This window comes from Tursiops truncatus, chromosome 4, assembly GCF_011762595.2.
Source record: "Tursiops truncatus isolate mTurTru1 chromosome 4, mTurTru1.mat.Y, whole genome shotgun sequence".
Lineage (NCBI taxonomy): Eukaryota > Metazoa > Chordata > Mammalia > Artiodactyla > Delphinidae > Tursiops > Tursiops truncatus.
Genome location: NC_047037.1, coordinates 22,086,560 through 22,158,648, shown reverse-complemented (window position 1 = coordinate 22,158,648; position 72,089 = coordinate 22,086,560). Strand labels below are relative to the sequence as shown.

The 72,089-nt window shown below is 35.5% G+C and overlaps 1 long non-coding RNA gene across 1 annotated transcript; it reads right to left on the bottom strand.

The window, feature by feature from the left end:
- Positions 1 to 16,632: 16,632 nt before the first annotated feature.
- Positions 16,633 to 63,902, bottom strand: LOC141278451 (uncharacterized). The gene is made up of 4 exons (XR_012331203.1): positions 63,799 to 63,902; positions 57,887 to 57,970; positions 52,230 to 52,359; positions 16,633 to 16,671 (listed from the first exon to the last, which is right to left on the bottom strand). It is a non-coding gene; the product is annotated as an uncharacterized lncRNA (long non-coding RNA).
- Between the last annotated feature and the right edge of the window lie 8,187 nt (positions 63,903 to 72,089).

The window sequence follows — 72,089 nt, the reverse complement described above, 5'->3', positions numbered from 1 at the left end:
TTCCACATATAGTGGTACTTTCTAAAGATTCCTCATTAAAAAAATACAAGTCTTGTTCTGTGCAATGATTATTGAAAGTTAAGATTGCTACTTTTCTGGGAATTGAATGACCATTATTTAAGTACTTTTGGATAAATATGAAAGTGGCAGAACTTTTTTTTTCTTCTAGGGGAAAAGTTTGCCCTATTTTCCTAAGTGCTATGAAATTAAACTTTTAAGTCAGAAAAAAGGGAGCTACATGGACCAGGTTATTTTTAAAGGCTACATTTTAACATAATCTATATACAACCATTATTATAATTTTTCCAACAACTTATAATGTATAGTGTCCTAAGAAGACAGCAAGAAATCATCAAAGAATCTCAAAATAGGAGAGAAAAGCAGCTGTTTTACTTGCAGGAGTATTCAAAGGAAACCTCTTTAACATGTTCATCTAAGGGTTAATCTAGAGGGTAAAATGCTGCTGCTTTCTGAGAGGGAATATTATATTTTGGGTTCTTATCTATGGAAATAATAAATTTAACCTAGGAAGAGTAACTTATAATAACTTTACATTCTTGATTATGTATTGGCAGGGGAAATTAAATGAGGTAATTTTCAGTGCATTCTCACCAGAGTCCTCTGATTACTGTACATGACACTGGTTTCAAATAGATGGAATGGTAAAGAAATCAAAGAGAAAAAAAAAATCAAAATAATTAAGCCTGTGATTTCCTTGAGATCAAGGACATTGTGTAATTAGTCTTTTTATATTATATTTTACATCCACTAAATGCTTTGTATTCATTTAACCCATGTTAAATTTATTGACAGATTAAGTCGCTAGTGGTTGAGATCCAGGTCAGAAAACATGGATGCTTTGGGGCCATGTTTGATACGAATTACTCCTAACATAAGATGGAAAAATAAGTATAATTACTCCTAGGCTATATAAGTTGAGATGTAACGAACCTCAATCACATCTTTCAATATTTACTAAGAGTAGAACAGAGAAAAAAATCCTTGTGTTCTCCTCATCTATTGGCATGACAAAATAATTCGAGAACCATGCCTATTATGTATCAATTAAAGAAATACAATTGAAAAAGAAGAGACAAGATTGATGTTCCTGGCTGAAGATATAATAGAAAATACATATAAATTTTAAGAGATTCAATTGTCAAAGTATTAGAAATTTTAAAAGAATTTGGTAATTGCATTTAAATATAATAGTTCATAAAAATCAACAGTTTTCCTACACACCAGCAAAGGAACAAACATAACTTGCCATAGGAGAAAAATGCATTCAAGGTAACAACAAAACTATTAAATATTTATCATTAAACCTAATAAAATACATAAAACATCAAAAAGCAAGTGTATACATTTAAGAAATGGTATATAAGAATGTAATAAAGATTTATGTTCAAAAATAGAATAAATATTATAAAGAAGTCAGTTTTCCCCTTAAAATAATCTATAAATTTGATGCATCTGAATCAAAATCTCAACAAAATTAGTCTTGAAATTTGTAATACTAATATAGAAAAATGAAGGAGTAAGGATATTCAAAGTATGTTGGAGAAGAAAGAGGAGAATTTGGCCACCAAAAACAAAAGGGAAGAAAGAAATCTCAGAACCATTATTTCATATCAATTACACATTAATAATAAGTATCTACCTGGACTAAAGACTTCTATATGTAAAACAAGGCTAAGAAATTATTTTTTTAAATAGGATTCTATGCTTATGAACTTCAATACTGAAAGGTCTCCTTGAGGACCCCACACATACACACACATATACACACACAATAAATATAAAAATAGGAAAATTTGATAAACTTCATTAACACTGTATTTTAAACTGATCTATGATGAAAGCAATGTAAACAAAGTTGAAAGACAAATAGCAGAATGAGGAAATATGTCAACTGATATAACAAAGAATTACTACTCTGAATATATACGGAATACTTTCAAACCAAAGCAAAAGATTTTAAAAATAGAAAGTGGAAAAGAATACAACAGCAATACTACAGAAAGGAGATAAAATTGGAAATAACATACAAAAAGAACATATCTAAAGTAGTAATCTGGGAGATAAAAATTAAACAACGTGTAGGTCAGATATCACCCATCAGATTGATGAATAATTCTAAATGAATAATATCAGATGTTTGCAAGTGTGTGGCAAGTGTACTGATAGAGAGACTGCACACTGATACAGCTACTTCCTAGTGCAATTTGGTTACATCTGTTAAATTTAGGAAGAGACATTCTTTATACCTCAGCAATCCTACTGTTTTTATTATGTACCCCAGAGACTTACTCATATATCTGAACCATTTGTATTATGCTCTTAAATATTTAGATAATCTTTACTGAATTTTTGTAGTAGTGAAATTTTTGAAAAAAATTAAATGCCAACTTATAGGAACATATCTAGATTATACTATTAAACACAATGGAATAGCATGGCACATTTTGAAAGACTGATATAGATCCATATATATTAACAGCAGAGTTCTTCAGGAGATATTGTTTAGTGAAAAAAGCTAATGGTATAAACATATTTCAAGTATAGCATATTATGTATTTTGAAATAGTACATATTTTTCTACATTTTAAAACATAGTTATGGTCTAGAATGTACAAACCTAATTACAGCAGTTACATCTGCTTAGGGAGTGCAAGGGAAAAGAATTAACAATGGGGACACAAATGAAACTGCCTTCTTTGTAATGTTTAAACATTTATATTACAAGGACTTGTGGGTTTGAATAAAATCGGTTAAAATCCAATTTTCAATATCCTCTTTACACTCTCTCCCCCAAAATGTAAAATCTAGAACAAATTACATCCTAGGCAACAACTTCATCATTGCCAGGAGCTAGAGAACATCATAATCTTCAGATTAATTGTAAATATAGAACGAAATAAATTCCAGCATACCCTACACCCCTTTGTCTGCTCTTCATTGTAAACCTGTGAGTTCAGAGAGCAAGGGAGAGAAGACTTTTATAAAACTCTGTGAAATAATGCTGAAAGAAAGGACCTGTAGAAAGCATAGCCAAAACCACCACAACAAGAGATGGCAAACTGCAAATGAATGATGATTAGGCCTTGTAATTTGGTCCAAATTGACTAAAGGAAAGCATGAAAGTGTGTGGGACTGAAGTGTCAGCCTCAGAGAATTATAGCTCTGGAAAAGAATGAGATGTAAAGAGGCTAATAGAAAACAGAAAGCAGTACTTCTTAAAGATGAGGTAAAGAAGGAAATCAGAGGGGGAAATTAAAGATCTGGCAGAAATGAAAGCGAAACAAGATATATCAACCTGTTCTCATCCCCTCCCACAAGCAATAACACTTTCCAAAAAGAACCTGCACAGAAGAGCATGGAGCTAATAGAAAAGAGCACTCCCAAACCAGAGATCCTGACCTCAAAATGAATAGAAGTAGAAAAAAAGCAGACCACATCCTTTAACAAACAATCCTGAAAAAAAAAGCCTTAAAATACAAATGAAAGTTTCCCTGTTGATGAAAAGTCTTGGCCAAATGCAATCTATGGAGCTGAAGATAACTGTAACTCAACATTCCAAGGTAAAATAACTATCTTAAGTAAGATTTTGAGAATATTTAAAGTTTTGAGAATATGAAAAAAAGAACTTCAAATCAGAAATATAAAAGTTAAAAAAAACATGGGCAAAATCTAGAAACAATTAAAATGAGAGTTGAATGGGTTTAGCAAAGGAATATGAGAACCAGGCAAAATCATATCAGAAATAAAGACTAAATTACAAAGTTCCTAAGGGAGAAGAAGAATAGGAAATCAGATATTTGAAAATAAAAATGAGGTAAAGAAAGAAAACAATCCAAAGAAAAAACGGGTGGAAAGGAAGACAGCTGAAGCTCATCCTTAAGTCAAGTCCTTGGAAACACTTGTAAAGGGCTGCCTGAATTCTGGCACATTCAAAACTGTTTTCCTAGGCTCTTGAAATTGCGACAGCTTGGTCTGCACTTTAAGATTTTTTGGTTTTCATTTTGTTTCCTTAAGTTTCTTGAAAATTCCACTTCATATTGCCTTTCATTACATGTTTTTTTTTATAGAGGAATTTGACGATATTCTGATTCTTTAATGATTTTATTCTATTTTATCTCTTTGCTTGAGGCCCTGTGGACTTTATAGTTTTATAATTTTACTAGAATATATCTTATAGTTGTTTGTTCTTGGTCAATTTCCCCTGGTAACCAGTAGGCTCTTCCAAAGTGGAAATTCACATTGTCTTTTATTTCTGGAATTTTTCCTTTTACTCTTTTAAGTATTATTTCTATTCCAATGTTTTGACTTTCTTCTTGAGAGTCACCATTCTGCATGCCTATTTAAAGAAAACGATTTTAAAACTGGCTCCTGAAACAAAATCAAACTCTATGCTGTGTAAGAGAGACACACTTAAAATGCATAATTCAAATAGGTTGAAGATAACAAAATGCATAAAGATTTACCAAACAGAAAGAAAACAGAGCTTGCAAATCTGATACCAAGGTAGACTTCAAGCCAAAAGGCATTAAATGAGACAAAAAAAAAATACTTTATAATGTTAAAAGCCACATTCTAAAATGAAGATAGCAATTAAGCATATCTATTTAGCAAATAATACAGAAGCTGTCTGTAATGATTAATTGTATGTGTCAATTTGACTGGGCCATGATTAAATATTATTTCTGGTTATGTCTATGAGAGTGTTTCTGGATGAAATTAGCCTTTAGATCAGCGGATTCAGTGAAGTCGATAGTCTTCCCCAATGTGTGTGGGCATCATCCAATTGTTAAGGCCTGATTAGAACAAAAAGGATGTGTCTCCATAAGCCAAATCCCTCACAGTTCTGGAGTATGGGAAGTCCAAGAACAAAGCATCAATTTAGGTGTCTGGTGAGGGCCTGCTTCTTCACTGAGACCTGTCTTCTCACCGTGCCCTCATGTTGCAGAAGGGCTAGAGAGCTCTATGGAGCTTTTTTCATAAGGGCACTAATCCCAATCTTGAGGGCTGCATATTCACCCTCCCCAAAGGCTTCACCTCCTAATAACATCACCTTGGCTATTAGGGTTTCAACATATGAATTTTGGGGAGGAGTGGGCACAAACATTCAGACTATAGCACTCATTTTTACTCATTATGAATAAAACTAAAGAGTTTATCCAAGAATAATTCTGACACTAATCTGCTGAGACCCATCATGAATATAGTACTAAACAATTCCACTCATTCCCTGCTTAATTACCCCTTCTTCTTATCTTCCATACTTCAGGAATTGCTTTTATTTATGTCTCCCTTGTCCTTTAGAATCATTGTAGCCAACCAAAAATACTGTATCAAAAAATCATATGAGAAGAAACACAATACCATTGTCTCAAGATATTGGCAAGATTAAAATGAATGTGCTTACACAAACATACACTTTCACACACACACACGCATATACGTTCACATACACACACAGACACCGACACTCACATACTGAGCCCTGAGGATAGCTGAACAAAAAGTCATTTCATTTAAGACAATTCAGCTTTCCCAGATGATATGCTAATGAACCATGTGAGCATTGGTTGATGTCACTTCATTCAGCACACAATTTCCAAAAACAAGTTAATGAACTAGTTTTTAAAAGTCATTTAGAAGAAGCACACTTTGACACATACCAGGGAAGCTAGTTCATTTGCTTGTGGAAATAGACTCTATCTTGGGTCCTCTTTAAACTAAAGCAAGCTTGATGTCGGCTGTCATCAGAAATGGTGCAAAAATAAAAAATTGAATAAGTGTACCCCTAGACTGTTGGCAGAAGGACTGTTTCCTCAATTAGCATAGGTAAATTATATTCAAATGACCAAAATAATATCATAAGAACTAAATGCTTCATGATAAAGTTGGAAGTAAAAGAGTATTTTTCATTTTATTAAATGTTCTTAAAGTAATTATTCAAAGAACTTGAATGAGAGGAAACTAGCCTTCCTTATTCTGAGGTACTTGTGTATCATTTGGTTCTGTCTGTGCTTGTATGCATGCTTGTCTGTGTCTCCGGTGGTTGGTTTGTGTGGGGACAGAACAAACTTGGAAACATTTAGTCTATTGTTTCAGGTACACATTCTATAAGATAAATATCCATATGTATTTTACTGCTCTTGGAAGGTCTTCAATCAGAGTTTCTACTTGAAATATTTTTAGATAAATCCAGCAAGAATTATTCCCTGGAGATATGAACTGTTTCTAATAACATTTTTCTCTGGTCCAGCTTTATAGCTCCTTTTCTTTATACTTTCATGCCTCTTAACTGTTACTGTCTATTACTATTTTGCTAATCCAAGTAATACTGCTTGCTTATCCATGGTCCTTCATTTATCTGCAGCAACATCTTCAGAGTCTTCAGAGCTTTATCTGAAAAATTGTTAAGGTTCTATCTGATATCTAGTTCTATACTGAGAAAACCTCTCCCCAGAAATTCTCTAATGTACTGATTGGTTATTCTCCCAAGATCATCTATCATAGTCTGTTGTTTCAGTGTTTCTTGTGATTTTTATACCATTACTTTTCCACTTCATACCATTCCACTTTATACCATTACTTTTCCAATATTGTGGATCTTTATTTCTCGTACCATGCGTATCACAGTACTCTTCATTGCTGCCGACTCATCAACTCTCAGTCTAACTGTTCATTCACTAAGGAATTGTGTGATGAACTTGAAGTTCTCCACGTCACACTAATTCTTGCCATTACCATAAAAGACATACATATACATATATTGGTATATATATATATATATATATATATATGTATATACACATACATATATATATCTCAATCTGTACACGTTATCCAGCAAAACAATCAAAATTATTTAGCTTCTTAACTCCAATAATTCTCGACTATAGTTGGTATCAATAAACTATAAAGAGGATCCTAATCTAGAATTTATCACAAAAAAAAGATCCCATCTCTGAAATCAGAAATATTGCATACTCTGACCACAAGCTACCTCTCTCACTGACTTTACTTACATTAAATCTGTTCTTAAATTTCATTCAGACAAAATCGCCCTTTGCTAACTGCTCCTTTCCTGTCATAGTGTTCAGTCGAGTGAGGGACACAGGATGGGAAATAATTAGATTACAGTGTGGTTTAGTGCTGTGATCGGCCGCCAGCACTTTCTCAGATCCTGTGGATTCTACTCACTTACTATCTCCCAAATTCATCCCTTTATTTTCCATCTTTCCTCCATGTTTTAAGGAGTTGACCACAGGCATCTGTTGCCCGGATGACTCTGACATTTCCTTAGTGAAACTTCCTGACTCGTGGATTGCATGTGTTGAATCCACTTCTCATGGTGCAGCACTTCCTTGTTTAAAATATTTCAGTGGCCATCCCATTAATACTGGAGCAAAGAACAAATTCTTTAACTTGATTAATAAAACCTATGGGAGGTTTCCTCTGCTGTCTTCTCTCCTTGCTCAACTTCGTTTCCTCACATGTAACCCATGGGGCAGTTATGCTGCACTGCTGGAGGAATTATGCTTCTTCACATTCAGCAACTTGGCACATGCCATTTCTCTGATGCAAACACAATCTTATATTCAGCTTTCCTAACCTCTGGTTAATTTCTGTTTTCATTCACCTCAGGCTTCTTAGACATTGGCAAGGAGAATGATTTTTTGATGTCTTTATTGCATTTTTTCAGCCAGGTAGGAGATCAGGACTTTACACAATCTAAATTCCGCATGGATTTAATGCCTTGAAATAGAAAGTGCTATGAATTAATAATGCCCATGTCTCTAAATAAAAGGTGCTATGATTAGTAAGACACGTTAGGTTCACTGTCTAAATTTACACTTTCTTTTTGCCTGTTTTTACTCCATTCATGGCAGCGTAAGGAAACTAAACTGTGTGGACTAAACTGTGGGATTCATGTAGCTGGTCCATGACTAAATATTTGCCATCCACCACATGGATCTCAGTTGGCTCTGAATGTAGTAATCAGATAAGCTCTACCTTTGGGTTTAGATGTCAGAGACCTAGACTGTGGCTACCATGTACAATGGTAGAATGTATAAAAGAAAACAGGAGAGTAGTACAGGGGTCCTAATTATGAAGGGAACATGCCAATTTCTTGAATACAGTAAAGAAAAAAAAATTCTTGAAGCTATTGCAAACCAAAGGCTATAAAAGAATTTGAAACATATGTGCCTGGTTGACTCTCTTTCCATAAAGCAGATTTTCATAAATCAAAGAATAACTGAATTTGCTTTAAAGACATGCTTCTTTAGTTTTACCTTTAAAACAGAAGTGTGAAATAGTATAAAAGAAATATAAAGGAAAACAAGCTTGTTAAACTGGAAGAAGAGAGCAAACTCCTTAGGAGAATATTTGAGAGCTTAGAAAACTGAGTAGAAAGAGAAAAAGAAATGAGCCTGAGTCTAGCTGCTTTTGAAGCGAAAACTTCAAAAGGAAGATGTTTTAGGTGTTGCTAGAGCCAGGAGAGAAATGATTACTTAAAGAAAAATGAAGAGAGTCATTCAGAGGGATCCCAGATCCAATTCAGTGTTTGGAGTCATATTGTTCATGCATAGACTCTGTAATGAGAGCAATTGGGGAACAAGCCCTTGTAGACTGAGACAGCTTTGCCAAGTGGTTTCATTAAAGATGGACAAATTTAAGTGGCCAAAAATAGGAATATCAAAAAAAAAGTATTCAAATGCTATTAAGAGAGTTTCACACAACATAATTACTGTGGTTGGAGATGCAGGTATTACCTGTACCCCAAGGGAACATACAATATAAATTTTAAAAACACAACTCTAAGGGAAGTAATATATACTGAATATGGAATATAAGATACACTAAAATTTGGATTTTGGCAGGACCATAATAGATTGAATGGTTTCTTGGATTACTTGTTAGCCTAATTACAAAACACCGCCTGTGTGCTACTGTACAGCTCAGGGAAGTAAATGGAGACAAGATTAATTTTAAATAGCAGGTATGTTTTGCTCACTTAGAAGTGACCGAACTCAGGTTTCTTACTCAGAGTGAACTCAAAAGAAAAACAATCTAGAGAAGATGTCAGAAAATAAATGTCTGAGCCTGAAAGCAAAAGCAAAGTTAAAGGAAGGAGGGAAGACCTTCCACCCAATGCTAGTTGCACAGAAGCAAAAAGCCCAACATAACAGTCAAGTCACGTGTTAAAAATGCAGATGTATGCCTTTTTGCAAGGAGTGCATCCGAGGGGAAAACACCCTAGTTACATATCTCACAACTGCAGAAGATTTAGTGGAACAATGAAAGGAAAAAACAGAAAGAGATATCCAGCTCAAAAAGAAAAGGACTATCTGTATTTGTTTTCTATTGCTATTGTAACAAATTACCACAACCTAATTGCTTGAAATAACATAAATTTATTTTCTTACTTTTTGTATGTTAAGAAGTCCAACACAAGTCTCACTGGCATAAAAATCAAGGTGTCAGAAGTCTTGTGTTTCTTTCTGGATGTTCTCAGGGAAAATCCATTTCTTTGCCCTTTCAAACTTCTAGCTCCTTCTTCAAGCTTCATATCCATCTGTAGTGAGTTGAGTCTTTCTCACCTCGCATTGCTCTCACCTTCTCTTCTGCTTCCCTCTTCCACTTTTAAGTACCCTTGTCATTGCATTGGGCCCACTTAGAAAATTTAGGATAATTTCTCCATTACAAGTTCAGATGATTGGCAATTTTAATAATATCTGCAACCTTAATTTCCCTTTGCCATATATTATAACATATTAACAAATTCCCGGGATTAGAATGTGGACATCTTCGGTGGACTTAGTTCATTTCAGACTATTCTAACAAAACACCATAGACTGGGTGGCTTAAACAACATACATTAACTTCTCATAGTTCTGGCGGCTGAAAATCTGAGATCAGGGTGTTAGCACATCCAGGCCCTTGGTGAGGGCTCTCTTCCTGGTTTACAGACAGCTGTCTTCTTGCTATATCCTCACATGGCAGAGAGAGATCATCTGTGTCTCTGCTTACAAAGGCATTAATCGTATCACGAGAGTTCTATCATCATGACCTAATTACCTTTCAAAGGCCCCACCACCAAATACCATCACATTGGCCATTGGAGGTTTGACACATGAATTTGGGGGTGACACAGGCATTCAGTCCGTAGCGCCTATCACACCATCTCTATGAAATACCATTGGAACAAAAATGAGCAGTGCCGAATCTATGGGCCTGAGGCAATGGCAACCAGGGATTTTGGCTTTTAAGGGACATCAGGTGCTAAACAGCTCTGTTAGACATGTTATAAGATACCTGCGATTAAAACAATGTAACGAGTGATGCTAGGACACCTGGATTTTGTATGGGAAACAAGATAGAATTAGATTCATTATTTACTATGTACCGTGATAAATATCTCAATTCTAGATGTAAAATACAAATCATACACGTATGAATGAAAAACATAAATAATGGGGAAATATTTCTAGTTATGACTCAAAATGCATACAAACTAAAGAAAACGGAAAAGGAAAAGAGAAACTTTTGTGGACTACCTTCATGAAAGCGGAAGTCGAGATTTCCTAATAGATCAGTCATCTCCTCCCCCAAAAAAGGCTGTGATTTTCAAGGATAACTAGAGAAGTAAAGGTTAAATCCAATTGGCTGATAGAAAAAAAGAAAGGAAAGAAAAGAAAAGAACCCAGGGAACCTTAGAAAATAACTTCTATCCCTCTGGTCTTCAGGCAGGAGATAGACAGGCCCCAGTCTGAACAGCCGGAATTTGTCCCCTATGGACAGATGCTCCAAAATAGCAGGAGAGAGGAGAAGCTGAGCTCTGCCCAGAAAAGAGATAAAAGACCAAATATCCCTCATTCTTGAAGTCAAGGAGACCTCCCCGACTACACATGCACAGAAAGGCTCCTCAGAGGTCAAAAGCGAGGGGGCGTCACCTATAGTAAGTGATGCCAACCTTCCCGTAGGCCTCTTTGCTAGAATCCATCTTGGCTAAGAGATGCACACACACACATGGGAGGACCCTGAGATATACCAAATACGGACTCAGAACCAGGCAAAGCAAGATGACCGGCCAAAAGAAACCCAGAAGAAATGCCCAGTAAAAGTGATTCGAACTACCACGAGGGCATGACTCTCTGAGCCAGCCCATGTGTCTATCCACATGTACCCTTTTTCCTCCTAATAAACACTTTACTTGCTTCACTACTTTCCATCTCTATGTGGAAATTCATTTCTACACAGCTGACGGGCCAGGGCCTTGTCACTGGCCACTGGTCGAGTGGCTAGGATTCAGCGCTCTCACTGCTATGGCCTGACTTCAATCTCTGGCCAGGAATCAGATATCCTGCTTAAAGCCCCTGCAGGCTGAGGCCACCCAAGGTCAGTCTCATTTCCATGAGGGTCATCAGGCAGAGTCACAGCCCCTATCCTCCTTCTTTCTCCTTCTCCCACCCCAGAAAATCTAACATCTCTTGGACTTTGACATTTTTCAATTGGTTGGAGGTAGCCCGCTAAATTACTAAAAGCGGGAGTTCTTCATTTATTTGTTATTTGAGTTACAAATATCACACCCCACTTAAAGTGCCTTTGGTAAAATTTCTAATTTTAAGTTTAATGGATCAGTCTTTTCCTTTACATCAAATATTTTGTATATTGTTCAGCAAGTCTTCCCTTCCCTTAGGTCAGGAGGACATGCTTCTACGTTTTCTTCTAAAAATTTAAGTGTTACTTTTCACATTTTGCTTTTGATTCCACTTGATAAAAGAAGACAGAATAACCTAAAAAACACCGGCAAAATCTCAAAAAAAATACCTAGTTCACGAACAGGATGATCCAAACAGCCGAAAAACATACAAAATTGTATTCAACCTCATTAGTAATCACAGAAGTGCAAACTAAAATGACAATGAAACGCCTCTAGAGACACACTGATTGGATAAAAATTTTGAAGTTTAACGGTTCCAAGTATTGATGAGGATGGGAAACATGAGAAATTTTGACACTGATGGTGGGAGTGTTTTAAATCTGATGCACATGCACCAAAATGTAACTGGTTCCACCCATTTGGGGAAACGGGCATTAGTTGATATGTTGAAGATACACATGTCCCAACTCCACTGGAAGGACTACATCCTAGAGAAACTTCACATATGAACCAGAATATATACCATAGTTCATGGCATCAGTTTTCACAATAGTATAAACTAGAAATAGCCCAAATGTCCATCCAAAATAGAGTGCTATATATTTTGTGATGTATTTATATAATAGGATACAAAATACAACAACAAAAGTAAAACAAAAGAGCAAAAATTAGCTGTATTACATGCAGGGCCCCCCAAATGGTAGTGGGGTTGTCAAGGGACCACTGGGACCTCTGTGAAAAAAAATGGAAAGTACCTTTAGAATTAAAATTATTAAAGTGAAAATTATGAAGAAAAAAGAAAAAAGATGCCACAGCATTCAAAAACCGATGAGTTTTAGTCAAACAGATTATGTGGTTGTGAATTAATCTTTAGCAAACTCATTTTTAGGGTACATGTCCTGTCTGTAATTATATAATCAGCAATTCCCTTTTGGTATTAACATTCTATGGTTTAGAAACAGGAGAAACAGCTGAAATCCAAGCATTAACACCAAGTAAACAGAGAAATTAACGTCTCTTAGTTGCTCATAATGAATCCTAAAAATATCTAGCCCTCATTCGAGCCTGCTCTATACTGCATACCTTTGGAGGAGGATGGATTTAATCTCTGAACAAAAAAATCTGTTGCAGCCAGAATACTTTTTTTTAAATGTAAAGAACAAGGGAAATAACTTTTAAGACTCTGAGTTCTTTCAGAGTCATATTTGTGAGTAAATTGAGCAATTTCAGCTGTTTTTTTTTTTAAAAAAGACTAGATAATGCAAAAATTATGCATAGCGCGAATAATAAAAGATGTGACTGGAGATATTAAAAGTTAAACCTGCAGAAATCACAGGATGACAGCAAATTCTAGATGGTTGCAAAATCCCCAAAGTCCTTGAGGAGTTTTGAAAGGGCAGGTTACGTTGTCAACAGATTTTCATCCCTGTAGACTTATAAAGGAAGAAAGAAATGTTTCTGAAAACACACAGCTTCAAGGAACAGTTGTTTTGAACTCAGTGTGTGGGCTTGGCCTAGTCCATGATCCAGTCATCCAAGGAAGCCCACACCCAAGAAATCAGAATAGTTCTAACAAGACTTTTCCCCTCTGCCCTCAATGCTATTCATTTGTTTTGCACGTGTATCAACTCTGAAATTAGGTCTTGCATTTTCTTAACTTTTTAGTAGAGGTCATAAGAAAAAGTGGGATTGAGTAATACAAGCAAGACTTTGGGGGACCCATGTGAGACCAATGCTCCTGATGGATGGGAGACCCTGGATTTGGGGGAGACTCTGCTTCTAGAAACACTTGTCTTTATGGAAAATAATAATGTTGTGGTATGAAATAGTTGTAAGGCGTACAGTCTTTACAGCAAGGCACACGGGTTTTGAATCTTGGATTTGCCACTTTATTGGTTGTATGCTCCTTAAGTGAAGTTTTCTTGTGCTTTTTTTTTTTTTTTAGCGGTACGCGGGCCTCTCACCGTTGTGGCCTCTCCCGTTGCAGAGCACAGGCTCTGGATGCGCAGGCTCAGCGGCCATGGCTCACGGGCCATGAATTCTCTTGCTCTTTACTGCTAACACCTCATGTACCCCCTCATTCAGCTAATGACATTGCTTAGAAATTCACAGAAATGAAATAATCAATATGTTCTCCATCCTCCTATCAATAAGCACATGTACATATGCATCCTACTTCTCTTCAATTAAAAGGAACTGCCTGTGTCATTATTTAAGATAAACTTCACCAATTTTTTAATAGGTCCTATCTCCTCCTGCTTCCGGAAGAATTCAACTCTCAATAATTATCTCCCCTCTCTCCTTAAAATAATTTTTTCTTTAATTAATCAGAATCATTCTCACCAGTTTCAAACATATGTAGTAGCTTTCTTCTAAAATTAAAATAAAATAAAATAAAAAATTACCCATGATCACACATCTCCTTATAGCTACTACCATATTTTTTCTGTTCCCTTTAACAACAAAAACTCCTTTGATGTTTACTACACTTTTTCTCATGCCCCACATTTAATTCATAATAAAATTCTATCAGGTCTAATTAAAATATATATCATGAATCCAACCACTTCTCACTTCCCAACTTCTACTGTCACCACCTTAGGACCAGCCACCATCACCTCTCTCTCCACAATCATAATAGCCTCATGGCCACTCTCCTTACTTCTACCCTGGCCCCTAGATCCTCTTTCCACACAGTTATTCATTTAAAAATTTAATTAGATCATATGACTTCCCTGTCGTCAACCATCCAAAGGCTTCCCCTCACACTTGGAATAATATCCAAAATCCTGATAAAGCCCCAAACAATATTGCTCCTGGCTTCATCTCTGAAATCATCTATCATTCACTGCTCCAATAGCATTGGTTTATTAATTTTTCTGGTACACACAGCCCTCCATCTCAGCATCTTTGCACTGCTTTCTGACTCTAAAACAGATCACCCCACTTAGGAGAAAGGATATTCTCTCACCTCAAAGAGGTCTTTGCTCAAACATCAGGGAGGACTTCCCCTCCCGTGGAACAAAAATATCATCCCCTTCCTTTCTCTAATTCAGGGGTCGGGTTGGTAAATATTTTCTGTAAAGAGCAATGTAGTAAATATTTTAGGTATCACAAGCCACATATAGTCTCTGTTGCTTTTTTTGGTTTATTTTTACAATATAAAATTTTAAAATATAGAAACCATTCTTAGCTTGCAGGCTGTACAAAGTCAGGCCACGGGCCACTTTTGACCCATTGGCTATAATTTGGCCACCCCTGCTTAGGTCCAGTCCATTCCCTGGCTCTACTTTTCATCACACCACTTATCATGTAAGAGCAGGGACTTCTTAAGTTCAGTGTTATATTTCTAGCACCTAGAGCAGTGCTTGGCAAATAGTAGGTAGAAGAGGAAAGGCTGTGATATTAAATTCCAGGCTTTGCTGGATTTCACTCCTACCTATCTAAGCAGCCTCATTTATTGACTCACTCCCCCTTGCTCCTTCACTGTCTATCCACATTTGCCTTCCCTTCAGTCTCCTGTTTCAGGGACATTTTCACAGGCAATTTTCTCTGCCCAGAATCTTTAACTCTTTATACTCTTTAAGTTTTGCGTTTAAATGTCATTTCCTCAACATGGTATTTGCTTCCTTAACCTAAAATATCTTTCCTTCCATCACCTGTACTTGAAATATACTATTATTTTTCCTCCACAACCTTATGAAAATTGTGACTCTACTGTTATTTGCATGATCATGTGTTTATTGTACATACCTCTCCCTTACTAAACTGAAATCTTCATGAAGGCAGGGATTACATTATTTTTGTTGTTTTTCTCATCTTTGTATTCCTAACATCTAAAATCGTGCTTAGCATCTAATAAGCACTCAATATTACCCTAATGAAATCTGTGCCTCCTTATAGTTCATCACAGAGTGGTGTCAAAAGCAATGTTATAAGTAACTAATACTGTAAAGTAATTGAAATCTTTACTGAAGTCTTTGGAAGAGGCACCATATGGGCAATTCATTTTCATGAATGCATCTGTCTCTTGAGTTCTCATGGCAATCACTTCAAATATCATTTCTCTCTGTATTTATCTATATATGCCTGCCTGTCTACCTACCTATCTATCTATCTATCATCTATCTATCTATCTCCTCCATGTTGTGACTTAGCTCCTCAATGAATGGATAAATTTAGTCTCTTTAGAGTCATTTAAAATACTGCAATATTCCAATTATAATAAATAATCCCCCCAAAACCTTCAGATAAATACAAAACTATCCTTATCAATCACCAGGCAGTTGGGTGTTTAAATACTTACAAGTATTTGTCCTTTTCAAAAATGGATAAATGGATGATTGATAGAACAGAGTTCTGCGTGTGAATGAGGGTATTGTAGTGGACAAGCATGGATTTCAAATCAGTCTGTCTTGGCCCAAATTCCTTCTACAGCATTTATTAACCGGTAAACATTGAAAGGTTAATTATCCTCTCTCAAACTCATTGTTCTGGTCTGTGAAATGGCAGTAAACATACCATGTGTGGAGAATTGTGAGAGTTACATAAAACGATATGAAATAACTAGCAGATTAGACAGAGCATAGTGCCAGCTCAACAAATATACTATGCCTCTTCTTTAAAAAGGCAAGTAACCCCATATAAATTTGTGCTTTTAGCGCTGGGTGCTATTTCAAGGTTTAGAATTCTTCACATCAAACAACTCATATTTGCTTAAGAATGCAGTATCAAGGAAACTGCATTTTCTCTCTCTTGAAGGGCAGGTGAGAATCCTCAGCTATTTTCCACCACTGATTATAAACCACTTAGCATCTCTTTATCAAACAGAAAAAAAATAACAACATACATTTTATAAACTTCCTGGGGAAAGTGATTTTTCACTTAGTTGTGATGTATTCTTACCCATCACCTGGGTTGGGAGATACTTTCTGTGATTTGATGAAAGAGGCAGTGCTATTCTCTTCCTCATTCTTACATTTATTCTTTAGCATCTGGAAAAAGAAGACAACAAAATACCCAAGTTGTGTTTTTCCTGGCAGTTGACAACAGCTGGATTCTGAGAGATGATTAGTACCTTGAGCAGCCTCAACACCACGATTCACAGATTCCTTTGAACCTGAATTGAGTACTGATATTTCTATCTATTCTATATCTGAGATGACAATTGCGGCTAATATTTTCTCTGTGTGAAAAACATCCTTAAGGAAACAAATTTTGCAAGCTTAACAGTGAGTTGTGGCACAGCAACAGTAAAGACCCACCTTATTCTTAAAATTTTAGCAACAACAATAGATGAAAGATATGATGTCATAAAGTATATATTATAATATTTGTTACAGTGATAGAAGGTGAACCACATGTTATTGTAAAAGAAAATCCAATTTACTGCCTGCTGCCTTCAATTCTGATTTGACAAATGCTCAATCTTGTGCTGAATTTAGACTCTCTTCATTTATCTTTTGGAGCATATACAGTAATGTCTCCTTAAGGCAAATAAAAGAATCTTTCCATTTAATTTACTAAAAATGTTCATGTATGTTGGAGTTTACTAAATGCAAATATAGGAAAATCATTTTCTGTTGTTAAAGATTTCTTTAACAGTGTGAACTTGATCCTGACTTTATTGTTTAAGGTTGAAACTACTGATCACATCTGTGTTTGTGTGACAAGAAGCAAGCCTACCAAAGTTATTCTTATTTTCCACGCATGTACAACATGTAATTGTGATCCATATCAGATTTATTTAAATAACAGCATCAAGTCAAAGTATTTAATTATTCACCTTAATTAGTTTAATTGAATATGAAAGCAAAAGTTTTCTATAGGCTTTTGTTATTTTACATTTTGTATTTAATATCAAGAGAAATCTCTTAAAACATCAAAAAATGTTGTTCTGTTTATTCATTCACTCCTAGACAATTATTGTAGAAAAATACAAAATATTATGTGAAAGCATATCTCAGAAACTAAATCTCTAAATTTTAAAATAATCACAGAGACTTCCAGCTAAACTCGTCATATGAAACACATTTGTTTCTTGCCACTCTCTCTAAAAATTCCAACAAAAGACAGCAAATGAATAAAAGGGATATATTCTCTAATACATAGAGAAAAGAGAGGGAAAGAAAAGAAGTGAAATATACCAACCACAGTTTAGGAGGATGAAAAGTGTACGGATGAGTACTACCTGACTTTCAGTGTAGAAAACCTGAAATCTAGATGCCAAGTGAAGAGAAAGCTAAAACTTAATTCAACGCACAGCAAAATACTCAAGAAGAGATTAGGAATTGATGGCAACAGGTATCTCTGGTAGACTTACCAGGTAAAATAGAAAACTCAGTTAAACCTGAAAATTATAACTTTTGGAAGCATAAATATGTCCCAAACAATGCACGGGCCCTACTTATTCAAAAATATATATTTACTGTTTTTCTGAAATTCAAATGTAACTAAGAATCCTTTAATTTTATATATCTTTCCACCTACTCTGAGAGTAGGTGAGAAGTGTTGCTGTATATGGATTAGTTGAAAGTAGGTATAAGAAGCAGTGTCATCTCTAGATTTCCTCCCACCACCCCACCCATCCATGGAGGACAAGATACCTCCTGAAGCCCGGTAGACATTGGCTTTGCTCTCTGCAGAAAATGAGCCAGAGAAACTGGGTTTAGGGGCAAGTACTCTGTACAGCAGATCAGGGTGAGTCATCATTCTGAAAACACTGGTATTAAGTAAAAGTCTAGATAAGGAAGAGTGAGACCCTCTAGCATCCTTTCCCCACTCAGGTTATAGATTCTAGAAGACAGAATTACCTACTCCCAAATGGATCAAGCCAGAAATTAGAGAACCCTTTTAAGAACAGGCCTAAGAGAAAAAAATCCATAGATACCCATGTTTGAAGGTCACCAAGGAAAATGGTCCAGCTCTCTCCCTGTGACCACTCCACAGTAAAACTGAGATGCTGACAAGCTCAAACCTGCTCACAGGCATTCATAACAGATTTTCAGTATCTGCTTTTAAAATAAAGACTGCCAAATGATCATCCATTCTTCCAACAAAAAGTACTATTCCAGACACTGAGATGCCTCAGTAAACAAAAGATCAAGAAATATTTGACAAAATTTTCTAATATGGGAGGAAGAAACCAAAAGAAAAAAGATAACAAAGAATAAACAATAAGAAAAACTATAGTTAATAAACTCAGAGAAGGAAAAAAAGATTTTGTCCCTAACCTAAAAACAGTTTATTTTTAAAAAGAAACATTTAGATGATAACAAAAAGCCTTTGGAAATTAAAATAATAATATTACAGACAAAAATTATTAGAAAGATGACAATAAATTTGAGAAAATATCACATATAAAAGAATAAAAATCAGAGAATAAGAGAGAAATGATTAAAAAATTAGAGACAACAGTTTATACAAGCAACAAAAGTTACCGAAAGGGAAAAAAAGGAAGAAAAATGGAACTGAGGAAATTACTTAAAAATTACACAAGAAATAAAATTCCACAACTAAGGAATATGAGTTTTCACATTGAAAAATGTGCAAAATGTTCAGCATGATAGATACACACACACAAAATCTCACATTTGTGAGACTGTAAAACAATAGAGATAAAAGGAATATCCTAAAGGCTTCCAAAGTGAGGGAAAAAAAAGTTCAAGTCCTCAAATGAAGGACCAGAATGAGAATGACATTGTACTTCTCAAAAGCAGTACAAGGTGCTATAAGAGCAATGAGTAATGCCTTAAAAAAAAACTCAGGAAAATTTATTTGCAACTGAGAATTCTAACAATTTACCAATCAAATGTGAAAGTAAAAAGAGCATGTTTTCAGATTTGCAAGATCTGGAAAACTTATCTCCAAAGCATCTATTCTCAGCAATAAATGTAAGAGAATTTATCTCTTCCACGGAAGAAGACGATAGGTAATGTATGCAGTGAAAAAACAGAATTATAAACTGCTATGTTTGCATCAGAAGAGGTAAAGAATTGAAAGTGGTTTCCTCAGGAGCTTAGGATATAAGTGTGTTATATTTCATGTAAAGGATTGTGTTTTTTTGTTTTGGGCTTTTGAGTATTCTGCGTTTTTAAACTAGGTACAGACAATACTTTGGTAAACATAAAAGTTAAACAAAATAAAAATTCCACAGAGTACTACACAATCCAATTACCCCTCTTAATAAAATAAGGAACACAAGTAAATGTTATATAAATTGGAGCCATAGAATTCCAATCAACTTTTGGAATTGATTTGTGCAGTTTGGATAAAACATTTGTTTAACTGTGACTTTAATTACTTGAACAAAATAATGCTAACAAAGCAGTTAGAAAAGCACAAAGTTCTGCACAGCAAAGGAAACTATAAACAAGACAAAAAGATAACCCTCAGAATGGGAGAAAATATTTGCAAACGAATCCACAAAGGATTAATCTTCAAAATATATAAACGGCTCATGAAGCTCAATATTAAAAAAACAAACAACCCAATCAAAAAATGGGCAGAATACCTAAATAGACATTTTTCCAAAGAAGACATACAGATGGCCAAGAAGCACATGCAAAGCTGCTCAACATCACTAAGTATTAGAGAAATGCAAATCAAAACTACAATGAAGTATCACCTCACACTAGTTAGAATGGGCATCATTAGAAAATCTTTAAACAATAAATGCTGGAGAGGATGTGGAGAAAAGGCTGTTTGCACTGTTTGTGGGAACATAAATTGATACAGCCACTGTGGAGAACATTATGGAGGTTCCTTAAAAAACTAAACATAGAATTACCATATAACCCAGGAATATCACTACTGGGCATATACCCAGAGAAAACCATAATTCAAAAAGATACATGCACCCCAATGTTCACTGAAGCACTGTTTACAATAGCTAGGTCATGGAAGCACCTAAATGCCCATTGACAGACGAATGGATATGTAAGATGTGGTACATATATACAATGGAATATTACTCAGCCATAAAAAGGAATCAAGTTGGGTCATTTGTAGAGACATGGATGGACCTAGAGACTGTCATATAGAGTGAAGTAAGTCAGAAAGAGAAAAACAAATATCATATATTAATGCATATATGTGGATTCTAGAAAAAAGGTACAGATGAACTGGTTTGTAAGGCAGAAATAGAGACACAGATGTAGAGAAAAAATGTATGGACACCAAGGGGGGGAAGTTGTGGTGGGATGAATTGGGAGATTGGGATTGACATATACACACTATGCATAAAATAGATAACTAATAAGAACTTGTTGTATAGCACAGGGAACTCCACTTCACTGTACAGCAGCAACTAACACAACATTGTAAAACAACTATACCCCAATTTAAAAAAAAAAGAAAATGGTGGGGAAAAAAAAGCACAAAGATTCGTATACTCTCTAAAACAAAAAGTCAATAAAACATATTTCCTGAAGGTATACAATTTACCACACTTCTGAAAGCTACTCCCAAGTCATTTAGTCACATGAGTACCATAAGATGACACATGCTACGTAATGCTTTTCATAGATCTAGGTTCTTTGGTTCCAAACATTATACAAACTTGGTGAAAATAATTTTGTCAGTTAATCACAAGCTTAATGATTAAAATATAGGTGACTTTTAGTGCAATGATGAAAAGGTAATTAATAGTAGGTCCTACCAAGGAAATCAAGCAGAAAATTGATGAGTCTATTTTTAAAAGAAGAGCAAGATAGAAGTGACAGCAGGGGCTAAGACAGTTTTATGCTGCCTTAGTTACCCCAAAGTAGTAATTATTTGAAGACACACCAATCTAGAGTGGATCCTGACTGACATGAGCCTCAGATGGCTTCTATCTCTTCAAATATTGTCACTTGAATTATCTATAGAATGATAGACCATGCTTAGAATGAGAAAGTTTATTTATACCAAATATTTCTGGTATATGTGTCAAAAATTGTAGTACCCAATAAAATAGCTCCTTGGCTTGCTTCTTTGGTAAAGCTTTGGCCAGATTACTTATCCCTCTCTATTTGATCTATACATTTTATTTACCCTGTGGATAATACGGTAACAGTGAGTATGCCCCTCTAAAATGTTGGGGAAACTGCCAAAAAGCTGTTATTCCTATCCTGCTTCCTACTACACAAGACAGCTAGGAAGATAACTTATGGTAGAAACAGGACTTAGGCTGCAGTGTGTCTATGTGCAAACCAGAAAATATAAAGATATAGGGTTTTCTAATGTCAGGCAGGAGTCAAACAAGAGGGAAACTAGGGAGCTTGGTAGTGGGGAGAAGTGGACAACAGACCCAAGGATGAGAAGGAGTCTACTCTTTAGCACATGGTGTTAATTATTTATTGATATTTTTAAATAATAAATTATGACTGTCATGCAAACATTCAGTGTCTCTATCAGAAAATTATTGTTGCCCTGGAAATGTTTTCTAGGTTGTTTTATTCAGTCACTTAAAAATATTCATTGTTTAAAAAAAAACATTCATTGAGAAGTATTTATTCAAACATGCTTAAGCTCTCACTGTATACCAGGTATTTTTATAAGTACAAAAACATTTTATAAGTACAAAACTGTGTACTAAGAGACAATAGTCTCTACTTCAGTGAAGCTTACATTCTATCGGGGGAACTAGGAGGCTGACAGTAAATCAAAAAAGTAAGGAAATATATATTATGTAAGATGAAGATAAATACAAAAAACTAGGAAAAACAATAGAATATTTCAATAATCCATCAAAATATGCTGATGGCTTGGCCCAGGGTAGAGGTGGTAGTTGGAAGGCAGTAGTAGGGTAGTTGTAATAATTGCAAAAAATTTTAAGGAAAGCAATTTTCTAAATTAGACTGTTGTTCATTGCCCGTATTCAAAGAAAGGATTTTGTATGAGTTCATGTTGACCCCTGACAGTTAGTTTTTAGGATTAGTTGTTGCTGATGTTAAAAATTTAGCTTGTTGGTCATGTTTTTCTTAAATTTCTTATGTTGCCAAGAACAAATCTATAATCACAGAATTTGCTTAAGCCTTTTACAAATGGATTTATTGGCCTGTCTCTACTGATAGTTCCTAACCTCCTGTAAAGCACTGTCTCCAAAACTTGTCTATTTATAACAGTCACTTGGCTTGCTTATTAATACTGCAGATTTCTGAGCTTCACTGCAGATGCAATGAATCAGCATCTCTGTATATGAGACAAAACGGTTTTAATCAACAGCCCAGGTAATTTACACATAACCTGAAAGTCGGTCACTCATTTGCTAATGTCGTAAGGTATGATGAACAAATTCTTATTCATTCAGTTTATACTCTGATATACTTAGAAATCGAGTACAAGGACAATCAGATTCTGTCTTTCCAGGCTTACCACCCTCTATACATTTATGTATAATCAGAGGATTACCATAAAGATCATGAAGGATAAACTGCAGAGACCCTCATTTTCATTTGCCTCTTCCAGGGCTTTGTACCTCAATTTGTGATGATCCCAAACACTGCATAAGCCTATAATCTCACCAAACATAAGGGGTCCCTGTTTACTTATTCTTTTAGAGAAGAGTTTCTTGCAAACTAGAAACCAAAGGTGAGGCTCACAGAGCCAAGATTCCAAGCCAAGTTCTCTTAATATGTACCTGGTATAAATTACACATTTGCAACTGTTTTAAACCAACTGTCACTTCTTGACTTAAAGTTTTACTTATTAGCCTTTTATTGAATTAACACTTTTAGAAAAAAAATAAAATATTGGTATTTAAAATTTTAAATACCAATATTTTAAATACCAATCATCTGAATGAACATCTATATTTAATGTTCTTCACTTTTGCTGGTGATTTACTACTACTACACAACTACTACAATTACTACTACTGCTATATACACACACACAAATTCACAAAAAATTTATATTTCAGATTATCAAGAGGTCATTTAGTATAATATAATTGTGTTATAAAAATATGAAAGAATAAGTTTGCCTGTTTAGAAAATGATGCCTTGATAAGTTTTAAATACTCAGTTTGTCTAATTGCTAAAATACTTAATATAGTCTTTCCATATATGTTTTCAGACAGCTAGTGGTTTATCTTGTACAATTGAAATATTATAAAATTACTTTCAAAATAAATGAAGTCCTATAGTGACTTCCATTTTGTAAGTTCATCATAGCCTTAAAATCAGTTATTCATTCAATTTTTGTTGTTATCTTGAGAAACACACACAATCAGGAAGGACACACACTCACAATTGCTGGCAGATTATTGAGAATGCAATTTTTCTGGCATAGAAGATACGTTTATGGAAAACTAAGAGGAACTCAAGGTTGGGAATAGGTGTTTCTGGAACACTTGTGGACAGCACAGTGAGTAAATGCAGGCTTGGCATTCAATAAATGTTTGATGATGAATGAATTCATATCTATATTCTTGCCTGAAAACTAAAGTGACTTCTTCACCACGTGCTTGAATAAAAAGATGTTTAATTACAAACTTGATCACAACTATTGCTTCAATAGTTTTTAGACTCTAAAATACAATAAACAGATCAATTTATCAGGAGATCACTATTCATGATCCAGCATGATTGGTTCAGGATTGAGAACAAATGGCTTCTTCCAGCGTAGAAATTCAGATTCAAAAATAATTTATTTACAGGCATTCGACTGACACTCGGTTTCAGTTCCTATAGAAACACATTAGAGAAAATGGGTGTTTTTTTTAAGAATTGTTTTCCCTGACATGTGTTGCAGTGTGATATTTACACTGCTGTCTCTGCTCATTATGGATTGCATTGATTATGCAGCAGGAGTGTCAACATAACTGAGTGGTTTATTCCTCCATGGGACCATAGCACAAGTGAAGTAGTCTAGCTTACCTCAGTGTGTCCTTATTGCTTAAGAAAATTTTTCATAAATAAAATCCTATCAACCCTTCCTGTTTCAGATTTAACCACACCCTTCAAAAAAAAAAACAAAGTTCACTGCAGGGACTTTTATTAATTAATTGTAGAAATTGAAAATTAATGGATTGATGTATTGCTGTCAAATAATGAACTAGCAGAAGGTTTGTACAAAATAAGGCAATCCAATGTTCTATTAGTGCATTCAGGCTCTAGATAGCCTGTGTAATACTTAAAGACTTTCTTAAATAAGTCAGAATGGCAAAACAATAAGACTTGTGCAATTTTATATGAAAATGATCTTTGGTAGGATATTTTTTTAAGACAAGACAATAAATACTGATCCTAAGGGGAAAATCTGGTATTTTTGATCTGTTATAACATGAAAAGACATCATGCAGAGAGAGAAAATAAAAGTTGTGGAATGTGAGAAGAGCTCAGCATCACATACAACAAAGATTTTATATTTACTTTATATAAAAAGCTCTTACCAGTCAACAACAAAAAAATAAGAAAACGACATATCAGTTTTCATAAAAGAGGATAAAAAGGATATCCAAGTGACCAATAAATATAAGGCCATGAAATCTATATTAGGGCAACAATGTAATACCATTAATAGCCAAAGAATGGTTGTAAAAGAAAAAGGCTGAGAAGACGAGGCATGGTAAGGATGTAGCCCAAGCAAAGCTCTTATACATTGCAGGAGGCAGAGAAATTTGTAAAGTTTGGCATTATCTACTAAAGATGAACATACACAACTACTCCTACTCAGCAACGCTGCACCTAGGTATAAAATCAATAAAACGTGTATGCTTCCATACCAAGAGGCATTTACAAGACTAATCATAGCTCAATGATTTGTAACAGACAAAAACTGGGAACTATTAAGATAATTATCAACAGTAGAAAGGGATAAAAAGAATGTATACATGTAATAGAATAATACACAAAAATAAACTACAGCATTACACAACATGGATGAATCCCACAAACACAATGATTATGAAAGAAGCTCAAATACAAAAGAGTACATACTATATAATCTCAGTTCGCTGAGTTCTATCCAAAACATAATAAATTAAACATTAGGTTTTGTGATACATATCACACCATGCAATAGTAAAAACAATATGAAGAAAACTGGAAAAAATTAATTGCCCTCACAGTCAGATAAGTTGTTACGTGGTACGGAGGGAGCTGTGGAGGATAACTTCTGGAGGACTGGTGATTTCTCTTTCTTGACCTGACTGGTAGTTATGGGGTATTCTCTTTATAATAATTTCTTAAATCTTATAATTGTCTTTTGGAATTCTCTGTATGTGTTATTTCACAAGAAATATATTAAAATATATAAATGTCTAATACATATATTTTAAAACTTAAACTGTATTAGTCATCAAAACAATACAAAGTTGGTAAAATATCGATTTTGTGTATTTAAGTTATTAAAAATTAAATTGTATATAATACTGGAGATTGTCCGATGGTATTGGTATTACCAAGTACTGTTAGTGAATATGCTGATCAAAAAATTTTTGGAAAATAATTTAACAATCTATAATAAGTGCTTTTGCATATTAGTTCCAATCATTCTCATTCTAGAAATCTCCTTAAGAAATTAATCCAAAATGAGGAAAAATGCATACAAAATAGTTTAATCATTGTATTATTTATAGAAGCAGCATTGGAAACCAAACAAATGACCAATAATAGGGAATATCTGAATTCATTAAATTGGCTATTGGATTTTTAAATATATTTTGACTATTATGTATAAAAAATTGATACATATCATACAATATTGAATACGCAGAAAAGTTTTCTTAGAAACATGAAATATGCCTGATATGGTCTGAATGTCTGTGTCCCCTCCAAAATTCATGTGTAGAGATCGTAATTCTCGATCTGATGGTGCTAGGAGGGTGTGGGTGCTTTGGGAAGTGAGTAGATCGTGAGGGTGGAGCCCCCATGAGTGGAATTAATGTTCTTGTAAAAGAGATCCCACAGAGCTCCCTAGCCCCTTTCAACATATGAGGATCCCAAGAGAAGTCTGTAACCCAGAAGAGAGGCTTCACCCAACTATGCTGGCACCCTGATCTAGGACTTCCAGCCTCCAGAATTGTGAGAATATTGTTTTCACTTCTAAGGTGTGTGAAATTTAAAACTGTCTAGTTTTGCTTTATTTATAAACATATACTACTAAACCTTGACTCTTTTTCAGATTTTATTTTTTTGATCGATTGGTCAGATGACTGACACAAACGCAGAGGACCAAAATCTGTAGCTCGTGGAAATTCTGAGACTCAGCTTGACTGTGCAGAGTTACATCAGGGCAAATCCTACTGGGTAGGTGTTGCATCCACAGAGGTAGGGGAGGATAGTAATTTATTTTAAATTACTCAACATAAAATTAATGTATCTTTTCAGACATATACTCAGTCAATTTATATGCACAGTCAAGCATTATTTAAGTAGAAAATGCTCACTAGTTCAAATAGCCAATTGCCTCAAGCTCTGAGCTAGGTTTACTATATTATACATTTTCACATATTTAAAATTTAATCTAAAAATAACTTCTTACCTCAAGTTGACTTTTCAAGAAGTAGTTTTAAAAAGTACATATGACTGAGTCTTACCCAGTACCACTGGATCTACATCTGTGGATTCAATCAAATGCTGATCAAAAATATTCTGGGGAAAAAAATTCCAGAACATTCCAAAAAGCAAAACAATTTGCTGTGCACTGTCAACAATTTATTATACTTAGCATTTATATTGCATTTGGCACTGTAAGTAACCTAGAGATGATTTAAAATATACAGGAGGATGTGTGTAGGTTTTATGCAAATACTACACTGTTTTATATAAGGGACTTGAGCATCCTGGATTTTGGTATCCATGGGGAAAGGCGGGGGAGTCTTGGAACAAATCCCTCAAGGATACTGAGGGACAACTATATAAACAACTGAAAATCAAAAAATAATTAATGAAAATCAATCTCTCTCCTTAGAGAGACAGACATATAGATAGACACAGGTAGGTAACAGGAAAAGTGGTTTGAAGCAAATATTTTGGGTATGTTTTACAATAAAAATCATATTGTTTCATTTCTGCCTTTTTCATCAGCTTCTTCATTAGAAAATCAAGGATATTTGTGCTTGGTGGAGAACTGTGGGTTTGTTTTTTATTGCTTTCCTCATGCCAAAAGAATGAATTTGAGATATAAAATAGATTAGTGGGATTAGAATGTTACTCTATTCAATTTTAAACTACATTTTCATATAATGTTTGTCCCAGTATGGGTTGATAATATGGTCTAAGTAGTGAGAACACAGAGAACAAAATAATTCCATCAAATTCTATTTACTCTATTTTCAGCAGAGCCTCTGTTCCACACTAAACAATCCTCCTCTGGAGGGCAAAAGCATTTTCCCTAAACAGACAGAATCAAATCCTGGAGCAGCATCATTATTTCCTTCCACTGTTACCAGAAGACTTAGGGGAGAACTCTAGCTTTCTATTCCTGATGTTTCACCCAGTATTTACCACATTTTACCTACATGGCAAATAAGGAATTTGACTCCTAAATAGCTTTTTCCATAAACTTACTTCTAAGCTCAATCTGTCTTCAGAGTAGTCATATATTATTCAGTGTACCTGAAATTTTTTCATAGAAATTTTCTGTGCTTAAATGACAGATAGATTTGGTCTCAATATCTGTCAATGCCTCTTTTCAAAATTTACTTTAAGGAATACATATTTAAAGGTTCAGTGCTCATACACTAACACATATACACAATACATGCACAGTATATATATTCATACTATTTATATGTACACACACATATGTATATATGTATATATTTGGTTAGAACTATTTTTTGTATTGTTACTACAGGTAACCTCCTAAGGCACATCAAATATCTGATTTTTTTTTTAAATGATGAAGTAGGAAACTGCAGTGAGGATGTAGCTTATTTTTCCTTATTCCCCAAAGGTAGTTATTTCATGCCCTAAGCCACAAATTTAATTATCTACATCTTTACCATGCTTACTTTACAAACTAGAGCTATTTTTAGCAATCGTTTAATCTTTTTTTGAATCCAGTGACAGCATTTCCATATCCTCTTGGAACTGAAAAATCTACAACTTCATCACATAATGTACCGGGGAGAGGGGGAAATTCTATTTTATAATCACTTTAAGTTTTGTCTAGATTAATTAGTTCTGTCAAATAAAACTATTATTTCATGTAATGCCTGAGCTTATGCATTTTTCCTTTGGTAGAGATAAATCAGGCAAAGGAGCTTTAAGCTCCTTAATAAATACCAAAGAACTTTCTTCTCAGGATAAAATAGTTGTAAATGCAAATTCTGAATTAGCGTTAACTTTTCCATTTTTCCTCCTGATTACATCCAGCTACTTTAAAAGAAATTTGAATCAAATATGTCGTGTTTCTTTAGTTATAAAAAATAATTTTTCATAGTAAGTCTCATTTACTTTGATGAAAGACAACTCTATTTAAAGTTAACGGTATGGAAGTTTTTAGCAAACTTGAGCAGAGTACCTACTATGTATAAGGAGCCTCTAATCTAGAATTTTTTAAATAATGATTTTTTAAAATAGTAAAAACGTAATTCTTGCTCTCAAAAAAAAGTCAATGTAGGATGAACCCCGAGGAGAAGTGAACATTGGATGCTATTTGAAAATTAATGAATGCATAGTAATTTTTTCCTTCTGGTATTCAGTATCATATTGTACCACCATATTATCATTGAGAAAGTTATCCATTCACCATTTTTTAATGAGCACTATGTCTAAACTCTGCCACACATTTCATATGAACATAAATAATGACAGTAGGACCATGTACAGAGGGATTACCCTGTGTAAGGCACTGCTTTAAGCTCTTTAGAGGCATTATGACATTTAATCTGATAACATAGTTATTGTAATTATCCAGTTTTTTTGTTGAAATAACTGAGTGATGAACATGCTAAACTTCTCATGATTACAGAAACTTCAGAAATTTACTTTAACATTTTTAAGTTAAAATTCGGGCAACCTGATTCTAGAACCCACACTCTACAGCCTATGAAGTGCCCTTTACTTTCTCATATAATAACTCTTCAAGTTCCTTAGCTGTCAGTTTAACATGGCGATAAGTGTTGATAACTTCTATCTCTTATGTGTGTGTATGTTGTTTTATTTGTTTATTTTTTTAAGCAACAAGGATCTACTGCACAGCACAGGGAATTATACCCAATATTTTGTAATAACCTATAATGGAATATAATCTGCAAAAAAAAAAAAAAAAACCCAAATCCCTATGCTTACACACGAAACAAACACAACACTGTAAATCAACTATACTTCAATTAAAAAAAGAACTATGTGGAACTTATATACCAAGATCTATCAAGACAGAATATAGGATGGCCAAGCAAAAACTGGACCGTTATTCAGTATAAAGATCTTGCAGAAGGGCTTCCCTGGTGGCGCAGTGGTTGAGAGTCCACCTGCAGATGCAGGGGACACGGGTTCGTGCCCCGGTCCGGGAAGATCCCACATGCCGTGGAGCAGCTGGACCCGTGAGCCACGGCCGCTGAGCCTGCGCATCCGGAGCCTGTGCTCCGCAACGGCAGAGGTCACAGCCGTGAGAGGCCCGCGTACCGCAAAAAAAAAGTAGATAGGAAGAACAGTCTTAGAAAGCTGAAAGGGAATCTCAATTACAAATGCACCCATTTCATTGGATAGTCTAAACTCAGTAAGATAGGAACATAAAACATCTTGCATATTTTCTGAAATTTCTGCAAAAAATAAAATCGCTTCAATAAAAATGTTTTTAAAATCTCTGTCTAACCACTGCGCCACCAGGGAAGCCCCTTCCTATCTACTTTAAGGTGTATCTGTTGATGATGAGGGAGTCACAAGGAATGCCAAGGGAGAATTATAAATCAGTATCCCATCTGAGATTCGAGAGTCCCTGCTCTTCATGGTTAAAACCTCACTCAGGTTCTACCACATCTATCTGGCTGAAGGGTCACCTTTATTTCTGTTTCTCTGTCTCTCACTCTGTTCCCCCCCCAACCCCTAAGAACCTCTGTTTCTCATAGTTCAATTTGGCAAAAAGAAAAGAATGAGGAGAGTACAGAGAAAAGGTGAACTTGGCGTGCATATGGGATACAGTGGTTTATCACTCACAGATGTGCTGATCACTATTCTACAACCAGTCACCGGTTCCATTGCTCCAGGACCCACCAGCTCTTTGCACCATTTGTCTTTGAGTTTCAAGCACTGTGGAACCATTTCTAGCATTTTCAAAAAGACTTTTCCTCTGTCTTTTGGACTGAGGTTTTTTGATATACGGGCAATTCCATCTTTTAGAGATCCCTCAAAATTGGTGTTTTACTCCTAGCACTTTTTTTTTCTCTTTTTGGGTGCTATTAGATTATACATTCTGAAATATAGGCATGTTTAAAAATGCATTTCTAAATACATGTAAATTCAATAGTAAATTTTAAATTGAATAATCTCACTGACCTACCTGAACATCTGCCAACATTCCCCACTGTAGTTAGGACGACATAGTTGTCTTTCTTAGGCCCAAAGAGCCAAGCAGGACTGATTTCTGTCACTCCTTCCAACCTCATCTCACACTGCACACCCCAATCCCCTGGAGAACCCAGACTAATAGACTATTGGAACTTAGAAAGAACTGAAGTGGTCTTGGTTGAGAAGAGAGAGAACCAGTACCATGGAGCTGGCCCACTCTATCCCCTAAGGGATTTTATTTTGACCCTTATATGAATATAATTCAAGAAAAGGAGGATAATGGAGAGTAATGAACATCTGAAAAGGCACTTACAGAAAATTAAGATACATCATAAAACAATGACCAAAAAGCAGAGAAAGACTATAGCAAATGAGCTGAAAGATGTGACGAAAATGTTAGAAGTTAGAAGAACATAAACTAGAATTATAAAAGCTCTTAAATGAGATGGGTAGACAATAGAAACACATAGAAAGAGATCTTACAGTTCTCAGAAAATAACTTTAAACATTTCAAATATGAAGGTTAAACTAGAAGAAAAAAAAGAGCAAATGGACACCAGGAAAAGTTGAGATATTAATCCTTAATAAGGTTTATAGTGAGGATATTTATTGTGGGCAAACATCTACCTAAGCAACTAAACATACATACAGATTACCTTGCCAGAGGAAGCAAGATACTCTGTCTATTGAATGGACTGTTTCTGCTGATAATGGTAGGTAACTAGAGGCCCTGTAATTAAGCAGCAACTTAATAAAAAGTAATTTTTGGGTCACTTTGTGATGACAGTGAAATAAATGTTTTGGTGTTAATCCAAGATCTGACAGAAAAAGACACATTACAATCAAATAATTGAAAACCCAGGCACTATCCTTTTAGCCAGTGAATTGTTTCTTTCCTTTGAGCAGGCTGCTAGTCTAGGCTATGCTGGACTGTGTTTTAGCAATGTCATTGTGATACCCCATTTTCGTCCTAGTTTGTAGCAAAAGCACTCTCGTAAAGGGTTTTTACTTTGGCAAAGTATCTGCTAAGACATTAACTTCAAGCTTTAAAGAAATTCAGTAGGTCCAGAATAAGGAAAATTCTCTGTCTTCAGTACTCAAAGCACCAGAAATAGTAATAATCCTGTAACAACTCTAACATACTGATCATTTACTATTTACTAGGTATTCTGATAATAAATCTTATATAATGCAATTACAGTGAGATGAGATGCACAAGAGGCATGTTTAATCCTGTTGGTTTTTTTATATAACCTGTTTTGTTTTTGATTTTTGTCTTCATTCTTGACACTAAGTGAGGAAAAATAGGTGAATTATATAAATGCCAGAATGTTCAATTAATTTGATAGAGATCATTCAGCCAGAAAGTAACAGAAACCTACATTCAAACTTGGATCAGCTGACCCCTAAATTCCATACATTTTACATTATTAATTTAACTGAGTTATTTAGCAAAAAATATAAAATATATCAGAAATGTTTTATTGGTTTTGTTTTTAATTTTCATAAACTAAGGCATTCAAGAATATTTTCTTTTGTTTGGCCATGTGGACATTTAATTTTATCAAGTTCTTCAAAATCTGTTAATTCTGTTCCCAAAGAGCAGGTAGTGCTTGATTATAAATTCATATACTTCTGATTAATCTTTCAATGATTAACTAAAATTCAGTGCAGCAAGCTTTAATAATATATTTTTTTAAATTTTAATTGCGTTAAATTATAAAACATTAAATCTAGTCTTAACTGTTGAATTTTAACACTAGAATGCTCATTTTAAATATGATTCAAACAATAATAATTCGAAGAAATATGAATACTTGAATTGAATCAGGTAATATTTTATTCCAATCCTATAAGTTTTACACCTATTGCTTAAAATTAATTAGTTTTCCTCATTGAGAATAAGTAAACAATAGCATAAAAGTGACCTAGAGGGACTATATTTAAATCAGACAATTACTAGGTTTATCTTAACCTCTGATTTGGTTGTCTCATCTTTGGGGATGCTATAAAGTTTGTTCATTATATAAATAGTTTTCTTATATTTGACTATTATACCCTTGATTTGCCTGCTTAAAATTATTAAAGTTATATATAAAATTCAAAACATTCAAAAGGAAATAAGTCAGAGTAATTAAATTTTCAGATGATTCTTTTTTATGTTTGTGCCGTTATAGTTCCAAGGTTGTTGAGACTCAAAACTGAACTATGATTTTAGGACACCCTCTAGATACAACTGTATTTTCTATTTAGGAGAAAGGTTTCATTCTACTGTTTTGTCTTTCATTCTTGTTTGTGATAACCATTACCACCTGCCTACTCATAGGCTAAATCAGTGAGTGTGAGCCCTGAGACATAAAAAGAAAGGCTCTGCACCCAGATAGCTACCATAACCCGCAGAACTAGAGGTAAACCTACCAGAAGTTGATAGAACAGGAACTGTCACTAGCTTTGCAGCTCTGTCCTCATATTGTCACTGGTGACAAACTCCAAGCCCCTACCATCAAAACCAGCACCCTCAACAGTCAGAGTAGAACTCATCAAAAATGAGTTAACAGCCATGCAGTAGAATATTTACAACATAGGGTATGCTAGTAAATGTTTAATAACCAACTCTTAAGAAAGAAGGAAAAAAGCCGTTATTTGTGGCATTGATGATTAATATGGCGTGAATATTTCCACCAAGATCTCCTTCAAGCTAACAATGTCATGTCACTGAATGGAGTTGGGGAGAAAGGCACACGAACAGCTCCCTGGGCCAGTCTGAGTCAGCTCCAGCACACTGATGACTGTTAATACAACAGGGTACCGATTTTCATTCCCTCAGAAAATGTTTAGTGAGGTCTTCCTATACCAGATATTGTTTCAGGTGTTAAAGATATGTACTGAACATAGCAGAAATGGTTCTAATTTTTATGAGATTTACATTCTAGATAGAGCAAGCAAAAAACAAAAATTTAAAGGTATATAATATCAGATTTTTTATAAGTGTTGAGAATCAGTAGAATAGAGTGACCAAGGGTACAGTTGCATTAGTTTAAAGCAAGTAGGGAATACTCACATTCAAGCCGATGCTGAACGATAAGATGGAAGCAGGGAAAGCTCTGAACTGAGAATTTCAGACAGAGAGAACAGTAATGGCAGGAGCTAGTGTGGTGTACCAGGTACAGAAAAAAGACGGTAGGTGAGGCACAGAGTGAGGAAGAAAGTAGGGGGAGATGAAAACAGAAACATGGCCAGAAGTCAGATAACATAAAGCCTTAGAGAGAATGGTGAGGAGGTTGGAATTTATTTTAAGTGCAAAGTGAAAACTTTTGAGGGTCTTAAGCAGGAATGAGACCTGAAATTATTGATATTTTGAGAATATAATAAGAGTAAAGCAGGAAGACAGTCAAGAGTCCACGGCACAAAAAACTGGCAGAAAATATTGGCCATACAGACAAAAGACTGTCAAGAAATTTTACAACTCAACAGACAAACCCTTTTAAAAACGGGCAGAAGGTTTGAATAAGCATAGCAAAAGAAAAATGACAAGTTCATTCTCCTATGAACGATGAATAAGTACATGAAAAGGTGTTCAACATCCTTAGTCCATATACTGTTATGATGGCTAAAATTAAGACTCACTTTATCAAAGGTTGGCGAGGATGGTGTAAATGAAACTCTCATACACTGCCATTACACTCGTAGGCATTTAGCAAAGAGAAAAGAAAACATATATCCACATAAGCACTTGTACACAAATATTCATGGCAACTTTAATTATAATAACCAAAATACTAGAAACGATCAAATATCCATCAACAAGTGAATGGATAAAGAAAATTTTGTAGTGTATCTATGAAATGCAATATTAGCAGGCAACAAATAAAATCTCGAAATAATTGTCAAGCGAAAGAAGTCAGAAAAAAAGATGAGATAAGGTATACATTTTATATACAGAAAATTCAAACAAACTTTTAGTGTCATGAAGCAAATCTGCCTAGGGGTGGAGAGAAGGGAGAGAGAGTTATAAAGGTGCATGAGAAAATTCTCAGAGGTGATAGATATGTTCATTACCTTGATTGAGGTGATGGTTTAATGGTTGTATACTTATATCCAATCCAGTCAAATTATACACCTTAAAAATGCCAGTTCATTGTACTTCACATGTGCCTCAGTATAAAAGGAGAAGAAAATAGCATTGATTGTATATCCAAGCAAGAAATTATGATGGTCTGAAACGGCAACAGTTTCAGATGAAAAGAAATGCCAGATTTAAAATAATTTTGAAGTTGAAGCTGACAGGAATTTTATGTGGCTTAAGGAGAAGAGTTGGGACAGAGGGAATTGCACACTGATTTCAAGGTATATGTATCTGGAGAGTGGCTATTTCCTGTGTAATTGCTTACCTTCTTTATTATTCTTTTGTACCAACTGATAGAAACATGTTTTTTTGTTTTTGTTTTTGTTTTTTTTTGCGGTACGCAGGCCTCTCACTGTTGTGGCCTCTCCCATTGCAGAGCCCAGGCTCCGGACGCGCAGGCTCAGCGGCCATGGCTCATGGGCCCAGCCGCTCCGCGGCATGTGGGATCCTCCCGGACCGGGGCACAAACCCGTGTCTCCTGCATCGGCAGGCGGACTCTCAACCATTGCGCCACCAGGGAAGCCCTAGAAACATGTTTTGATCTTTCATTACGAAATACTTCTGGCTCATCTTCACTGCCTGCATCTCCACTATTTCAGTTTCAGCCTCTAAAAAATGTTAAAAATAATAATTTGTTCAATCAGATTCTTAGTTTCTGGCTATCATAACAATTTACTACCTTGGCATTACAGGTGAAGAAACAGGATACTGAAATTTCTGAAACATTACTTTCATGCTTAGCTATAAATGGATATACTAACATATTACTCACAAGGAATATTAGCTAGGGTCAAGGAAGAGAAAAAAATCTCATTATATATTCAAAATATATAAATTAATGAAGAAACACAGCAAAAGTGATAATATTCTTAAGACTGTCAACATTTACCTCTCATATTGTGCAATAACTTTTAAATAAGTGAACCGTTTAATATTTATAATATTTGTTAGCATTAAAACCATTTTACAAATAAGACGGTTGCATTTTTGGAGAATTTAAATAACATGCATGGGCAGTCATAAGTGAGCATTCGATGACGTTAGATTAAACTTGATTACTCTAATTCTTTCTACATCAAACCATCACTTTCTCTAATCCACTTATTATAACCAAAAATATTATTTTAAACCTTTACCTTCAGATAATTTAATTTCAGGTTACTTTTTTTTCCCTCTAGCTACAACATTACTTTTCTTAGCATTAAAAACTTAGAGATTGAGCTGTCAGAACTGAGCTAGATTACTTTTTTTTATTCCAATGTACAGAAAACAGCAGAAGTAATCCCCACCCCATGTCCACCATCTTACTGGGAGAACAGTAACTAATGAACAGTGTACCACTTTTTTCCCTATAGCCAAAATTTGTGAGTCTAGGAACAAAGGAGTTGAAATTGGAATGTCACTTGTTTGGCACATTTGAAAGCTACATGTTTCATTCTTATTCTTTTGAATTCTGCTGGGTTGGAAGACTTAGTACCAGTAAAAGTAGGGATAAGGTAGGTTATGCTATGGCAAATAAGGAAATAAGCAAACAAATCTCTTTGGCATGACAAAAACCATTCTTTCCACATATACTTTTCACAGTCTGATGCAGACTGGTCAGTATTTCCCACCTGGTAGCTACAACAACTAGGACATGTGACCTCCAATTCCATTGCAGAAGGGGAGAAAGGGCGATAGGTTCAAATGGGGTTCTTTTAAGGACCACATCTGGAAACAGCTAATGTTGTTTCTGACCATATCACATTAACTAAACTTTAGTCACACGGCCCCAAACAAACTGCAGAAACGCATGGGAAAAGTTTTCCTCTGGGTCTTGAAAGAGAAAGCAATGTGGTAGAGACGTAGCAGAGTTCCTATCACAGAACCCAAGAAAGGGATATTTCTACATGGTGAAAAAACATTGATTCCTTTAAACTGGAAGCCAAAATTGCTGAAAATATGCCATTAATGGACTCCTTGTGGCACAGAAGAATGGACAAAAAAATGAGTTATGATGTTGACTGTATAGATTGATCTTGATTATCACATGGAATAATGTTATTGATTTCCAATGGTTGCTGAGAGAGGTATGTTTGGAATTTAGGGTGTTCTTTGGGATCTGTGAGTGCTTCCATGTAAACATTAAGAGAAGACTACAGCAAACTTTGACAGGCAAGATGACTGAGACATCAACTTGATATGGAATTAGTGTTTGGGATATGGTGCCACATAAAAGTTCTGGACAAGCTGAAGTTCTGACTGAAGGTAAACAGAACATAGAGCAGACAGTGAAGAATGGTCCTACAATCTCAGGACCATTTGCAAAAATGACTCTAACATCTGAACATATATTTATTCTTATAGCAAACATACTACCTTCTTTCCCTCTGTCTCTCTCTCTCTCTCTCTCTCTCTCTTTATATATATATATATATATATATATATATATATACACACATATATATATATTCATATTTTAACTGATTCTTCTTTTCTTACTCTTCTAACATTTGCTGTACTATTTTATACAAGGTAAACTTTTGGAGATTTACTTTACATATTATGCTAGGTTACGGAGTGTCAAGAAGGGGCTTTGAGGAGGTGGTGTAGGGATGCACATCACCTAGGTATCTTGGACTTGGTACAATGTGCCTTGACTACTGGGACGTAGGGTGTCAACCTTTTCAGGAGGTGAGTATGTATCTTCTTCTTTTTTTTTTTTTTTTTCCCAGAGGAAAGTTGCATCAGCTTGTATGAGATTACTTTTCTGTTGGAAAATTTAAGGATAGAAAAAAGCTATATATTGACATTGAGGAGACGATAGTGTACATTTATCGAATTTTGTGGTCACCCAGAATTTTTGAACACTCCTCTACCCCATATTAAGATATTTATATTAGTAAGTCCTACTTGCCCAAGGGAAAAGCTAGAAATTTATTTTCTCAACTTTCTTGAACATAACGCATGGGCAGGTAACCTAGGCTCTACTAATGAAGTGTAACTGCTTCAGACCTTGATTTGTAAAAGCTACATGAGGAGGGAGGTATCCTGCAGGAACTAATATCTGATTGAGAGGTAAAGGATGTGTCATGCTTTGCAGAGTGGAGATTTTGACATCTGATGCACAGCATCATGGTGTGAGCTGTGTTGTCTGTGCCCTAGGGAAGCAGCCATGTGGGCTTTCTTAACAGCAGAGAGTGCAGTGTGATATGGGCATTTGTTCTTGCAGGAAAGTCACCAGATCAGATTCTCTGGTCCTCCTGAGTGTTGATTGACTGTGTGATATCCTATTATGAATGTTTTTTCTTCTTTAACTAACCACTGATTTCACTGCTTGAATTTAGGAACCTTAACTGGTACAATGTAGCAGAAATTTAGAGACACAAACTTACTTGCCCATGGTCACTCCATAGTGGAAGGAAGGGTCAGAAAGAACATAATTCTTCTAACGCCAAAATGTATTCTGCTCCTATAACTTTCACTCTTACTTTTGCACTATTTCAGAATTGCAGTTTTACATTATACTTTGGATGGATCTTATTTCATGTCCTCCTGTCTTTCCTTACCCACTTCTAAATTAAATCTAATTTCCTAAACACTAAAAGCTGCTTGGTTTATGTTACTTGGGAATTTCAGGGCTGATATTTATTCTAATTTATTCCCTATCTTCAGAAATGAAAAAGAGGAAAGAATAATGTAATAAACAAGATGAGAAAAAAAAACACAATATGAAGATGAATGAGCAAATTACCAATTAACTAATTACCAACAGTTATAATTTATCTTCATTGAATTGAATGTGAAGGGGAATGCATCCCATTTAGTGACTTAATAGAATAGGTAGGTCCAGATTTACAAATGGGATTAACTATGCATTTAAACTGGTTTATTTTCCATTAGTGCCCTCCAGAAACATTTTGAAAAGAGTTTTTTTTTTCAAATATGAAAATAAGTGTGTTTTTTCTAGAATTTGGGAATTAAATCTTGCTGAGCAAAGCTCTCATTTGCTAATGGAACTTGAAGAGTGTCACCTAAAAAGTTACTAAATAATCAAGTCAGAATAATTTAAAATAGAGCCTGTTTTCTCAAAGCCTATTCATCAATACCTCAATGAAACTGATTGTGAATACTCTTTCCCAGTCAGGGTCAAAGATAGTTTTAATTCTATTTAACAGTGTGTGTGTGTGTGTGTGTGTGTGTGTGTGTGTGTGTGCGTGTGCATTTCAGAAGAGAGGTGTAAGTGAGGAAAAAACAAAATGACAAGCCTAAACGGATCATGTAGAAGGAAACTAATCAAAGGAATCTAATCAAATGTATAATGACCTTATAGTGAAGTGGGGGAAGTGTTCTTCCCCCACTTCTGGTTTCTGATTCAGACCTAGGTTAGCCCCAGTCCAGAGAAAGTTATACTTCAGAGTAACTTTTATTTATTTACTTTTTACACAGGAAGACACTGTTACTCTCAAGCAGGCTGTTGTACAAAATGACAAATCAGAAAAATGCTTCTATTAAAATATGTAAGCGATGAATTCAATCTTGTCAAGACAGAAAATAGCAAGTTATCTGGTTGCTTTCAATATTGTTTTTTACTAACAGTGAAAAGGAAAATGCACTTATAGGCCAAGCTTTGTGCTTGTACCCAGAAACGAAGAAATCTAAATAAGCCAATTAGCTATGATAATCACAAATGCATCACAATTCATTTGCTTACAACTACTAAAGGAGAACACACTTCACAGAGTCAGTAATAACGGGCCATAAAGACACAATAAATATTTGACATTTTGGTTCCTCACCCTGTCCTTTGGTTCCTCACCCTGTCCTTTGGTTCCCTCACCCTGTCCTCACCCTGTTCCACCCTTTGGTTCCTCACCCTGTCCTCAGATTGTTAATTTTACCAAAACAAATAATTATAATTTAAAAGGTTTACAGCTCTTTCTTGATGTGTATTTAATATGGTCTGGATCTCCAGATGGTCCCTACATCCTCCATGTTGCTAAGTGCTTAACAGTAACTCTCTTTCCCAGAGCAAATATTCACTATTTCTTGAATTAATGAATTATGAATTTCAATGAATATGAAAGTTGAAAACATATCTACTTTCAAATAACTTACTTCACCTCAGAAATATGGTGAAGATAGGGGTAGATAGAGAATCCTTTGATCTTATTGTATATTTAATAATTATCTCTGAGGAGATGAACATGAATCTTTTGTTATTGTCTCACAGGTCCCTGAAACTCTGTTCATTTCTGTTTTTTCTCTACTGTTTAGATTAGGTAAATTCTACTGATACATTCTCAAATTCACTGAATCTGTTCTCTGTCATTTTCACTCTACTATTGAGTCCATCTAGTGATTTGTTTTTAATTTTTTATTTCCATTATAATATTTTTCAGTTATATCAGCTTCATTTGATTCTTTACTATTACTTCTATTCACTGTTGAGAACTTTTATATTTTCATTTTTCTTAAATGAATTTTTCATTGATTTTGAAACATTTTTATGGTGGCTGCCTTAAAGTCTTTGTCAGATAACTCCAGCATCTCAATGTTGGAATCAGTTGATTTTCTATTCTCATTCAAGTGTTATTTTCTGATTCTTGGTAAGATGGGTGATGTTGGTTTGTATGATGAACATGTTGTCTGTGTTAGGAGAGCCTAAGTCCTATTTAAATTTTTTATTTTAGCAAGCAGTCACTCTGTTTAGGTTATGTGCACTGTTGCTATTCTACCTTGTTGTTCTGTGGCTCCATAAATTTAATTTTCAGAGACTTCGGTTTATTTGGTTTATCTGATGCCAGTGGGGTGCCCAAACCTAGCTGCTGATGGTATCAGAGGGAGCAGAAGGGTTCCCCCAGTCCAGGCCAGTGTCTCTTGGTAGGAGAAAGGAGTCTCAGGTGCCTAGGGACAAAAAGATTTCCAAGGTTGAACTGCTTGTTGTAGGGTTTCCCATGCTAGTGTCACCTAACACCTTGGTGTTCTCAGAGTCTCTTGAAAAGCAGTTGTAATTTTGATGATGTTCATATTACCATTTTTTGTAGTGTGTATGTGTGCATGTGTACTCACACATGTAATTTCTTGTTTTGTTTTGCTTTTATGCTTAGTGATTTGTGTGTCCTAAAAAATATTTTCTACTCAGTGGTGTAGAAATGTTGTCTTCTGTTTTCTTCTAGAAAAATTTTTAACTTTTTGTTTTAGGTGTATGATCCAAAAATTAATTTTCATGTATGGCATGAGGGAGGAGTTGATGTTTTTTGTTTTTTTTTTTAACAAATATTTTTCTGGTTGTTTCAGCACTATTGCATTAAAAAGACAATCCTTTCCCCATTGAATTACCTTAGCAACTTTATGAAAAAAATCAATTGACCTTAAATGTTTGGGCTATTTCTAGACCCTCTATTTTGTCCTATTGATCTATTCTTCTAAGATTAAACCAATACTACATATCTTGAGTATTATAGATTTATATTGTCTCGAAGGCAGGTTGCATGTGCCTTCTAATATTCATCTTCGTTTCAAGAAGTTTTGGATATTCTAGGTCCTTGAAATATCCACATAAGTTTAGAATCAGATTGTTAATTTTACCAAAACAAATGAACAAAAAACCCTACTAGGGATTTCTGTTGAAATCATATTAAAACTATAAATAAATTTGTAGGGTATTATGTATTGAATTGTGTCCCCCCCAAAATTCATGTGTTGACCTCATAACCCCTAATACTTAAGAATGTAGTCTTATTTGAAAATAGGGTCATTGCAGATGTAATTAGTTAAAAAGGAGCCATACTGGAGTAGAGTAGCCTTCTAATCCAACATGATTGGTGTCTTTATTAAAAGGGGAAATTTAGATACAGACATACACACCAGAAGAACGCCATGTGACATGAAACTAGAAGTTAGGGTGATGCCTGTACAAGCCAAGGAACACAAAAGATTACCAGCAAGACAACATAATATAAGAGAGAGGCATGGAATAGATGTTCCCTCACAGCCAACAGAAAGATCTTAATCTCAGCCTTCTAGCCTCTAGAATGTGAGCAGTCAATTTCTATTATTTAACTACTCAGTTTGTGGTACTTTTCAATGGCAGCTTCAGAAAACTAATACAAAAAGAAAGGATATCTTAACAGTATTCAGTCTTCTCAATAAGTTCATAAATCTGTTATTGTTACCCTATTTACTTAGGTTTTCTTTAATGACTCTGAAACATTTCGTAGTTTTTAGTATAAAGAGATTTTTCATAGCTTAAGTTGTTTTGTTTCTTGATATGTTTTAGGGATTTTTTTTAATTTTCATTTTCTAATTATCTATTGCTAGAATATTAATATTTACTTGATTTTTATATATTGACCATATGCCCTACCTTACTAAATTCACTTGCTAATTTGAGTAGTTACCGTTACAGGATATATGCCACTATTTCATTTTCTTGCATTATTGCTCTGACTAGGACTTCCAGTACAATGTTAAGTAAAAGATAAGAGAATGGTCACCCTTTTCTGATTTCTCATCTTGGATGAAGCATTTAACATATAACTATTAAGTACTATATTTGATGTAGGATTTCCTTAGTTGTCCTTTATAAGATGGAGAAACTGGGCTTCCCTGGCGGCGCAGTGGTTGAGAGTCCGCCTGCCGATGCAGGGGACACGGGTTCGTGCCCCGGTCCGGGAAGATCCCACATGCCGCGGAGCGGCTGGGCCCGTGAGCCATGGCCGCTGACCCTGTGCGTCCCGAGCCTGTGCTCCGCAGCGGGAGAGGCCACAGCAGTGAGAGGCCCACGTACCGCAAAAAAAAAAAAAAAGATGGAGAAACTTCCATTTCCCTCTTAGGTTGCTCAGTTTTTCCATTGTGGAGCACAGGCTCTGGATGCGCAGGCTCAGCAGCCATGGCTCACGCGCCCAGCCGCTCCGCGGCATGCGGGATCTCCCCAGACCGGGGCACGAACCCGTGTCCCCTGCATCGGCAGGCAGACTCTCAACCACTGCACCACCAGGGAAGCCCTAGTTTGCTCAGTTTTTATCATTAATGGGTGCTGCATTTTGCCAAATGCTTTATTTCCTAGTTAATGACATGATACTTGACATTCTCCTTAGGCCACCTGCTAACTTACTTTATGTAGATACATATAATACAAATTTTCTTGAATCATGAATGTAATTTTCTACTGCAATTCAACCAGTTAACTCTCTTTTACTTTTTCTGCCTATCAAAAATACACATTTAAAAATGAAATCATTTCTAATAAACTGTCCCAGTCTTTGAAAATAAAGTGCATGCATTCTTCCTGTGACAAAGATGACAAGACTATGTATATATGAATCCAAATATACATCTTTACAGTTTATACTGAGTCAGGCTTCAATGATTTTAATTACTGCAATCACTGTAATAGAAAATCTTTAATGTAAAACAATCTACTGCTTAGTGATATAAAAAATTAAGTGGTGATACAAGGTATTTAGAAATATTAAACTTTTGATAGTGTCACATCATTAATAAATCCATTATAGGCCTATCTATAATTTTAGACCTGTGACCTTACCATGTTAAACATATATAACATGCATATTTGAAAAGCAACATTTAGCATTTAGAATTTCTCATGAGGAACTGAATCAATTATCATAAGATTTAACTATACATCAGAATAAAATTAGGCTTACTTAGTCCCAAATAAGTCATCTAGATCATTTTTTCTACCCCTACAGGATTAATCCTAACTCTGCCTAATCAGGGGGTCTAAAATCCTCAAGCCAACTGTCATAAACTTTCAAAATTGTCACCCAAGGTAAACATGCTATGATATAATTGTCAGCCAGGGCAAACATGGTAAACACTTCAAGAAAAGGTTTAGACATTATTTATGCCTACATGTCTCAGGAAAGTTAACACAATAGAAAATGATTAATTTTCTAGTACTCAGTAAAACTGACCATCAGTTCTACTAATGTATACAGTTACATTATACGCTACATCTTGTCCAGTCAGTGCAAAAAGAGAACAGCTGGTATCTACTCTCAAAGCCGATAACTAAGGAATCCATAAATTTCACGAGTGCAGTACCTGGTGTGGTGTGCCTCCCAGGTTCCTTTCAGGAGTCTGGCACTAACTCCCCCAGCTGCCTCTGGTCATTGTCCTCCAGAAGAGAGCTACCTGCTCCTATTTATGCACTCTTCTCAGAGGCAGCCCACATATAATAGCTGGGCAATGTTGGGAGAGTAAGGCTCAGCCTTTCACCTTGACTGGAGACGACTCTGTGGGACTGTCCAGCTCTGGAGCTTCCGAAGATCTCCCAAGGCTTCTGTTCCAATAGCATCATGGTTAAACTTTCCCCTCTGCCCAGTCCTGCTTCCCCCTTTAGTGCTGTTGTTCCCGAGATGTCTTCCCAATCAACCTTCTGCAGCAAATCTCCAACTCAGAATCTGTTTCTCATGGCAATCTACCCAAGATAATGAGTCACAATGTCTCATTTTTAAGAACACTTTACATCTAGAAAGTTTTTTTTTTAATTTATAAAATGCTCTCTCTTACCCTCTGTTCACCAATTGGACCTCCTATATGCTACTAATTATTTTAGTACCAGTTCAAAAGTAATCTCCTCTTAGAAGACCTCACCTGATCTTTCCCATCCTTGAGAAGGAGCTGTTGCTTCCGTTGTGTTACCATACCACTCTGTTCATAACCTTTTTCCAGCATGTGTCATACTATTAGGTAGTGAATTATTATTAAGTAAGAGAAAAATTATATTTACCAGGATTTTAGAGGGTTTTAGACAGGCAGACTTCCTGAGGCACTGGAGAAGGGGGAGTAGGGTAGCAGGATGGGTCTCATGAGAACAGCAAGTAGAGTAGAGAACAAGGAGCCACTGTCCAGGCTGCTCCATGTGGCAGGTGGATAACTAGAAGGGAGTGGGTAGGCTTCAGAAGGCAGGGGAATATCAAGGTCAATAGCATTGATGTGGATGTGACTGAGGCTGCACAGGGTACTCTATGATTCTGCTCTATACACTGAGCATTAAGAATAGGGCACTATATCCACACTGCTGAGCACGATTGTATCTCTCAGGGAATATAGTAAAGGGGGCCAAGTTTCATTCAGGTTTTATACGGACAGAAATAATACAAGTTGCAAGGTCTCAGGGCGAGAAGCTTCAAAAACAAGGCACAGAAATGTAGCAATGGCACACTTGGCATGCAGAAGAAGGATCTTAGGAGTCTGGGCCTTCTTCCCTGGAGGCACGTGTAGCTTCTGAGTGGACTGTATGGATCTTCATCCTTCTCATCCTCTTCCTATTGGTAGAGCTACAGCAATGTGATCAGATTTCAGTGTGCCATCCTAGTGGAAATGTCTACTCAGAACTATGAATCTATATAGCTCTATAAGCAGAGCTCAATGTTTAAAGTGTTTCCCTCACTCTGATCTTTTATAGCAAAACCAGATTTTCACTGATCTATCGTCTTTCTCTCAAGGCCACTATATCAGAAGCAAGAGTTTATCTCTCTCTAGGTTACATCTTCCCAAGACTAAACAAAGCCCTGAGAACTCTTATTATTATATTTGCTCAACAGTTATGCCTTATTAGGAATACAAAATTTATCCCTAATATATATCAAAATATTTATCAAAAAAAGGATTCTTAACTGGCAGATGTATATTTTTGTACCTAAAAACATATTTTTTATAAATTACAATAAATCAGAAAGTTCACAACTCGGTGTATTCCGTTTCAGTATATTTTGTATTTTTATGAAGAGTAAAGATTTTGATTCATGTACTTGACTTTTCTAGTTCAAAATGCCAGTTTCTAAACATAAGTAGAATCCCTATTGGAAGTGAAGATAATTTCCTACAGTGAAAAGGAGCTCAAATCATTTGGAAATTAAAAAATAACAAAAAGTAGCTACAGTAACTCTCCATCTGCCAAGCATGCTATAAAATGACAATTGTGAGGCAAAAAACTGCAGTGCTGTGAATATATAATGTAACACAGAGAACTGATAAAATGATATGCCTGGAATTATGGCTCTCCTATGTTGCATAAATGTCTTATAGCCAAACATTTTCAAAAAGATAAGAATTTCAAAGAAAAATGTAGCAGATGTAGCAAATACTTGATTTCAAGGTTATTAAAAATGATAGAGGCCAATTTAGCAATATCTATATGATCTCTGAGAATGACAGAGTTTAAAGGTCTATAAATCCCATCCCTTATTTTGGCTATTTCAATACAGCCCTCAGAACTGAAAATACAGCAATCCGTGGCCTCTTAGCCAGACACTGGCTGCTTATCATAGCTTAACAGTGAGATGAAGTTTGTCAAGAAGAAAACATGGAGTATTTTAGTGGAAAATCCACTAAGACTAGGCTGCATACAATTATCTGATAAATTTAAATAGACCAGATTGTCAGAATTATTTCCCAGCAAAAACATTGCTGAATGACAGAGAACTGATGTGTTGCAGAAACAGCTGATAAGGGACTAGACTGCAGCCAACACTAATCAAATCCCAGACTCTAATAGCCCAAGGGAGTTCAAACTCTTCAAGCCAGCGGCACAAACTACAGCCAATTCCATCAGAGTCATTGTAACAATATGTTTATATGGTAAGCATGTCTTCCCTCACAAACATAATGATAAATGCTAACCTTCTCTCCTTCAACACCTCCTCTTAAACACCCATGGGGTTTAAAAGCTAGACCAGAAGCAACCATGCATTAGAACCTGTTCAGAATACTGGCAGCATTCTGCACTTGCTATTTGAGGACTTAAGCAATTTGACTTATCCCTCTAAGTTATGTCTAGTTAAACTGGACAACTACTGGAGGTATTTGGAATGCAGTCTTAGATCAGATTCCCTAGAAGGAGACCCTGAAATAAGCATTTGGGTACACGATATGAAGGAAGGGCTCCCAGGAAAAACTAGTAAGGGAGCAGAGGAAGGAGAAGAGAAGAGAACTGGTGGCCAAGCAAGATGCCATCTCAGGCAAAGTCCTGCCATCGCAGGCAGCATCAGCCCGATCCCAGGGGGAAGCTGCAAGGTAAGTCACTGCTGAGTCATCCTGAGCAGGGGAGCTTGGCTCTTACATTCTAGCACCAGTTTGGTCATTGGCTAAAGGCTTCCCCCAGGAACTACAACTCCCAGGACCTTATAGGTCTTACAGCTTATACCTTAGGGCCAGCAGGCTCCAGTAGCCCAAGGGTTTTCTTCTGATAAAGATATGCAGGCTCTGGCTGTTGGAAGGGAAACTGTACCAGGTGGGAGTAGGGGAGGAAAGAAGGGAGGACAAGAAACAGTAAAAACGATCCAAGGAAATGTGAGGAGAACATCAACAGTTTTCACTATAGGGGCCATTCCTTAAGGATGGTTGTACAGCATAACTGCACCACTTTGTTATAGGAACATACAGACTCAAACTATAAGAGGGACACAAAGAGAAAAGCCGAAGAAAGGAGCACCAATATCCAGTTGAGGCACAGCCCAGGCAGAAAAATTCTCATTACAGAGGAGACATCTGAAGGATGAACGTGCTTTTTCAAAAGAGCATATGTCACATAGCCTTCTAGAAATAAAAGTAGGATGAACAAAACTGCAGAACTAAAAATATATAGGGTAATCCTGAGATACACTGAATAAGGCATTCTGGCTTATCTATTGGAGGTAGGGAGTGATAGACTTTGGAAAGTGAATAAGCCTTTTTTTTTTTTTCTTGCTGTACGCGGGCCTCTCACCGTTGTGGCCTCTCCCGTCGCGGAGCACAGGCTCCGGACTCGCAGGCCCAACGGCCATGGCTCACGGGCCCAGCCACTCCACGGCACGTGGGATCGTCCCGGACCGGGGCACGAACCCGCGTCCCCCACATCGGCAAGTGGACTCCCAACCACTGCGCCACCAGGTAAGCCCGAATAAGCCTTTTTATGAAAACTTTTTAATCAAAATCAATGGTCATTAATTATTTTCTATTTTTTTAACATCTTTATTGGAGTATAATTGCTTTTTCTATTATTTTTTTAACATCTTTATTGGAGTATAATTGCTTTATATTGTTGTGTTAGTTTCTGCTGTATAACAAAGTGAATCAGCTATACATATACATATATCCCTATATCTCCTCCCTCTTGTGTGTCCCTCCCACCCTCCCTATTGCACCTCTCTAGGTGGTCACAAAGCACCAAACTGATCTCCCTGTGCTATGTGGCTGCTTCCCACTAGCTATCTTTTTTTTTTTTTTTTTTTTTTTTTTGGGGTACGCGGGCCTCTCACTGTTGTGGCCTCTCCCGTTGCAGAGCACAGGCTCCGGACGCGCAGGCCCAGCGGCCATGGCTCACAGGCCCAGCTGCTCTACGGCATGTGGGATGTTCCCAGACCGGGACACGAACCCGTGTCCCCTGCATCGGCAGGCGGACTCTCAACCACTGCGCCACCAGGGAAGCCCTAGCTATCTATTTTACATTTGGTAGTGTATATATGTCAATGCCACTCTCTCACTTTGTCCCACCTTACCCTTCCCCCCTCCCTGTGTCCTCAAGTCCATTCTCTACTTCTGCGTCTTTATTCCTCTCCCCCTAGATTCTTCAGAACCTTTTTTCTTTTTTCAGATTCCATATATATGTGTTAGCATACAGTATTTGTTTTTCTCTTTCTGACTTACTTCACTCTGTATGACAGACTCTAGATCCATCCACCTCACTACAAATAACTCAATTTCATTTCTTTTTATGGCTGAGTAATATTCCACTGTATACATGTGCCACATCTTCTTTATCCATTCGTCTGTCAATGGACACTTAGGTTGCTTCCATGTCCTGGCTATTGTAAATAGAGCTGCAATGAACATTGTGGTACATGACTCTTTTTGAATTATGGTTTTCTCAGGGTATGTGCCCAGTAGTGGGATTGCTGGGTCATATGGTAGTTCTATTTTTAGTTTTTTAAGGAACCTCCATACTGTTCTCCATAGTGGCTGTATCAATTTACATTCCCAACAACAGTGCAAGAGGGTTCCACTTTCTCCACACCCTCTCCAGCATTTATTGTTTGTAGATTTTTTGATGATGGCCATTCTGACTGGTGTGAGGTGATACATCATTGCAGTTTTGATTTGCATTTCTCTAATGATTAGTGATGTTGAGCATCCTTTCATGTGTTTGTTGGCAATCTGTATATCTTCTTTGGAGAAATGTCAGTTTAGGTCTTCTGCCTATTTTTGGTTTGGGTTGTTTGTTTTTTGATATTGAGCTGCAGAGCTGCTTGTATATTTTGGAGATTCATCCTTTGTCAACTGCTTCATTTGCAACATTTTCTCCCATTCTGAGGGTTGCCTTTTTGTCTTGTTTATGGTTTCTTCTGCTGTGCAAAAGCTTTTAAGTTTCATTAGGTCCCATTTGTTTATTTTGTTTTTATTTCCATTACTCTAGGAGGTGGGTCAAAAAGGATCTTGCTGTGATTTTTGTCATAGAGTGTTCTGCCTATGTTTTCCTCTAAGAGTTTGATAGTGTCTAGCCTTACATTTAGGTCTTTAATCCATTTTGAGCTTATTTTTGTGTATGGTGTTAGGGAGTGTTCTAATTTCATTCTTTTCCATGTAGCTGTCCAGTTTTCCCAGCATCACATATTGAAGAGGCTGTCTTTTCTCCATTGTATATTCTTGCCTCCTTTATCAAAGATAAGGTGGCCATATGTGTGTGGGTTTATCTCTGGGCTTGCTATTCTGTTCCATTGATCTATGTTTCTGTTTTTGTTCCAGTAGCATACTGTCTTGATTACTGTAGCTTTGTAGTATAGTCTGAAGTCAGGGAGCCTGACTCCTCTAGCTCTGTTTTTCTTTCTCAATATTGCTTTGGCTATTCAGGGTCTTTTGTGTTTCCATAAAAATTGTGAAAATTTTTGTTCTAGTTCTGTGAAAAATGCCAGTGGTAGTTTGATAGGGATTGCATTGAATCTGTAGATTGTTTTGGGTAGTATAGTCATTTTCACAATGTTAATTCTTCCAATCCAAGAACATGGTATTTCTCTCCATCTGTTGGTATCATCTTTAATTTCTTTCATCAGTGCCTTATAGTTTTCTGCATACAGATCTTTTGTCTCCTTATGTAGGTTTATTTATTCTCCTAGGTACTTTATTCTTTTTGTTGCAATGGTAAATGGGAGTGTTTCCTTAATTTCTCTTTCAGATTTTTCATCATTTGTGTATAGGAATGCAGGAGGTTTCTGTGCATTAATTTTGTATCCTGCTACTTTACCAAATTCATTGATTAGCTCTAGTAGTTTTTTGGTGGCATCTTTAGGATTCTCTACGTATAGTATCCTGTCATCTGCAAAAAGTGACAGTTTTATTTCTTCTTTTCCAATTTGGATTCCTTTTATTTCTTTTTCTTCCCTGATTGCTGTGGCTAAAACTTCCAAAACTATGTTGAATTATATTGGTGAGAGTGGGCAACCTTGTCTTGTTCCTGATCTTGCTGGAAATGTAACAAACAGAAGTCCAGCACCAGATGGCTTCACAGGCAAATTCTTTCAAACGTTTAGAGAAGAGCTTACACCTATCGTTCTCAAACTCTTCCAAAATATAGCAGAGGGAGGAACACTCCCAAACTCATTCTACGAGGCCACCATTACACTGACACCAAAACCAGACAAAGATATCAAAACAAGAGAAAACTACAGGCCAATATCACTGATGAACATATTGCAAAAATCCTCAACAAAATACTAGCAAACAAGATCCAACAGTACATTAAAAGGATCATGCACCATGATCAAGTGGGGTCTATCGGAGGAATGTAAGTATTCTTCAATATATGCAAATCAGTCAATGTGATAAACCATATTAACAAATTGATGAATAAAAAACATATGATAATCTCAATAGATGCAGAAAAAGCTTTTGACAAAATTCAACACCGATTTATAATAAACAACTCTCCAGAAAGTAGGCATAGAGAGAACTTACCTCAACATAATAAAGGCCATATATGACAAACCCACAGCCAACATCGTTCTCAATGGTCATTAATTTTTTAGCGATGGGGAGTTATTAGTGTTCTGAGAACTAAGGAGTTACGATTAAATGTATGTAATAGGCAGGACAATCTAGCAACAGTGTGTTAGTTGACTTGAAAGTGCTTTAAGAACACTACAATCTTGAATTTGGGTCCCAGAAAAGAGAATGGAAAAGAGGAAGTATTGCAGAAACGGAATCTACAAGGTTTGACAGCTTCCCAAATAGAGAATTCAATGTGGGTATGGCTTTTCTAATCTGGGTAACTGAAAAACTTTTGGTATATTTAATTTCAGACAAAAATCAGTAGATGGTTTGGGAAGGATGATTCAGTTATTTTGTTTGTTTGTTTTTATGCACCTTTATTATTTGCAAAACTGATTTGAGGGAAATTACTATGCTAGTAGTAAAATAAATTATAAAAATAAGTCTAAGAGTGCTTCAGTAAGGCGAGCAAAATGGTTTCACCAAAACACAGGAGCAAAGACAGTTTTTAAACATGTGATGTTAACTCCAGCTGGTGCCTATTACAATCATTAGTAAATGTCTGTTTCTTTGCATATTTTTGATCATTAAACATTATATGGATAACACATGCTTAGAAGAAAACAAACTAGAACAGATGATGTTAATGTCAAACAAGGTAGACCAGAAGGGCATACACTCCCAAAATCATTGTGATTTGGCCACTTAAGGAGATGGATATACATGCCCAGTTTGAATATAGAAGTAGGCTGCATTATTGGGTTCCTTGGGAAGTAAAATTACTTCAGGAAAATACCTTGTCAGAATGAAAACAGAGGAAAATTATTGTGTAAATATGTAAATATAAAATATATATTTGAGAACTTGTGGGAAGTAGCGCACTTACTGTCTATCCCACATGGTCAGTCAACATAATCAGTAAATCCTATGGTCTGATAACCACATAGTGATATATGTGGTCCCTCACATGTTCTATCAACTAGTTGACATCTTTGCCTCATACAAACCATACCTGGGAAAAGGTGGAGATTCACTTTCCTTATGTCTCCTGAGAGTGGACTTGGATTGCAGCAAATCAGGCTGCAAATCAGGCTGCAAATCAGGTCTCCCTGTCACTGTCTTGATGCTAGAGAGGTGATCACCTAGAGGGGTAAACAGAACCAGGAGATAATATATGCCACATGTGTGACCTCAAAAATCTAATAGTCATTGATATTGCATAAAGGACAAATCAGTTAAGCCATGGGGGGGAAGAGAAAGAGAAAGAGGAAAAAAATATATATATTCTTTATATTATATATACATAAATATTAAAGAAGCCCCTGATGAGGAAGTTTTAAAAAATCTTAATTTTGTAGCAGCCTGAGCAAATGGATTACCTAGCTCTCTTTCTCTATTAGAGGGAAGCATAGAAACATATGACAGAGAAGTTTTGAAAGGAAGTCGCTACAGAAAGAAGTCCTTTATATATTGGGCTTAAGTAAATTAATAACAGACATAAGTGTAAAAGGGTGGTGGGATAATCATTCAGCAATCATTCTTTTATTCATTCATTCATTCTTTAAATGTTTATTCATTACATATATATTATAAGCCCAGTAGAGAATATTGTTACTAAAAAGGTAGCAAGAAAAAAATCTCAAATGGAACTCAAAATCACTTTCCATAAAGAAAAATATTGATAAATTGGACCTTAAAAATAAAAAATTTATTAATCAAAAATTCCCTTAAAAGTATACAAAGGCAAACCACAGTATGGTGTAAGATGCTTGAAACATAATATCAACAAAGGGCTAGGATCCAGAATAAAGAACTCTCGCAAATAATAAGGAAAAAGACAGATAATCAAACAGAAAAAATGAGCAAAATACTTAAGTAGACACTTCATAAAAGAAGATATCCAAAAGCCCAGTAGGCATTATGAAAATATGCTTAAGTGCTCAACCTCATTAATAATCAAGAGAATGCCAACTTAAGATATAACACGAGTGTAATGTGAAATCCTGGTGCATATTCACCAGGACGCTTCAAGTGAGAAACACTAATAAACTGTTGGCAAGGATGTAAAGCAAGCAACCAGAACTCATGACAGTAAAACATAGCTTAATCACTCTGGAGATTAGCATAGTGATGTCATCCAAAACTGAATACATACATGTCCAATGCCTATGCTATTTAACTCCCAGGTATATTTTCAATGAAAACATGTACTTGTATTCCCCAAGACACAAGTAATTGATTATTCAAAAAAGCATTATTCAGAATATTCTTAAACTACAAACAACCAAAATGTCCATCAACTACACAATGAATAAGTAAATTGCCGTATATTCTATCAGTGGAATACTATAGAGTGATGAAAATAATTAGCTACAGTCCACACAATAAAATGTATTAATTTTAAAAGTAAAATATTAAGCAAAACAAGCTACATACACACACACGGGCATGCATGCTAACACACACCCACAGAGCCTTGCTATGTTATTCAATTTGTATAAAGTTCAGAATAGACAAAACTAAAAAAAAAAAAAAGTGTCATGAATAAGAGTGGTTACTTTTGGAATGGAGGGAGGAAGGAGAGATTCAGAGATGGCACGAGCTTCTTGAGTACAAGCAATATTCTATTTTTATCTGTCATGCTTCATGTGTTCACTTTGCAATATTTTATTGAATTCTATATATTTGATTTTTATACTTCCTTAATAAGTTTTATATTTCTATAGATAAATATTTTTAAAAGTGAACTCTGGATATGAAAATTTAGATAAGCCACAATTAATTTATTTCACTTGTATTTCTTTTTCTTTTATGTATGTATGGCAGGCAGAATAATGGCCTCCAGAGATATCCACATCCTAAAATCCCCAAAATTTGTGATTATGTTACCTTATATGCTAAAGGGGATTTTACAAATGTGACTAAATTAAAGATTTTGAGATAGGAAGATTACCCTGGACAAAGGTCCTTATAAGAGAGAAACAGGAGGCTCACAGTCAGAGAAGTTAATGTGATTACAGAAGCAGATGTGAGAATTGGGGAGAGATGGCAGGGGATGGAGAGAGGGAAGAAAGAAGAGAAGAATGGAGGGAAGGAGGGACAGGGAAAGAAATCTGAAGATACTCTGCTGCTGACTTTGAAGATGGAGAAGTGGGCTTAGCCAAGGAATATAGGATAGGCAGCCTCTAGAAGCTGGAAGTAGTAACGAAAAGGATTTTCTCCTGTTGCTCCACAAGAAACACACCCCTGCTGACCCATTTTGGACTTCTGATATCCAGATCTGTAAGACAATAAATCTGCATTGTTTTAAATCATTAAGTTTGTGGTAATTTATTACAACAACAATAGGAAATTAATATAATATGCAAAATGGTGGTGATTTATGAAGGAGTTCAGAACATGTCACCCCAAAATATGCCACTGGACACACTGACTATTTTAAGTTAAAGGCATTTGAAAAAGAGCAGATGCAAGAAGGACACTCTGACCTTCTATTTTTTTTTTTTCTTCCCTGAAAGCAAGAGATAACACTGTCATGGGAAAGATGTTTTCTTTATACCATGAGGAAAGAAACATTCTCACCAGAGATGGGAAGTTGAGGTGGAGAGAAATCTGTACAAATAAAGCTTGTTAAACCAATTCTTATCCTTTTCGTCCCTTTTTCATGATTAACTACCCTAGCCCACCCCCCTTTGACTTGTCAAGGTTTCATAATTTACTACTCTTTATATAAACTCTGTATATAAACATTTGACTCTAACTGAAACTTTGGGTTTTCATTTTTCTTATGAAGACTCCTGTATACGTGTTAAAAAAATACTAAAACATGTATGCTTTTCTCCTGTTAATCTGTCCTATGTCCATGTAATTCTTAGGCACAGCCAGAAATGCTAAGACAGTAGAGGAGAAATTTTTCCTCCTCTGCATTAAAAAAATAAAAACCTAGGTCTGACTGAGTTGTAAAGATCTTTTTTCCAAAAACATAAAACTAAATTTTTAAATAAGACAATATTATATTATTGATTCATTAAAAGTCACTTTTTACTTAGTGACAGGTAAAAATAGTTGTATTAGCTTACCTTTGGTGAAATATGGAATGTATTTCTGTAATGGCTGGATTTTGTATAATGAACATAATGAAAGTGTATTTATTTTCTTCCATTAGAACCCATTCCTTAGTTCAAAAAGCTTAACCTATATAAGATTAATTGTAGGATATGAAATAGTTTATGAAAATGATGGCAAGTGAATTCATTTGGGCTACTGGGCCTCACTGTCACTGCCTGGGGAAATCGTTAGCCTCTGAAATAAATAGATCTTTGCCACTACTCGTTGGAGGAGCTTCTTACACCTATGCTTGTGACTGTGAAAATAGGCTTCTTTGAGGAATAATTATATTTTTGAGGTACAATCTTAACCTCCAAAGTAAATTCTGAATGTGTCACATAACATGTATTCCAAATGGACTACTCAAAACTTACTCTCCAAAATTTGGTAAAAATTTATCCAGCAATTTTCCCAAAATGTGATAACAAATAAAGACAATCAGAAAAAAAAAAAAAAAAAGGTCCTTTTACTCATACAGATTATTTTTCTATTGACTGTAACTGGTAAAATATTTTGACGTGTTCTATAAAGCCATCATCGCTCCCTGAATCTGTTATCACTGCCCTGTGCTTTAGGATATATACCAGGATGAGGGGTAAGTCTGGCTATTGTGAATTGAGAACTAGTCTGAGATAGTTGCTATCAAAATGGCAGAACCACTAGGTGTGAAAATCCACCTCACTTATTCCAGATCAGAACAACTGGATTTAGATTAATGCTGTTGCTATTTCACTCATGACTGGAATAAATGTAGGACAAGGTGAGATTCTAAAACGCTTTAAATCACAGAAAGAGATGGCAAAATACTGGCTTTGATGAAATCACTTACAAAGAAGTAAGTTGCCATTTAAAAAGATAACACTTTAGATAACCGTCTAAAGCAGGGGTCCCCAACCCCCGGGCCACGGACCTGTACTGCACAGCAGGAGGTGAGCGGCAGGTGAGCGAACGAAGCTTCATCTGTATTTACAGGCGTTCCCCGTCGCTCGCATTACCGCCTGGGCTCCACCTCCTGTCAGATCCGCTGCGTTAGATTCTTTTAGGAGATGGAACCCTACCGTGAACTGTGCCAGCGAGGGATCTTGGTTGCAGGCTTCTTATGATAATTTAATGCCTGATTATCTGAGGTGGAGCTGACGCAGTGATGCTAGCGCTGGGGAGTGGCTGCAAATACAGAGTATCATTAGCAGAGAGGTTTGACTGCACAGACACCATAATAGATCAATTGCTTGCAGACTCACATCAAAACCCTATCAGTGAGTAGTAAGTGAAAACAAGCTCAGGGCTCCCACTGATTCTGCGTTATGGTGAGTTGTATAATTATTTCATTATATATTACAATGTAATAATAATAGAAATAAAGCGCACAATAAACATAATGTACTTGAATCATCCCGAAACCATACCCTCCCCCCACCGGTCTGTGAAAAAATTGTCTTCCACAAAACTGGTCCCTGGTGCCAAAAAGATTGGGGACCTCTGGTCTAAGGGACGTCTTAACGGTGCAATATACAATTAAATGTGTCTCTTTCCTTTGAAAGATGGCTAACAGGTCAACCTGTTGCTGTACCATGTTTAAGATACCTATTCTTTACTCTTGAAAGGTAATTTAATCTTGTTTTATTTACCTTCTAGAAATATTTGCTACCACTTTTTTAAGGTTATGGCTAAACAGGAACCAGCTTATTATTTTAATATTTCAGAATATGAAGAAGCCAATATTTAAGATTAATTTTCCACAGTTATAAACACAAAGGATATTATTTATCATTTCCTAAGATAAAAAGGTTTATAAAAATTCTACTATAACTACATTTTCATGCTAATAATAATGCCAGTTCTTATTAGCAGAGTTACTTAACTGAACCACTGGTCCTATAACAATGAAAAAAGCATCAAATTTTTAAAATATAAAAAAATGATCATTCTGCAGGTCTATTGATTCATCTGACTTTACTATTTTATAAATTGTTTATTTAATAATATATTCATTCCCAGCAAAACTTTTTAATAGAAATTTATAAAGAAAATTACCCACCTGTGAAATTGGAGGCAAAACTTTTGCAGCTCAACTGAATTTTATTTTTTACTATTTTGCCAACAGTAATCTGCACTTGCTTTTATAGTGCCTCCAACTAAAAAGGATTATCTAGTCAGAATATATCAGTACATAATAAATGTGCTTCATTTCTTCCAAGTTCTTTTAGCTGACAGCCAAAATGAATGTTTGTCTCAGTGCTGGCACCAGGGTTACTTCAGCAGAGACTATTTCATGGTCCACTGAACCCTAAAGGACATTGTTTTTAAAGGCACATTATCAGAAATGGAGAAGCAAGCCATCGGAGAGGCTATTACAGGTATTATTGAAACTGGAGCATGTACTTCTGCTTAGTTGGTATTTTGAAGACACTGCTATTCCAAAGATATCAGCTATAAATTGTACATTTCTCAAAAACTTCATAATTTTATCCACCTGATAAATAAAATATCTATCTGTGTATATTTGGAAGGTTTGGCAAGGTAAGCATGCAAGTTGTAATGTCTTAAATTGTAAATACTTACGGATGTAAGGCCTTTACTTCTCATCATTCAAACCTTTCATCAGATATCCTAGCTTCCTTGAATCTTCACCTGGCCTTCCAATCACTAGAAAGAATTATACACTTGGTAACCCTGTATTTCTCCTCTGTGCTGTTGCTGTAATATGTTTAAGACATTTATTGATGCCCTTGTAACCAAGCACCGTGTTTTTTGTTTATATGGGCTTTCCCTACAAGATTGAATTACTTGAATGCAGAGTCCAAGGTTTTTCATCCTTATCTTCTAACATCAAGCACAATGACTGACAATACTGAAGGAGTTTAATTTTTTGAATATGGAGCAGCTATCAAAAAAATGATACTAACTACATTACAAATGTAGAAGGTCACACAACTTCATGTTTTATGTTTGGTAACTGGCATAATTTTCTAATGTATTTTTTAAACTCTGTTCTCATACCTTATTGAACATTTTCACACACACAAATATATAACTTTTTGCATTATTACAATAAAAATAAGTCAATTCAACTGAATCCAAACCACCCACTTGGTGAGTAGAGACCATCTTATCATTCAGTTTATAAACAATAAGTACATACAGTTTGTTTTTATTGTATCTCAGAAACCTTTTGCTAATGCAGTTATTTAATTTGGTAATTTATAAAATCATTGAATTTTATAATTAGAAAACTCTATGATTATCAAGTTCCTGTACGTTGGAGATTTAATTAGTTGGTAAGATTGAAATCCTTAGTAAAAACTGAGGTACCTAGGAAAGATTTTTCAACATAATTAATGGTCAGTTGTAATAACAGAGGTAATTATTTCTGCCTGCACAACAAAAAAATCACCAAAACTCACACTTTCTGAAAATAATGGGTTGTTTCTGACTTAAAAGAAAAAAAAAATGTCCACAAAGAGCCCATGCATGGATTTTCATATCAGCTTTACTTCTCATCACCAAAACTAGGAATCAACCAAGATATTCTTCACTAGGTGAATAGATAAATAAACTGTGGTACACCCTGACAATGGGATATTCTTTAGTGCTAAAAATAAATGAGCTAGTAAGCTATAATGGAGGACCCATAAATACATATTACTCATATTATTAAGTGAAAGAAGCCAATATAAAACATAGGATTCTGGGATAGGGAGGGTGGGAGGGAGGGAGACGCAAGAGGGAAGAGATATGGGAACATATGTATATGTATAACTGATTCACTTTGTTATAAAGCAGAAACTAACACACCATTGTAAAGCAATTATACTCCAATAAAGATGTAAAAAAAAATATGATTCCAAATATATGATATTCTGGAGAAGACAAAACTACTGAGATAAAAAAAAAACAAAACCAAAAAAACTACTGAGACAGTAAAAAGATTAGTGCAGGGGCTATGGGGAGGGAGAAGTTAATAGCCAGAGCAAAGCAAATTTTTAGGATAATGAAACTATTTTGTATGATACTACAATTCTGGATACATGTTGCTATATACTTCTTAAAACCCACAGACTGTTCAACATCGAGTGAACCCTAATGTAAACTATGGGCTTTAGATGATAATGATGTGTCAGTGTAGGTTCGTCAATTGTAACATCACTCTAATGAGGGATGTTGACAGTAGGGAGGCTGTGCTCATATGGAGACAGGGTATATATGAGAACTCTCTGTACTTTCTGCTCAGTTTAGACAGGGTATATATGAGAACTCTCTGTACTTTCTGCTCAGTTTTTCTTTGAACCTAAAACTGCTCTTAAAAATTGAAGTCTATTTAAAAGGGGAGGAAAAGGCTGAATGTGGTTTAGAAGTCTCTGCTCCATCGTGAAGCTAGTTATGTGGAACACTCTAGAACACACCCCCTGCTCCTGTACACTGAGGTACTTCAACTCCATACATGTTCCACATTCTCCTTGCCTCTATGCCTTTGCACACATTGCTGTCACTGCCAGGGATGCATATTTCCCTGCACTCCTCTTCATTGAACTATTGGCAAGTTGTTTTGTAAGACAAAGCCTGGGAAAAATTTGTCTTCTTAGTTCCTCATCTTTTCTGGGACAAACCAAATTTAAGCTATGTCAGCATCAGTGAAGTGTAACCTGCATATTAACTTTTCTTTACTTGGAAATTTTGAGGAACTCTGTCTACCTGCCTGCTTTTCATGCAGGGATGTGTGTCTGTCCAAGATTCCAAAATGAGTCATCCCCATTCAAGGGAAACAAATCAACACAATTGCAAAGAAAATCCACACCAGCTACAAATACTGTAGTCTTAGAGTCTTAAATAAAACCAGACCATCCTAATACCAGACACTAGAAGAAATCAAAGAACATGAAAATGATGGACTAATCTGAATTAGCGAAGCAAGTGAAATTGGAGGTGTCTATTAATGAAAGAAAAAGAAGTTTTCATGCAGCTGTGCATAGCAAGAGATAAAAAGTGTAAGAGAAACATAAAGAGACACATGGAGATAGAACCAAGAGATAGAACATCTGCATAATACAATTTCAGAAAGAAGAATAATTAATGGATGAGAGGAGCTAATAAGAAAAAATACGATCACCAGAATGAAAGGCAGTACCAACAATACAGCAAATTTTTAAAACAACACAAATATTTAGACATATCTTTCTGAATTTTCAAAACTATGAGTATAAAAGCCAAGAGAGAAAGAAAAGAAAAAATGAAAAGTGCCTGTCATCACATTTTTTACAGCCAGCCTACACCCCACATGACAATAATCTGTTGAAGTATTAAGAATTAACTCCATTCTTAGAAAAACTGTTGGCCAAATTTTAAGTCAAAATAAAATCAGACATTCAACTGACTCAAAATATCTTACTGTAAAACAAAACAAAACAAAAAGCCAAACAAAAAACAAGATCTCAATCAAAGAATGGTGTGGGGTTTTTTTGGCGCATCTAAATATGAATCAGAAGACAGGAAATGTTAGAAAAAAATTAAAGGAGATTATGCTAGAATATGACACATATATATTCTCCAATTTTTAGAATCAACCTATCAATAAAACATAGAGGGCCATCGTATTTAAAGAATCATTTATAACTGGTATAAACCTGAACTGTGTAAACAAAACTAAAAAACAGAAATTGGAAAGCAGAGATTGGCAGTAGAGGTTGGAGAAAAAGAGAAATAAGAAATTGTTGCAGAGTCAGCTTGAAATCAGTAAATTCTGTGTCTAATTAACAAACAATCAAATTTGTCTTAATTATATAATATAGATTAATATATATAGATTAAATGATTAAATTATAAATGATTTATAAATATATACATATATTACAAAAATATATGATATAAATTAATGAATATCTAGAACAAATTGAGTTAAAGAGAAATTGGTAGGGAAGCTAAAAATGTCATTGCTAAAATTAAGAAAATACTAGAGGAAAAGAGAGAGGAGAATGAAACTCAATTATGCAAGGAGCCAAAAGACCCTGTTCAAAATTAATATATTCATAAACAATGATATAAGTATATAAATATATAATGTACCCACTTGAAGAGCTAAATAAAGAAAAATTCTGGGCAATGTTTGCCTCAGAAGACTGGGCTTAGGAAGGGGTCTAGTGAGGAAAATAAAATCTTCACTTGTGCATTCTGTAACTTCATGTGCTGTTGCTGTTACTTTTAAGTGGTCTACAAAGATTACATCACTATTATATTGATAATAACTAAAAACAATAATGGTAGTAAAAACACATTAACTCTTCCAGTCTTCAACATTTAGTTGTGTGTAGAAAATCTGCCTCTTTATGAACTTGTGCTAATTTAAATGATCAAAGAGTTACAACATTTTTATTAAAATAAGAGAAATCTAATAGAGACTCACACTGTATTTTACTTCCATACATGTAGAAGAGAGAGGTGCTTAAGAACTTATGTTAAATTAATAAAACCCAAAATATAAGTGTTTATATCATTCAAAAAACAGTGATATCCATTTAAATACAATTTTCAATCATAATTATATATTATGAGTGGTTAAAGACAATTTTCACAGTGGCTGAAATGATCCCTAAATCCAGGTGTTCTCTAAAATGCCTTCATTGGAAATGATACTTTCAAGAACAGTTATGAAGCAGGAGAGTATTTGCTATAATATAGCACCATGGAAAGAATAAATCATTTTCTAATTTTTATTTTACTGACCAGCTCTGAGAAAGATCATAAGTTATCATTGTAAAGAAAACAACCTGGCCTCTTAAGTTACTATTATAAAGAAAAATAACAATCCCTTTAGTATTGGTCTAATTTAAAATTACAATCAAGAACCAGTATTAAAAGAATCCTTTTAAAATTAAGAAGTTAGAAGGTCAAAAGATTTTGCTTTTTCTTGAATAATTTTAGGAAATGGAGCAAGAAATATTTGGCAATACATTCTTTCTAAAACCCTACTCTGCAATTTTTAAAAATTATTTTAAAGTATGTTCCACTAAGTGTTAATAACTCCCCAAGCTTTGTTTTTCTAAGATTTTTAATCACACAGAGATTCCCAATACACTAATTCCAGAAAAGTACTACACAAAACACAATTTCTATTATTTACTCCTGTTTTCCACAGATTTCCAATGTCAAATTTGAAATGTGCATTTATCGAAAAATAATAGCCACCAGCAAGCTTATAATGTACACTGTGAATGACAAGAACAGACAGGTTAGTCAGGCATGAAGAGAAAAATTAATGAAGTGAGAAAAGAAATAAGCCAGGAAATCAAAGGGAGAAAAAGTAATTAAATGAGAGCAATAATGCTACAGCAAACACACTTTTATTTCCTGCTGCTTCTCCTCCCCAATTTATTTTTTTAATATATCTCATACATAGTACAGGTCTTACACATGCTTAGAGCTAGGGTCTTAAGAAGGCATTGCACTCATTTTTTACACATTCACTAGAAGCAGTAGAGTCAGGTTAATTAGTCCAATATTTGCAATATGGTTAGTGTAACTATTCTTCTGGGCTTGCCAGGGACAGTCACAATTTATATCTTTTGGTCCTGTGTAATTGTTAATAGTTCCACCTTTTCCTCTAAACGTTATTTTGGTATAAATGATAGGGGATCATCCTATGTACTGAAGGTTTAACTAAGAAAAGCTTAATACTCAAGTCACATCAGGAAAAATTGTGATCTTACTCCTTTTATTGCAATGGGAAAAAAAGATCTTTAAAAAATCTTGCTTAAGAAATGTAAACATTGGCTAACAAAACCAGAAAATTCAGAAATATTTTCATTTTTAGGTGCACAACTACCCATTTCAGCGACAGCACCGAAGGATAGGGCAGAACTTTGAGCAGTACACACCTGGTTGTTAATTTTACCTGGAAGGAGAAATGGACAGAGGTACAAGTCTATTCAAGTCCATGGGCTGTACCCAATTATTTGGATGGATGGTTCAAGGATACGGAAGGGAATGATTGGAAAATTGATGACGGGAGGTCTGGAGATGAGGTATGTGGATATATAACTCTGAAAGCCAAAACTTTGAAGATATTTACCTCTCGGGTGAAGGCTCACAAAAGGATGACTTCAGCACAGAAGAATTTTAATAATCATGTGACTAGGATCACCTGTCTGCGGAGGCTAGTCAGATACTTCCCCAACCATTCCTGCCCTGCCATTGCTCAAAGGGCGAATGGCCAAAGCAAATATGGTGGAAAGGATGGAGGTCATACACAGGCTTGACAACATGAACTTCCATTCACCAAGGATGACCTGGCTACAGCCACTGTAATACAGCCTATTTGTCAGTAGCAGAGACCAACACTGAGTCCCCATTATGGCATCATTCCCTGGGGTGACCAGCCAGGCCTCTGGTGGCAGGTTGATCATATTGGACAGCTTCTATCATGGAAGGGCAGGAATTTTTAATTCCTGAAATAGATATTACTCTACATGGATTTGTCTTACCTATAAGGAAATTTTCTTCCAAAATGATCATCCATGGAATTGAAACATGTCTAGTCCACCATGGCGGTATTCCACAGTATCGCTTCTTGTCAAGGAGCTCATCTAATAGTAAATGAAATGTAACAATAGGCCTATGCTCATGGAATTCACTGATCGTACCATGTTCATCCTGAAGCAGCTGGTTTGACAGACTTGTAAAAAAAACCTTTTAAAGGCGCAGTTACAGTGTGAACTATATGGAAACACTGCAGGGCTAGGGTAATGTCCTCCAGGATGTGGTATATGTTCTAAATCAGCCTTCAACACATGGTGTTTTTCTCATAACCAGGATTTGTTGTCTAGGAATTAAGCGATGGAAATGGAGGTGTCTCTGCTCATTATTGCCCACTAGTGATCTACTTCCTAGTGTTGATCTACCAGAAAACTTTTGCTTTCCATCTTGGTCACCTTAGGTCCTGCTGGTCTAAAGATCTTAGCTCGGGCTTCCCTGGTGGCGCAGTGGTTGAGAGTCCCCCTGCCGATGCAGGGGACACGGGTTCGTGTCCTGGTCCGGGAAGATCCCACATGCCGTGGAGCGGCTGGGCCCGTGAGCCATGGCCGCTGAGCCTGCGCGTCCAGAGCCTGTGCTCCGCAACGGGAGAGGCCACAGCAGTGAGAGGCCCGTGTACCGCAAAAAAATAAAAAGAAAATAAAAATAAAGATCTTAGCTCTAAACGAATGAATGCTTCTCCCAGGAGACACAACAATGATTGAGTTGGAAGTTAAAACTGTAACCAGGTCAGTTTGGACTCCTCATGCCTTTTAATTCAGAGGCAAAGAAAGGGTTTAATGTACTGGCTGGAGTGACTGAGCCTGATTACCACGGAGAAATTGGACTGCCACTCCACGATAGAGGTAAGGAAGAGTATGTCTGGAGTATAGGAGATCCCTTAGGGCATCACTTAGTACAATCATCTTGCGACCTGAGTCAGTGTAAAACTACAACCTAAGTCAGTTCAGGACTACTAAGGTCCCAGACCCTTCAGGAATAAAGGGTTAGTCAAACCACCAGACAAATTACCACAATTATCTGAGGTGTTTGCTGAGGATAAAGGAAATATGGAATGGACAGTGAAAGCAAATAGTTAAAAAAAACATCTATGACCATGTGACCAATTACAGAAATGAGGACTGTAATACTTATATTTTCTGTAATTTTTTGAATATATCATATATATGAGACTATCCTAAATAAGCTGTTCATCTGTGTGGATCTGATTCAGTAAATTGAAAAGATCTTAAGAGAAGAATTGAGGTTTCCCCGAAGAGGACGAAATTCCACTTACAAACAGCAGCTTCAGCCCATGCCTGAAAGCTTCAGCCTGACCTTCCTGACAGCCTGCTTTACACATTTCAGACTTGCGTAGCCAGCCCCATAATCAGATAAACCGATTCTTTGAAAAACATCTTGTAATGTGTATCCCCTACTGGTTCTGCTTCTCTATTTGAATTCTAAGTGATATACTATTTTTTCTGAATGTAGAAAATTACACTAAAATCCCACCACTTCATATCATATGCTGAGCTAAAGCTCTCTGCCAGTTTTCATTCTGAATACTCTTATCAACAGACAGAACTCACATCATGGATGTACCTTGTATATTTGCTTTTAGAAAAATGAAAGAATGTTATTACTGAATATAAACTAGAGGAGTGTAGAAGCAGCATCATTAAAGGAAGTAAACCAAGTATATGTGGACAAAATTTCTTGTTAATAGTTATGTGTTTTACAGGAAATTATGAGGGACAGTTTTTCCAATCTAAAAATGTTAACGTAATTGATGACCTGGACTTCATGAAAATTATAAACTACTTTTCTGTGAAAGACAGTCAAGACAATGAGAAGACAAGTCACTGGGAAAAAATATTTATAAAAGACATATCTGATAAAAGATTATTACACCAATAGACAAAAAACTCTTAAAACTCAATAATAAGAAAATGAACAACCTGATTTTAAAATAAGTGAAAGATCTAAACTAACACCTTACCAAAGAAGATAAACAGATGGCAAATAAGCATATGAAAAGATGCTCAAAATCATGTTATTAAAGCATTGCAAATTAACACAACAATAAGATACCACTACTGTTAGAATGGTCAAAATCCAAAACACTAACAGCACCAAAGTCTAGTGAGGATATGGAGCAACAGGAACTCTCATTCACTGCTGGTGAGAATTCAAAATAGTACAGCCACTTTGGGCTTCCCTGGTGGCGCAGTGGTTGAGAGTCTGCCTGCCGATGCGGGGGACACGGGTTTGTGCCCCGGTCCGGGAGGATCCCACATGCCACGGAGTGGCTGGGCCCGTGAGCCATGGCCGCTGAGCCTGTGCGTCCGGAGCCTGTGCTCCGCCAGGGAAGAGGCCATTAACGGTGAGAGGCCCGCGTACAGCAAAAAAATAAATAAATAAAAATAAAAAGTACAGCAACTTTGGAAGACAGTTTTTTATAAAATGAAACATACTCTTACCATATGGTCCAGCAATCATGACCCTTTTTTGTTACCCAAAGTCACTGAAAACTTACGTTCACACAAAAACCTATACACAGGTGGTTATAGCAACTTTTTCATAATTGCCAAAACTGGGAAGCAATCAAGATGTCCTTGAGTAGGTAAATGAAAAATAAACAATAGTAGATCCAGAAAATGAAATATTACTCAGTACTAAAATATCAAGCCATGAAAAGACATGGAGGGATCTTAAATGCATTCTACTAAGTGAAAGAAGCCAAATGGAAAAAGCCTCCATACTGTATGATTCCAGCTATATGACATTCTGGAAAAAACAAAACAATGGAGAGAGTCAAAGATCATTGGTTGCCAAGGGTTAAGAAAGGGGAAGGAATAAATAGGTGGAACACAGGATTTTTAGGACAGTGAAACTATTCTGTATGACACTGTAACAGTAGATACATGCCATTATATACTTGTCAAAGCTAATAGAGCATACAACACTGAAAGAGAACCTTAAAGTGAACTGTGGACTTCGGGTGATAATGATATGTCATAGTAGGCTCATGACTGTTACAAACACTCTGGTGGGTGATGCGTATGGTCAGGCAGGGTGTGCATGTGGGGGGCAGAAGGTATATGAGAAATCTCTGTACCCTTTATTCAATTTTTCTTTGAACCTAAAACTGCTCTAAAAACTAAAATCTATTTTTAAAAATCTCTTTAAGACTTTGCCACCATCACTAAAATGAATTCTAAGAACATATAAAAAAAGAAATTAAGTCATTAAAGCTTGGGGGGGGGGTGTTTCTTCTAACTATAGAACCTCCTTAATTAAATGAGTTGCTATAATACAAATTTGCACCACCTGAGGTTTCATTATGAATTACTGGGATTTGTTATCATGAGACATTGAATTAACCATTTTGACAAACTTGAGATAGAAAAATAATCAAAATATCCACTAGACAAATAACTTATAATTGCAAAATCACAAATTATGACCAACTTAATATAATTGTACTTCATTAAGAGTATATTATATTGTGAACTCATTATATATTAAATTGCCACAAAGGGATTGTCTAGCTAGCATAATAAGATAGTGTTTATATATGATAAAATATATTTAAGTGTCAAAAAGGATCTGAAAGAGAAAAATCTATTTTTTCTAAAGTATTCACCTTATTTATTAGGAATCATATTTCAGCATCAGCAAAAACTTAGTGAAGGAGTTTACAATGCTGAAAGAATACAACATTTACAATGAAATGAATTTTTACTTGGATAGAGAGAGTATATTGAATTTTTTGGTTTAACAGCCACGGTGTCAAAGAACTGATAATTTCACTACCAAAAAAAGACCTACCAGTAGCAAAGATGTCAGCAATGAACATTTAACACAACACAGATGAAACAGTTCATTGCAGCTTCAAATTAAACATGAGTAAAAGAATCTATTATTTTTTACATTTCTCAAATTTTCACCATTTGCAGAGTAATCCATATCATAATTCACTGCCTCAGGGACCTCCAGCCCACATGTATATCCTCTTGGATTCAGTATTCATTCTCTACACTGTGTAACTGCCTCGTAATATTCACCTCCACCTGCTTTTTTTAATTGGCAGAGACATACCCAAGTCCTAAGACCCACAAACCTGCCTGAACTAGTAAGGAAACAATGACATAAGCCTTTCTATACTCCTATAAATCATATATACCATAATAGCTATAATTTTTATTGAACAATAATGAGCTCCTAACTCTGACAGAATAAGAGAGGTAAACTAAAAAATGTTTGAAATCAAAACTCATTGAACAGACACAAAAATTTCTAAGAAATAAAATTTGTCTTTGGAGCCTCTCAGGGCTACTTTCAAAGCTTTTATACACATCTTTGATATTTCTGGTCTTCACTACAAGTTACCAGAGTTGCATCAACTCAACTCTGTATGTCTAATCCATCCTTTCCCACCAGATAACCACACATATAAATCCCTCCTTTAAAAAGCATCCCTCCCTTTTTCCAATTCACCTATTATCACAGTGAAAAACAATAGGTTACAAAATAATTTATTTGTATATGATAACAGTTTAATACATTAGCCTCTTTATTTCAACAGAATAACACTATATTTATCCAAGACATAATATAATGATGGACACCCAGGCAGAATGACAGTTGGGGGTCAAAGTAATATTTTTGTACATGGGAACTTCTACCACTTGAGACAGTCACTCATGTTTTATAAACTTGACAGGAGAAAGTATTTTTCACCCTTTTCCCCAAACCTCAATTAATTTTGATTCCTCTAGTCATAACCAGGGTTAATTGTCTTCAAAGTGCTGTGTGCAAGGCAATCCATTGAAAAATGGGGAAAATACATTAATTTCTTGTTCATGTTAACAAGTATAACATTACAGACTACCTCAAACTTAGTGCTGTAAAACAACAATCAGTTGTTTAGCTCATGAATGTGCAATTTAGGCAGAGCTGGATGGGGACAGCTTGTCTCTGCTCTACATGGCATTAGTTGGGGATGCTCAAAGGATGGCATGTGCCAGCCTCACTCACACACCTGGCAGTTAATGTTGTCAGGCAGGACTTAGGCTGGGGCTGCCAAGAAGAATATATACACATGGCTTGCCGACATGGTGAGTAGGATCAAAAAGAAGCAAGAGAGAGAGAGAGAGATTGAGAGAGAGAGAGAGAGAGAGAGAGAGAGAGAGAGAACAAGCCCTAGGAGGAACCTAGATTGCCTTCCTGAGCTCAATTCCTGAGCACTCCATTAGTTGAGGCAATTACAGTGCTTTGCTAGGCTCAACAGAAGAAAGAATAGACTACAAATTCTGATGGGCGAATGACAAGGTTCTGGGTGCTTATATGGGATAAGAAGTATTGTAGCTATTTTTCAAAAATAGAAATCACCCTTTATATTTATTTTTACCAAAAAATAAAGCAGATAATTAATCTTACTAATATTTTATGTGAGGCTCAGTATGGTCCCCTCTCTGAGTTCAGTCCTTATGTTAGTGACATGTTATTTACTATCAGTGAATTACCGTGAAGGAAGGGTGAAAGTTCCAGAACACAGAGATATTGAGCGAGGTGCCTTGCATCATTTCTAGCCTACAGTGATATGTGTAGCAGTCAGTGCCCCTGGCTAACTAGCTTTAAGTGTACTGTTAAGTGGTCTTAAATTATTCCTCACAAAATGGACCAGTGCCTTAAAAAAAGAGTTCTGCAAAGAAACTTCAGATTAACTCTAATAACACAAACTCATGTGAACTGTGAGAAGATGAGTTGTCACTTTCCCTTCTCTCCAGAAAGGTTGTAGATTGACCATTAAACGATGTAAAAATAATAATGACTTAGTCATACAAGAAAAAAAGTTGTCCAAAATATTTGTTTTAAATTATCAAGAAGACCATTTGAAATACTGTTGAAGACTGTTATTCGTTTATATTGTACATTGAACTGTTAGCAAATTAATATGAACCCGTCGTGATTTGCAGACATTTGAAAATTAAACAACTGAACCCTGAAAGAAAAAACCTTTAAGGTCATACAATATTCATACTAGTAATATATTTAATGTCTCTAAATACAAAACTGAAGCCAACTTCACATTTTTAAATATAGCAGTACCATATATATGTGTATATATAGTAAATAGAGATGTGTATAAAACTTTAAAAATAACTAAATATATACAATTATGTATATAGATAGGTACATGACTAACATGTATAATATATGTATAAATATATGTCTATATGAATCTGTGTAAATTCTCTACATAATATATATGAACACATATATGTGAGATAATTCTTTTTTCAGTTTCTTTTTTTCAAGCTTTTGCTTGCTTGAAAGCTCACTTCCATGTAAGAAGTCCAACAATCATGAAAGAACTATGGTGCACGAACAGAGAGAAGCCACATGAAGGTTGATCGAACCATGAACCCTCTTGGACCTGCCAGCATGGCTGAACTACCAGCTGAGTAGTGTAGAGTAAATGACTCTAGTCAAAGCCACAGAAAGCAGAACTGCCCAGAAGAGCACCACCTGGATTTCTGACCCATGAATGTTAACCAAATGAAATAAAATGTTCTGTTTTGAATTCCCTGAATTGTGGGGTATGTTCTTAATTTAGATAGAGATAGTAAAAATACACACAGCTTCCGTGGAAATCATAGGCTTTATCCTGCAATTGCTACTTATTAGCTGTGACTTTGAGCAAATTACTTAACCTCTTCGGGCCTCTATTTCTTTACCTTCAAAAAAGGATCATAAAAGTATCTATTTCATAGGATTCTTTTTTAGGAATTAATGAGTAAATAGATATAAACACTTAAAACAGTACCTAGCACATTTTAAGTTACTTATAAGTGTTGGCTATAATCATTTATCATGAGTGTTTATATAGGTCAATTCTCTAATAAATAAATCTTTTTTGTTTTCTATGGTACATTTCTTGACCATCACTCCTATTGCAGTTTAATCTCTTACAGGCTCATTTACTGGACATATTTAAAACAGTAGAAATGTATTGTGTAAATGACTATATTTTCTCAGAAAAGTCTATCGAATCAATTCATTCATTTAAACATTTATAGAACAATTGAAATTTATCAGATATAAGTGCTAACAATAAATAATGAATTATATTTCATCTCTGATCTTAAGAAGCTAATCATTTTTTGGTGATATAGAAAGACAAGCAAACCAACTAATGTCAGTACAGTATAATAAGTGCTATAATTGAGATAGTAGGGTGTATGACAGCATTAGATGAGGGGCAACCTTTCACTATTTCATGAGAGAGTTTTGGGGGCGGGGAAAGGTCAACAGATGACACCACAGGAAAAAGTTAACCTTGAGCTGAGTCATTAAAGATGAGAAGTACTTGGTAAGGCAGAAGACTGTAGAAGGATAATTTCAAAAATTTAGGTACAAATGAAATTTATGTGGATGAAGAATATAGAGAAGTAAAACTGATGACACTCAAGAAAAATACAATGCCAAGGTTGAGATGGAAAATATTTTTAAGATTTTTTTTTTGATATGGACCATTTTTAAAGTCTTTACTGAATTTGTTACAATATTGCTTCTGTTTTATGTTTTGGTTTTTTGACCACAAGGCATGTGGGATCTTAGCTCCCCAACCAGGGATCAAAGCCATAACCCCTGCATTGGAAGGTGATATCTTAACCACTGGATCACCAGGGAAATCCCCAAATGTAAATTTTTAATATGTAATCTAATGAGTATTAACTTCATTTTAAAAGGCATAGAGCCATTGAAAAGATCTGATTAGATATCTGTGTTACACAGATTATCATAGAGGGTAGCTTGGAAGATGAGGAGAATTAAAACAAGACCAACATGGAGATCATTGATAAAGTCTGGTTGATAAGAGCTAGTCTCAAGTAGGAGTAAAGTGGTTAGAAAACAGCATACAAGTTCAAGATATACTTCAAAGGTAGAATCAATAGGACTTGGTGATGGATTAGATTAAGTCAAGGTATTATTTTCGTATTAAAAATATAACAGCAGCATTACATGATATATATATTTTTAACATCTTTATTAGAGTATAATTGCTTTACAATGGTGTGGTAGCTTCTGCTTTATAACAAAGTGAATACATATATCCCCATATCTCCTCCCACTTTCGTCTCCCTCCCACCCTCCCTATCTCACCCCTCTAGGTGGTCACAAAGCACCGAGCTGATCTCCCTGTGCTATGTGGCTTCTTCCCACTAGCTATCTATTTTACATTTGGTAGTGT